The sequence below is a fragment of the Homo sapiens genome, chromosome 12, assembly GCF_000001405.40.
Source record: "Homo sapiens chromosome 12, GRCh38.p14 Primary Assembly".
Classification (NCBI taxonomy): Eukaryota; Metazoa; Chordata; class Mammalia; order Primates; family Hominidae; genus Homo; species Homo sapiens.
The window spans coordinates 61,385,974-61,458,062 of NC_000012.12; the positions used below are offsets into that span (position 1 = coordinate 61,385,974).

The 72,089-nt window shown below is 36.4% G+C and overlaps 3 annotated features.

Moving 5' to 3' along the window:
- Positions 5,311 to 5,812: an enhancer, noted in NCBI's record as "NANOG hESC enhancer chr12:61785065-61785566 (GRCh37/hg19 assembly coordinates)". NCBI's record gives its function as "activates a minimal SCP1, AML or CMV promoter by ChIP-STARR-seq in naive H9 embryonic stem cells {active_cell/tissue: H9 hESC(naive)}" and the evidence as "EXISTENCE:reporter gene assay evidence [ECO:0000049][PMID:30033119]".
- Positions 34,342 to 34,842: an enhancer, noted in NCBI's record as "H3K4me1 hESC enhancer chr12:61814096-61814596 (GRCh37/hg19 assembly coordinates)". NCBI's record gives its function as "activates a minimal SCP1, AML or CMV promoter by ChIP-STARR-seq in primed H9 embryonic stem cells {active_cell/tissue: H9 hESC(primed)}" and the evidence as "EXISTENCE:reporter gene assay evidence [ECO:0000049][PMID:30033119]".
- Positions 34,843 to 35,343: an enhancer, noted in NCBI's record as "H3K4me1 hESC enhancer chr12:61814597-61815097 (GRCh37/hg19 assembly coordinates)". NCBI's record gives its function as "activates a minimal SCP1, AML or CMV promoter by ChIP-STARR-seq in primed H9 embryonic stem cells {active_cell/tissue: H9 hESC(primed)}" and the evidence as "EXISTENCE:reporter gene assay evidence [ECO:0000049][PMID:30033119]".

Here is a 72,089-nt window from a genome sequence, read left to right on the forward strand (position 1 = left end):
TTTAGGCATTACTCAATCTAATATACTTTTAGGCATTACTCAATCTAATGGCAACATTTCAATGGTAAGAAAATAGTTTTGTGGGTGGACCTATCTTACAAATGAAAAATGTTATTCATTCTAGGCAACTTAATAAAGAGAGAAGTCACATAAATTTAAATCCTAGTTTGAATCCTAAATTCATTACTTAATTAACCCTGTGACTATGGATGTCTCAGTCTGTTCTTCCTACTGCAACAAAGTATCACAAACTGGATAATTTATAAATAATACAAGTTTATTTCTCACAGTTCTAAAGGAAAGATAATCCAAGATCAAGGCACCAGTAGATTCACAGTCTGGTAAGGGGATTCAATCTGCCTCCAAGATGGCACCTAATTGCTGTGTCTTCACATGACAAAGGGTTAAATGCTGTGTGTCCTCACATGGCAGAAGGGCAATGAATAGTAAAAAGAACCACCTCTCTGCCTCAAGCCCTGTTATAAGGGCACTCATTGAATCCATGAGGGCAGAGTCCTCATGGCTTAAGCACCTCCCAAGGGCCCCACCTCTTAATAACATCATCTTGAAGGTTAGTTCCAACACATGAATTTTGTAGGGACACACACATGCAAATCATAGCAATGGATAAGTCTCTAAATGTCTTCATATCTCAGGTTTCTAATGTATGATGGCAATAATAATGCTTCACTCATCAGGTTATTGTTAGGATTAAATGAATTAATATGCTTAAAGCACTAAGAACAGTAAGGGCTTTATACATATTAGCTATAATAATATTTTCATTTTAAAAAGAATTGATAGGTGTAAAACTCATCAAATCTTTTAGTAATATCTTCTTTAGGTATATACCAGCAAAAAATATCTTGCAGTTTTTAGCTAATCCACTTGTAAGATTGATACTAGGCACAAAAGATTCTTCTTCAGTAAACAAAAATACTAACTAACCCAATTCTAACTAACAAAATTCATTTTTAAAATATTTATTTAAATGCCTTCTTTGTAATAGCCATTAAGCTGGATAGTAATTGAAATACAAAGTTGAGTAAATATTAGTTTCAGCTTTCAAAGCTTTACAGTGTAATTAGGAATACGGATAATTATACAATAACTCAATACAGTATTACAAGTGCTTCTACAAACAAAGGGCCTAGAATAGCAAAGGGGGAGGTTATTAATTTTTGTTAAGCAGGTTTTACAGTTCTGGGATAAAATGGATTTACTGACACTTCTTAAGATATACTTTAAAGTCTAAGATTGATGAGGATGGCATATGAGGCATAGTGTGTCCGTAGAACTGGGAGTAGTGTAATTGGAAGCAAAAAGCAGGTATAATGGGATGAGGGTAAATAACAAAGGAACATTAGCTTGGCGCTTTATTAACCAGGCTGAAGAGTCTGTATTTTCTTCATTGACAAGGAAAAATCATTAATGAATTTTTTTTCCTAAGCAGTGGAGCTGGCATATTAAAGGTACATTTTAGAAAGATTTATCTGATTTGCAATCTAGGATGGATTAAAATAAGGAAAGAGTGAAATAAAGAGAATCAATTGCAGAGCTGTTTGTTTACAGAGTATCCATGTGTATAAGAAATAATGAAAACTTAAACAATGTAAATGGGAATGTGAATAGTATATATAAAGGAAATTGCAAGCACATAATTACCAGAACTCATTGGTTGCCTGTAAGGGAGAAAGGAGGAGTTGAAGACGTCCCCAAATATTCGATTCTAATGCCCTAAAAAGTAATTCAGTCCTTTCAGAAATAAAATAGTTAAGAAGTGGCAGGACTTGGAATTGTAAGATATTTAAGTTTTAGATACAACGTGTTTGAGGCTTGAACAACACATTCAAATATATGTTACAGTTAGTTAGAAAAGGAAGATATGGGAGTAATGTAAAATTCTTAAAAGCTCTCAAAGACTAATCCAAATGTGTGAGTTTAAGAAAACAACATTAAGAGAAAAAAATAAATGGAAGAAATCCTCACTATGTTAGACAGCTCTTGCATTGCTGTAAAGAAATATCTGAGACAGGGTAATTTATAAAGAAAAGAAGTTTAATTGGCTCACGGTTCCATGAGCTGTAGAGGAAGTACAGTGCCAGGCAGCTGCTTGGCTTCTGATGAGGCCTCAGGAATCTTACAGTCATGGTGGAAGTCAGAGGGAGAACTGTCAATCACAGGGCAATATCAGGAGCAGAAGAGAAAGGTAAGGGGGAGGTGCCACACACTTTTAAATAACCAGATCTCAGAAGCACTCACACACTGTTGCAAGGACAGCACTAAGCCATGAGAGATCTGTCCCCATAACCTGAACATTTCCTGCCAGGCCCACCTCAAGTATTGGGCATTACAGTTCAACATGAGATTTTTGGGGGACAAATATCCAAATAATATTACTTACTTATAAAGAATGCTCAGTTTGGTGGGGAGAAAATGGGAATGAGAGCCAATAGAGAGGAATGATATTTGGTGGTGAAGAAAGAAGGGTAATGTCAGGTGTATTAGTTTGTTCTCACACTGCTATAAAGAAGTGCCTGAGACTGGGTAAATTATAAAGGAAAGAGGTTTAATTGACTCACAGTACCACAGGACTGGGGAGGCCTCAGGAAACTTACAATCATGGTGAAAGGGGAAGAAAACACGTCCTTCTTCACTTGGCAGCAGGAAGGAGAACAATGAGAGCCTAGTGAAGGGGGAAGCACCTTATACAACCATCAGATCTCATGAGAACTTACTGTCATGAGAATAGCATGGAGGAAACTGCCCCCATGATTCAATTACTTTTCACCAGCTTCCTCCCATCACACATGAGGGTTATGGGAACTACAATTCAAGATGAGACTAGGGTGAGGACATAGCCAAACCATATCATTCTGCCATTGGACCCTCCAAAATCTCATGTCTTCACATTTCAAAACACAGTTGTGCCTTTCCAACAGTCCCCTAAAGTCTTAGTTTATTCCAGCATTAACCCAAAAGTCCACAGTCCAAAGTTTCATCTGGGACAAGGCAAGTCCCTTCTACCTATGAGTCTGTAAAATCAAAGGCAAGTTAGTTACTTCCTAGATAGAATGGGGAATGGGGGTACAGACATTGGGTAAATACACCCATTCCAAATGAAAGAAATAGGCCAAAACGAAGGGGCTACAGGCCCCAAGCATACTGAAATCCAACGAGGCTGTAATTAAATCTTAAAGCTCCAAAATAATCTCCTTAGACTTCATGTCTCACATTCAGGTCATGGGCCCTGGGGCCCAGCCCAAGAAGTCATTTTTTTCTCCTAGGCCTCCAGGCCTGTGATGGGAGGGGTTACCATGATGGTCTCTGATATGCCCTGGAGACATTTTCTCCATTGTCTTGGTGATTAACATTTGGCTCCTCATTACTTATGAAAATTTTTACAGCCAGTTTGAATTTCTCCCCAGAAAATAGAGTTTTCTTTTCTATTGCATCATCATGCTCTACATTTTTTAAATATATTCTGCTTCCTCTTGAACACTTTGCTGCTTAGAAATTTCTTCCACCAGAAACTCTAAATCATCTCTCACAAGTTAACATTCCACAGATCTCTAAGGCAAGGGCAAAATGCCTCCAGTCTCCTTGTAGAGCAAAAGTTACTGTTACTCCAGTTCCTAACAAGTTCCTCATCTCCATCTAAGACCACCTCAGCCTGGACTTCATTGTCCATTTCATTATCAGCACTTTTGTCAAAGCCATTCCACAAGACTCTAGGAAGTTCCAAACATTTCCACATCTTCCTGTCTTCCTAGCCCTCCAAGTCTCTAGAAGTTCCAAACTTTCCCACATTTTCTAGTCTTCTTCTGAGCCCTCCAAACTGTTCCAATTTCTAACTGTTACCCAGTTCCAAAGTTGCTTCCATATTTTTTGAGTATTTTTATAGCAGCACCCCACTCTACCAGTACCAATTTACTGTATTAGTCCATTCTCACACTGCTATAAAGAACTGCCAAGTCTGGGTAAAAAATAAAAGAGGTTTAATTGACTTGCAGTTCTGCAGGGCTGGAGAGGACTCAGGAAACTTACAATCATGGTGGAAGGGGAAGTAAACATGTCCTTCTTCACATGGTGGCAGGGAGAAGAATGAGAGCCTAGTGAAGGAGGAAGCCCATTATAAAATCTTCAGATCTCATGAAAGCTTACTATCACAAGAATAGCATGGGGGCAACTGCCCCATGATTCAATTACCTCCCACTGGGTTTCTCCCATCGTGCATGGGGATTATGGGAACTACAATTCAAGATGAGATTTGGGTGGGGATACAGTCAAACCATATTATTAGGTGATTACAGATTCACAAAAACAAAGGATAGATATTTTCATAAAGGAGAGGCTGGCTATCACTGTCAAATGCCACAGGGAATTTCAGAAGAGTGAAATATGAGAAAAGAATACAACCTGGAAGTGTTGGGGAACTCTTAAGGGCAATTTTAGTAGGATTTGAAAGTAAAAGTCAGATAACAAAAGCTTAATATTGCAATAATTGGCAATGAAATAACAACATTAAATATGCATAAATAGGCAGGGCACAGTGGCTCATACTTGTAATTCCAGGATTATGGGAGGCCAAGGCAAGAGGATCACTTGAGCCCATGAGTTTGAGACCATTCTGGTCAACATAACAAGACCCCATCTCTAAAAAAAAACAATACATAAATATACACACAAATATCTGAATAATCCCATGCTTTGCATGACTTTGATTTCTACTATTGTGGCAGGCCAGGTTTCCATTAGCAACCAGAACAGTCAGTTTCCACTAACCCTTTACTATAATTTTGATGAATGCAAAAGTTAAACATTAAAAAACTAGAGACACTGGTGCCTGAGTACCAAGGCTGGAGTGTGAAAACAAACCCATTAAGACCCCGCCTGGGTTTTTTCAGACACTAAAATCTGATCAAATAATATAATAACAGCATTCTGACACATACACCTCATCCCAGGGCCCACTTAAGATTAACAAACTTTCCAAAACTCTAGAGAAAGCTTTCTGGATCCTAGACCCTAAAGATTAGATATATATTGAATGAAACACTCCGCTAGTAGGTGCACTCCCATAGGTAGGCATAGAGCTTAGAATATATGTAAGCACTGAAAAACATAACTTGTAACTTTGAGTTTGTCTGGTGAGTTACTCTGACCTTCTCCTTATAATCAGTTGCAGAAATAAACTGCCCTTCCTTCCCAGTCTGCATCTCCTTATTGGACCACAAGAACGAGCAGCTGGACCTCGTTCTGTGGGATTAAATTGTCTTCAATTTAAGATAAGTTCATTAGCCACATACAAACACACCTATGCCACATACATATGAGATATATAAGATGGAATGCCATGAACAACAAAGATTCATAACAGACAAGGAAAGGGTTAGGTTCCAAATTTTAAATGGAGAGTGGTAAGCCTTGGAAAGGATGAAGCCTATTCTCTGACGAAAATTAAGATTGAGGCCAAGCACGGTGGCTCATGCCTGTAATCTCAGCACTTTGGGAGGCTGAAGTGGGTAGATCACTTAAGGTCAGGAGTTAGAGACCAGCCTGGCCAACATGGTGAAACCCGATCTCTACTAAAAACACAGCAATTAGCTGCATGTGTGAGTGGTGATGGGCACCTGCAATCCTGGCTACGCAGGTGGCTGAGGCAGGAAAATCACTTGAACACAGGAAGTGGAGTTTGCATTGAGCAGAGATCTTGCCACTGCACTCCAGACTCCAGCCTGGGAAAGAGTGAGATTCCATTTCAAAAAAAAAAAAAAAACAACAAAGAATGAAGATTAAGATTGAGAAACTAGAAATCCAGAGAAACTATTTGAAAATGGGGATTAAAAATAAGATCAATTTAATCTTTTCTGAGCGTAAAGGGGGGTAATCAGTGGAATAGAGGTGATCCTATTTCCTACAATAAAAGATTGAAAAGATTGAGATTAAAATAAGCACGCAGTTTAATCATATAGAATAATCTTGGAAGAGTTGTCACAGAGAATACAAACAAGAGTGACATGACATAAATAAGAGTGCTATTTGAATACTAGTAAGGACATAATAAAATAAACATATTGTAATGATTTTATGACTTCTAGCTGGATTTACTTGCCAGGGAATGGAGAAGGATAGAGAAAGGAACAACAGCATGAGTACTGGGACTAGGTCTTCATACAGCAGAAATGCTGGAAATTCTGTCATAAAGTGACTTAAAGATCTATAATTTATTATACATTTATTAAAAATTAATCATGAAAGTGCTTAACCATTGCTAGTTATAGAAACAACAGAAGGAAGGACAAAGTGGTAGGCTAAGAGAGGCAGAATAGCACAGAGACAACAAAATCAGGCAGAAAACTGGGTCAGCAGCAGTAAAGAAGTAGAAGAAGCCAAAGGAAAAATGAGAATTGGCTCTTTAAAAGTAAGTTAGATGAGGCTGAGGAATTCAGGGCCTTGAGTCATGTCAGATCAAATTATGGATCAGAAGCACACAAATATTGTGCAGAGGAATTTCAAACCAATTTCTTCTATAGAATACAGTGAAGTTAATTTTAAATATATGTCTTAATTATAAGAGTTACTTCTTTTAAATAAATGTCTAGGTAATTCTGCACATTTGCATGATTCTGAATTTCATGTTTGCCAATTAAGGTAATTCCATCATTCATCCACTCATCCTCTCAACCATCCATCCATCCATCCAACAAATTAAGTATGTACCATGTTCAAAGCACTACGCCAGAAAATCTATTTAAAATAGGATAGAGATGCTGTTGTCACGGAGTTCATTGTATAGTTGCAGAGACAAACACAAACTAAATGATCACAAATAGAGAGATAGGATATATAAAGTTTCAATAAGAGCCTAAAATAAAAGGAATTGACCTGGTCAGGGAAAACATTATTTTAAGAAATAGCACCTGACCTAAGATCTGTAAATAAGAAAGCAATAAATGCATTTGTGTGTGGTTGTTGGTGGAGGAGGACTGTGATAAGCTGTGATATATTGTAAAAAGAGGAGCCTTTTATACAAGTACATGGGAATGTAAGAGAGAAAGGGATATATTTAAGTACCTGACTCAAGGTACTGAAAAAAGATCAGTATGATTAGATTACAGAAATAGGCAGGGAAACCCAGCAGTTTTCTGTAAACCATATTAAAGATTTTCATTTTTATTCTAAATGCTATTGGGTAACACCCAAGCCACTAGAATGCATTTTGAGATTACTCTGGCTGCAAGGTAGAGAAGAGTTTATATAGTAACCAGCACAAATAAAGAAAGATCACTTAGTAAGGTGTTACAATAGACTTGAAAATATGAAGTTGATTTAATCAAGGGTAAGAAAGGGGAGGAGTTGGTGACTTTATAAGATATTTAGGAGGTTCAATTGACTGACAGGACTTAGTGATGAATGGCATAGGAGCAAAGGTGAGGAAGTTGTCAATGACATCTTTTTTGGCACAGATAGATGGATAAAGAACTCAGGAAGAAATTAGGTTTCACAGCCAGTAAGCTCAAGTAGTTTGTCTTTGAGATCATATTTGGTGTTCCTTTGAGATTTCTTGGCAGAATTATCAAGTTACCAAATGAATATAGAAGTCTAGAGCTCAGGAGAAGGGCCTGGGTCCAAGCTGTGGGGTTTCTAATAGCTGGAAGGAAAGAGTAAAAGTACAAAGATGCGGTCATCAAAGAAGTAGGAAATCCAGGACCCTCGATGTCATAATAACAAAGGAAAGTCAAATTTGATTTTTTTTCAATTGTATTTATGTTTCTGTTTTTTCCAAGGAGGGAGATGGTAATTTAAAAAAAATAAAATGCCTGACCGTGCCCAGAGGTCAGATAACTTGAAAAGTGAAAACATGCCATGTAATGTTAGAGATACAGCAACCATTCCATACCGTTAGACAAAACCATTCAGTAGAGTGATCAAAGTGAAAAACAACCAGCCTGGCTGAGATGGTGAAACCCCATCTCTACTAAAAATACAAAAAAAATTAGTCAGGCATGGTGGCGGGCGCTTGTAATCCTAGCTACTCGGGAGGCTGAGGCGGAGAATTGCTTGAACCCAGGAGGCAGAGGTTTCAGTGAGCCGAGATTGAGCCACTGCACCCCAGTCTGGGTGATCGAGCAAGACTCTGTCTTGAAAAAAAAAAAAAAAAAGTAAAAAACAGATTACAGTGACTTGAAGTGAGAATGGAAAGTGAGAAAGTAAAGAATGAAAGGATTTATAGCTTGGTCCAGAAGCTTATCTTGCTAAGAAGGTAGTGGGAAGTGGTTCTTCCTCTTTCAGCTATTATAAAGTAACTGGAACTAGACTTACCTTTCTGACATAAGCAACTAGAATACTGAACAAAACATATAGAACAACTATTTTCAAGTGTCAATCAGCAGGTAGGGTCTTACTGTGACCTAGGAGAGAGTGATACATGCCCTTCATTAGCCCTGATTTTCTGCCAAGAGATCCCTTCTGGACCATCACAGGAAGATATATCATAAGACATTCTTGGAATTGTGGCAAAAAGGAAAAGACAGAGATGAGCATTTGGAGAGTGATGGTGGTAAAATTTGCAAGATCAATGAACAGAGAAAAGGAAACTACAGGAGGAAAGAACTCAAGAAATCTGCACAGGGCCTTCCTTAAATCTGCTGCTAAATATTAAGTCACAAATGTGTAGGCAGAAACTTTGCAAGGTTAACTGAAAAAATGTTCCGGGGAACATTAAGAAAAGCAATTTCCAGAGCTCATATAAAGCTGGAAGACAGTAAAATCTGGATAGTAAAAAGGAGAGAACTCTTTTAATACCCAGAGGATTCAGTAGAAACAGCAGAAGGGTCATACATTACTAGAAGGACTAAACAGACAGTGAAACGATGATTCTCAGTCCAGCCGGGAATGACTTTACTTTCCCCAAAGACTTCTGGTGATGTCTGGAGACATTTTTGGTTTTCACATTTGGAGGGTGGGAGGAGGGGTACTACTAACACCTACTGAGTATAGAGTCCAGGGATGCTATAACTATTCTGCAAAATACAAGTCAGTCTCCCCAGCAAAAAAATATTCCACTAAAAATATCAATAGTGCTGAGGTTAGAAAGCCTGTACTAGAAGAAATACAATGCTATCTTTAGATATGCATGGGCAAGGGATCCCTGACCCTGAACCATGCCTCAGGAGACCTCCACGTTTTGCCTACTCAAGGGAAGTCTCCTTCCATTGCCTGGAAACATCTGAGCCTGACGGTGACATATGAGTGGAGTGTCCTTGGGCCCTGATCACAGTTTACATGGGCTCCAGTCCCCATTTTTTCCTTCAGGGCTCTCAGAACTTTCCTATGCAGGGTGTCCACTAGATGTCCCAAAGATGTCTGGGATTCATTTTTGTAGAATTGTCTAAAGGCTGCATGTTTCTATAAGAACGCTTGGCAAGCTTATTATTCTTGACGACTAGCATAGTATATCTTTCACAATTTTATGTGAGATTAGGTGTTCAGTATGTTTCATACAAACTGATTTATTGTGTCTCTCATACATGTTGGATACAGGATGAATTCAATAGTCTCTAGGGCGATGAAACTCTACCTCTAAACTAGAGTTTGAGAAACTCATATAGGCTGGTGCTTTAGTTCTTTTGACAATGTGCCACCTCCTGTCATCTTCCATGTCTGAGGGTAGTGAGTGTGGAAACAGTTACCCTTTACCCTTCCTATTCATTTTACCATCACCTCAGACACCCAAGGCCGTCACTTCAACACTTCCATAGGATCATGTGTCAGGCAGCCACTTGAGGAGTGGCCATGCTCATGTCTTCCAGGAGTTTTCACACCATTGCTCTGAAACACCAACGGACTCTTTGATCAATGTCCTCTCTTGCCTTCAGTCTATATGGTGATGTGTTTTGCTGGGTTGCCCTTATATTGCGCCAGACAAAGAACAGTCGATCCTTGAGCACACTGCTCTGCTATTATCACTCTATCCACAGCCCCTCCAACCATCCTTCTCCCACTAGTGGCAATAAATAAAAGTCAAGAGTGCTCTCAACAATGAAAAAGATTACATTTTAGGAATGCAGTAATTTCAACCTAAAGAGTTCAGAAGAAGAAATAGTTAAAAGTGGTGGTGTTCTACCTTTATGCTATAAAATTCTGAATGTTAAAGTTAACCAGAAAATAAATTGTTTTTTGCATTTTTCTGCATACTCCAGATAAGACTTAAAATTTTAGTCAGGGAGAAGAGTAAAAACTTTTAAGAAAGTGCTTGAAAATTAGATTCATAGGTGACACATCAAAAATGACAAAACTTGACTCATGATTTATAATTTGTCATATATTAAATAATTTTGTATTAAATAAATATTATAAGAAAACTGGAGAGGCAAATAGATTTGTATTACTTCAGTATAAACAGATTCCAAAGAGCTGTGATATTATGCATAACACCAGCATTACCTTTTACTCATGATGGGACAGAGGATATTAATCAGGAGTAGCACAATTGAAAATAACAAAAATGAAGAAATGGTTCCTTGACCTGAAATGAAAGTGATGGTCCCTGTACACATGAAGGATCTTTACCTGCCCTAATTATAAAAATGAAATACATGGGGCCTTCTTCTATCACCATTATTCTAAATATTCATTGATAAATACCACATTTAACATGAGTCCATGAATTTTTTAATACATATTTGAATCAATTTGCTTATATAAACAGAGACCACATAAAAATATTTTCTTGGGGTGCCGTGTGCCCTAGAGGCTACTCTGAGAAAATGGTTACTCTAAACCTGTCCTGACAAAGCTTTACAATGAGCCTTAAAATAATTAATTTTATCTTCAAGTAACTTAACGGCTGAGAAAAAAAAGAAAATAAGAAAATAAAGTCCAACAATCTTTAGGAATGACAAAAACTGGTACTTAATATAAAATTTATAGTACTCAGAATCCAATAAAAAAACTTACATATAGTATACAGAAATAGACCCAGAAATGAAATGAAAGAGATGATGGAATTAACAGACAAGAACTTTAAAATCTTTGTTATAAATACATGAATTTGAAAAATATGGATATAATAAAAAGAAAAACAAAAATAAAAATTTAACAAAACAGAAATTTTAGAGATTAGAAATTTCATTATCTGAAATGAATACTTTGCTACAAGGTGTTACCATCAGATTTGCTACTGAAGAAAAAGATCAGTGAACTTGAAGATGTAGCAATAGAAACTACCCAAAATGAATCCTAGAGAGTAAAATGGCTGAAAAAATTAAAAAGTATTAGTGACCTACATGAAAATATAAAATATTCTAATCTACATGGTCTCATAATTGGGAAATAATAAGGGATTCAGAAAAAAAAGTACATGGAGATATGCTGAAAGTTTCTTTATTTGATGAAAACTATAAATCTACGGATCCACAAAACACAACCAACCACAGTAAAGCATGTCATACTCAAATTGCTGAAAACGAGTGGTAAAGAGAAAATTTGCAAAGTAGCCAGAGAAGTTACATTGTGTTCCATGGAACACATATAATAATGATCACAAACATCCTATGAGGAACCAGGCAAGCCAAAACACTTTGGAAAAATATTATCTATGTGCTATAAGAAAAAATTAATTGTCAACCTAGAATTTTTACCTGGCAAAAATATCCTTCACAAATTAAGACTAAATAATAATTTATTTTTTTCTGAAAAAGCAAAAGTTGAGTAAATATGTCACCACCAAAACTGGACTACAAAAATTGTTATTTTATTAAAAGGAAAATGATACATCCACACAGGAACTAAGGTTTGTTATATTTTACTTCTTGTGCTTACTTTGAGCAGGTAAAGATTTGACATGGCATTACTGCCCTATAAATATGATGACTAACACTTTATTTTGAAACTTCTTATTTCTTTTACCTCTCAGTTAATGAGCAGGTTTTAAGCTTAGTAACCATAGTATAAACACAGTCTAGACCAGATGTTTGTGGTTAAAAATGAGTTAACATCCCTCAGATTTTTCAAATTAATTTGTTTCAGACTATTTAACATTTTTTATTGAGGAGTTTGACTTTGAAATTTGGTTCAATTCCTGTAATTCATGCATTATTTCATCAGTTGGAACAGTTTTACTATATTCTTCTTTTTTATATTTAATGCTTTTAGTTTGGTAAAACTGAAATTAAACCAATTAATTGTTGGTAAAACCTAATGTTTGATTCAACTAATTTTAATTGCAATTGAAGAACATCTTCAGAATTATCTATCGTGCCTTACTCAACCCACTACAGAATTAATTAAAACTTTGCAGATTAGTTGAACAAATTGGAAGTATTTTAAAATGTAATTAATCCTTCATTATTTTTAACTTTTTCTATAATGTATAAGCTAATTTATTGACTATGCCAAAATATTTATCTATTCTTTTAACCAGGATTTGTTTTAAACAAACTATATTTTCCTGAATTTTATATATATATATATTACAGCTGCAACAGAACTACACAGCTCATTCTAAGAAGGAGGAAACATACTGTTTTATTAGGAAATCAGGTTGAATAAAAATCTATTTACTATATTTTCATTCATCAAACTCAAGAACATTTTGTATCTAAAATATGTTGTGTCATATGCACATCACTTAGCTATAAAGAGTGAAAAAATAGCTCACTGAATTCATCCAAACAGTTCTCACAGGAAGATTTTACTGTCAGCCCAAATGGAAATAGCTTAACATGATAAATGTTTCTTAGAATGGAGTCTGTCCACCAAAGTTAGATTTATAAATTCATGAAATCCCATGCTTATATACTCAGATTGCTGAAACATTTTAACAATATCAACTATTTCTTTAAATAAAGATTTTCTCCAATTCACAAAACTTTATGAGTCTGACTTTATAAAACAGGAACTTGAAAGAAAGACGATGTTTTATTATTTTCCTTTCCAGTTAAGTGTTCAGGTAAGCATATTGCATTTTTGTTATTTGTGTTAGGCCCCTTTTGCATTGCTATGAAGAAGTACCTGAGACTGAGTAATTTATAAAGAAAAGAGGTTTAATTGACTTATAGTTCTGCAGGCTTTATAGGAAGCATGGTGTTGGCATCTGTTCAGCTTCTAGTGAAGCCTCAGGGAGCTTACAATCATGGCGGAGGGGAAGGGGGAAAAGTCATGTCACATAGTGAAAGCAAGAGCAGGAAGGAGAGCGAGAATGGGATGGGGGGTGTCACAAACTTTTAAATGACCAGATCTCACAAGAACTCACTATCATGAAGACAGCACCACACATGAGGGACCCACCTTCATGACCCAAACACTTCCCACCAGGCTCTCTCTCCAGCACTGGGGATTACAATCTAACATGAGACTTGGGCAGGGACAAATATCTAAACTCTATCAGTATTTTATGACACATAGTGTTATAGATTGTCTTTTCTACCATGCAGCACATAAGTAACCTAATAATCTATTTGTTTTTGCTAATAGTGTATATTTGCAGATATCTAACCAACAGCTCTTCAGTCACTGGATGAAGACAAAAACTTGCAGGAGATGACACCAATAAGAACAGGAAAAGAACACATATACATGCATATATATGTGTCAAACATGTGTGTGAACACATGTTCATGTATACATACACTTACACACTACCCATAACACAACCTGAAACAATAAGGCATCAAAAAGAGTGAAAAAGAACAGGTGAATCATGTTCATACACCATTTTCAAGTAAAAGTCACAAAAGGAATGAAGCATAGGCTCTGTAATTAATGATAAAAAGCTGTTACGAACAATGAGGGGAGACTGCAAAATATTCATATCAATCTTTACAGACATCCTCTCTCACAGTGATAAAAACATATCTAGCATTGCCATAGACATTTACATTGATATATTATTAGCAGCATCCATCAATCTACAAACTGCATTGAGATATCAGTGAAATTTGACAGTCTTCTGATTGCACTTTCTAAGGCCTGAATCTTTCTGCTTTTGATCTTTCCGACTTCAATCTCCAGCCAATTTTATCTCAACATCTTGCTCCATTGCATTTTGTAACTACTTGATATATCTTTATGTTTCCTGCTATTTGTAAGTTAATGTTTCATGTTTTAAGCTTTGTAATAGAGAAAATATAGAAATATAAAAGTCCAAGAATATAAAGCTTCTACTAAAAGTTACTGTTTGCCTCTTTTATTTTACCCCAAAGGCTAGTTTTTTTAAAGAAGGTAACTCTTTTATATTCTTTATTTAAACACATATTTAAGAATATTTAAATAAAGAATTAGTATATTCTTTAAGAATATTTAAATAAAGAATTAGTATATTCTTTATTTAAATACATGTTTAAGAATGTGTTTATTAAACCTTTTCCTCACTTTTCCAGATACTATTATCATTTATTTTTGTAATATTATAACTCAACTGCATAAATGTCTTCTTTTGAGAAGTGTCTGTTCATGTCCTTTGCCAGTTTTTGATGGGGTTGTTTGTTTTTTTCTTGTAAATTTGTTTGAGTTCATTGTAGATTCTGGATATTAGCCCTTTGTCAGATGAGTAGGTTGTGAAAATTTTCTCCCATTTTGTAGGTTGCCTGTTCACTCTGATGGTAGTTTCTTTTGCTGTGCAGAAGCTCTTTAGTTTAATGAGATCCCATTTGTCAATTTTGGCTTTTGTTGCCATTGCTTTTGGTGTTTTAGACATGAAGTCCTTGCCCATGCCTATGTCCTGAATGGTAATGCCTAGGTTTTCTTCTAGGGTTTTTATGGTTTTAGGTCTAACGTTTAAGTCTTTAATCCATCTTGAATTAATTTTCGTATAAGGTGAAAGGAATGGATCCAGTTTCAGCTTTCTACATATGGCTAGCCAGTTTTCCCAGCACCATTTATTACATGGGGAATCCTTTCCCCATTGCTTGTTTTTGTCAGGTTGGTCAAAGATCAGATAGTTGTAGATATGCAGTGTTATTTCTGAGGGCTCTGTTCTGTTCCATTGATCTATATCTCTGTTTTGGTACCAGTAACATGCTGTTTTGCTTACTGTAGCCTTGTAGTATAGTTTGAAGTCAGGTAGTGTGATGCCTCCAGCTTTGTTCTTTTGGCTTAGTATTGACTTGGCGATGTGGGCTCTTTTTTGGTTCCATATGAACTTGAAAGTAGTTTTTTTCAATTCTGTGAAGAAAGTCATTCATAGCTTGATGGGGATGGCATTGAATCTATAAATTACCTTGGGCAGTATGGCCATTTTCACGATATCGATTCTTCCTACCCATGAGCATGGAACTTTCTTCCATTTGTTTGTATCCTCTCTTATTTCATTGAGCAGTGGTTTGTGGTTCTCCTTGAAGAGGTCCTTCACATCCCTTGTAAGTTGGATTCCTAGGTATTTTATTCTCTTTGAAGCAATTGTGAATGGGAATTCACTCATGATTTGGCTCTCTGTTTGTCTGTTATTGGTGTATAAGAATGCTTCTGATTTTTGCACACTGATTTTGTATCCTGAGACTGTGCTGAAGTTGCTTATCAGCTTAAGGAGATTTTGGGCTGAGACAATGGGGTTTTCTAGATATACAATCATGTCGTCTGCAAACAGGGACAATTTGACTTCCTCTTTTCCTAATTGAATACCCTTTATTTCCTTCTCCTGCCTAATTGCCCTGGCCAGAACTTCCAACACTATGTTGAACAGGAGTGGTGAGAGAGGGCATCCCTGTCTTGTGCCAGTTTTCAAAGAGAATGAAAACACATGAAAAAATGCTCACCATCACTGGCCATCAGAGAAATGCAAATCAAAACCACAATGAGATATCATCTCACACCAGTTAGAATGGCAATCATTAAAAAGTCAGGAAACAACAGGTGCTGGAGAGGATGTGGAGAAATAGGAACACTTTTATACTGTTGGTGGGACTGTAAACTAGTTCAACCATTGTGGAAGTCAGTGTGGCGATTCCTCAGGGATCTAGAACTAGAAATACCATTTGACCCAGCCATCCCATTACTGGGTATACACCCAAAGGACTATAAATCATGCTGCTATAAAGACACATGCACACGAATGTTTATTGCGGCTCTATTCACAATAGCAAAGACTTGGAACCAACCCAAATGTCCAACAATGATAGAATGGATTAAGAAAATGTAGCACATATACACCATGGAATACTATGCAGCCATAAAAAATGATGAGTTTATGTCCTTTGTAGGGACATGGATGAAATTGGAAATCATCATACTCAGTAAACTATCACAAGGACAAAAAACCAAACACCGCATATTCTCACTCATAGGTGGGAATTGAACATTGAGAACACATGGTCACAGGAAGGGGAACATCATACTCTGGGGACTGTTGTGGGGTGGAGGGAGGGGGGAGGGATAGCATTAGGAGATATATCTAATGCTAAATGACGAGTTAATGGGTGCAGCACACTAGCATGGCACATGTATACATATGTAACTAACCTGTACATTGTGCACATGTACCCTAAAACTTAAAGTATAATAAAAAAAATTATAACTCACCAATTTTGTTTTATATGCCTTAAAACTAAGTGGGAAAAAATGTTAAATTATCTTGAAACTAAGTTTTTAGTTAAAATCCAATGCATAACATTGTAAATCTACTGCAAGTTTAGCTAATACTACATTAATCAATAAACACAATAGAGTGATATTTAAATGTAAACTAATTTTAATAAATGCCACTAAAGCATTTTCGTAGAAGGCACCTATGCAAAATAGTCTAGTGATAACTCAGTGAATCTGCATTTAGGAATCCCCCTCACAGTGGGATTACAATATATTACTGAATACCTCACCTAAATTCCAATGTGAATTTGCATGGTGCTTTGTCAATTACATATTTCCAAAATATATTACATAATCCCAATTTGAACCTGTCAGGCTGTATAAGATTAATGATTATAAGAATGATAACAACTAATGTTTACTGAAAATATATTCTTGGACTTTATAAGGACTTTATACAAGTTTTTTCATTTAATCCTCACAATAGCCCTATGCAGCACACAGTATTATAATACTAATTTTGCTGAAAAAAAAAAAACCTAAATTTCAGAAAAGCTAAGAAAGTTGCCTTAGTATACAAAGAATATATGAGAAATATTTGGGGGACAGTGAATAGATTGATTCATCTGAAATAAATTTATCTAGAACAGCGAGCAATGGACTATAAGGGTGGACAAACAGTTGGAACAAAATTAAATTTCTGAGAGCCAGAATAAAGTGTTTGGAGAGAGTGTAAAGTGTCATGTTTAACGATTTGATTTTTGAATCAGATCAGGGTTGATTCCCATTTTTACCACTTATTAGTTAACCTCATAAGATCATTAAGAAGATTAAATGAGAAGAATGAGATGGTACATGGTGGAAGCTCATTAGTACATGCTCAGTAACTTTCAGTTGTCAACCATGTCATTGAAAGGTTTTGAGCAGATATTAGGTTGAGATAGCAGTCTTCAAGATATCTCTCTGGTATAAATAATAAATTATAAAATATATGAATTGGATGTAAAAATGTCAATTAAGAACTAAACTGCATTGTTAGAATTCTATTTCCTTTAGGGCCTGGTAATGGCAGTGAGAGAGAATATAATAGGAAAGGAAAGGAAGGGGAGGGGATGGAAGGAAAAAGAAAAGGAGGGGAGGGAAAGGAAAGGAAAGCAGAGACATTTGTAAAAAAATATTTAAAAAATACCTCTTGGACAATGTGTGAATAAAGAGTTCAGGTTTCCAAATTTAAATAATCACAGATTTTTATAGATGGACTTTCATCTAGACTCGCCAAATGTTTTGATTTCATTTGTAACGTTCTTGCCAAGTAGTTACAGAATATATTTTGAACAAACTGCTAACAGGAATAGGCTCTTAAAATAGATCATTCTACTTCCAGGCAACTTTAACTATTTAAAAGCAAGCTCCTCATTATAATGACCTGAAAATTTCATACTTATCTAATACTCTTGATATTAGTCTCTGAATCTAGGCAATCTGACCCCATTTCCATATATAAAGTCATTCATGTAACCTAACCACTACCCGCCTTCTACAAAGGCCCTCAACCCATTAAATTATTTGTAAACTGAGATTTTTAATTTCACTATCCTTGTTCTTCTTCCTTTAGTGAGCTTTGGTTTGTCATTCTCTTTGAAAGAGTGGAGCTCAAGATACAACCTCTTTTCTTGGAGAGTGGTCATAATTAACTGTTGTGTAGGGAAGCTAACCACTTAGGTACATCCGGGGATGCAATGCAGGTGTCCAAGGTTCTAGAGAGACGTACCAACACACGCTGCCTAGAAAAGAGTGACTTCTGTGATGACAGAAGTCTCCACCACGGAGTAAGATTTCAACTTGGATGATTAGGAATTTCTGACTTGAAAGAGAATAATTGAGTCTATATATTTCATTGTACAGAGTTTGAAGAAAAAGTACGACGTGCTAGAGTAAAAACTGTTGAATCTATGAGGGATGAATTAAATTTTAAAGTTCATGAAGAATAACTCTAAATAGAATAATGCTGAAAACATTTCCATTAGATAAAATGGTTTATTACTATTTTTTAAGATCACTAAAATCACTAATTTGTTTTCTCCATACTTGTCTCTGATATGTTTTACTCAACCTGAATTTAAGAACTTAATTCATTGAATCCAACACTTAAGTAATCAGTCAAGCAAACCGCAATTTTTTTCTCTCATGATTACTATATATTTTTCTTACCTCTCCAATTTCCCGTTTTTGTCAGTTTTGTTCATCCTATTACAGTACATAGTGGCTAGAACACAGCATTAGGAATTCTGGCTATTACATTGCACATCACACACAAAAATTAAATCAAAATGTACTACAGACCTAAAGGTAAATTTTAAAAGTGAAAAACTTCTAAAAAATACAAGAGAAAATATTCTTGACCTTAGGTTAGGCAACAATCTCTCATACACAACATCAAAGGCATGATCCTTAAAGAAAAAGAATGGTAAATTGGACTTATTCAAAATTAAGAATATTTCCTTTTCTAAAAGCACACATACAAGCTACGGGTTCAGATAAAAGAATTATAAATCACATATCTGATAAAGAACTTGTACCCAGAACACAGAAAGAGCATTTGAAACACAATAATTTTAAAAAGCGTACAACCAAAAAAAAAAGGAAGAAAGATTTTAAAAGACACTTTAAAGAAACACATGACACATGATCATTTGAAAAGATGCTCAATCAAGTTAAAACCACATGCGATACCACTGCGTACCTATTAGAATAGCTAATATTAAAGACTGACCATATCAAGTGACCTTGAGGATGTGGAATGGCTGGAGCATTCCTACGCTACTGGTGGAAATGTAAAATGATACAAGCACTTTTGAAAATAGTTTATCAGCATCTAAAAAAATAAACATAAAATTTTTAATTATTGACTTATTGCAGTCCTACCTAGGTATCTATCCAGGAAGAATAAAAGCTTATGTTCATACAAACGTATATACACAAACATATATAGCAGCTTTATTTATAATCACCAAAAACTGGAAAAGGAATAAACAAACTGTGTTATATCCACACAACGTAATATCATTAATTAAAAGAAATGAGTTATGACACATGAAAGTACATGTGTTGATGTATGATCATGGATGAATCTCAAAGTAATCATGCTGAGTAAAAAAGCCAGATCAGAAAAAGTACATACTATTAATTCCATTAAAGAATTCTATAAAATACAAATTAATCTATAAATGATAGCAGATAAGTGATTGCCTGGGGATAAAAGCGGGTGGGGAGGAGCGGGTGGGAGGGATTATGAAATGGCAGAAGAAAACATAAGATGGTGAATATGTTTATTATAATGATTTTTATAAGGGATTTGTAGTTACAAACATTTTTTAATTTTCAAATTGTATACATTAACTGTACAGCTTATTGCATGTGAATTATATCTCAAAAATGCTTTGAAAAATAATACCTCAGATGATTCTTTCAGTTTGAACATAGCTTCCAACAGTTTGCTGGATGATGGGTGCTCTTCATCCTTAGGCCTTGTCTCTATATGAGTTGTGATACTAATTGTAAAAAGCAAAACAAAATTTATATTTCTCAGCTATTACTTAAGAACCCAGAAGAGAAGGATAATGGTAAAGGAAGGAAAGTATCTCATTAAGCCTGGAAATAAGGACTTCGATAGAAGATCTGAATAATCAGAAGGAAGAAAAGACTCAAATAGCCCTGGGAAATCTTTCATTGTAAATGGCAGAGTAACCCTGTAGATACCTCAATTAAAGTATTCATCATTTTTTGGTAAATATTTATTTTACTTATCTCTCTACTTAGAATTGGAGCTCTTTTAAGAGAGGAATTTTGGTCTTCTCCATCCATTGCCTAGCATAGTTCCTGGCACGTATCTATGCTCAATTGGAAATAATATAAATGGCCCCAGAGAAATCTTAGCTATACTTACTTATTTTTTTGTTCAGCCAACTTTACAGAAATTACCTCTAACCTTTAAAATGAACATACAAGATAGGCATTATTACCTTCACTACAAAAAATTTAAAAATCTTTGATTCAGAGGGTTAAATGACTTGTCTGAGTTAATTCTGCAAGTAAGTGGTGAACCTAGGATTTCTGGTGGAGTTAGCATCTAAAGCTAGGCCTGCTGAGTACAACAACCATGGTTTTGCCACTACATCTTGTGGATACCTAGCAGATACCTTCAGAAAATTGGTTATTATGATTGGAATTTGAAACCATAATAAAATATGGTGAACATTCTTCCTTTTCCTTTATTGATCTTGAAGGGAAAGAATTGGGATATATCTTTAGAAGAATATTCTCTATTGAAAAGTCTACTTCCATGAAAAAATGCTGGATATAGTTCTATGTAAAGAAAACAACATATCCAGGGGATAGTGAATTCTGGTTCTGAAGCATTTTATAGGAGTAATGGAGAATTTCAATTCTTTAGACACTTATCAGAAGTTTTATTCAGCTAAAAACATTATCTGATAAGTTGTTGACCTTCCTTACTGAAAATGTCATCTTCTAGAAGATAAAAGAAGTGATGATTGAAACCACAAATGACATGTGGGAGCAGATAAAAGGAGAGGGGAATAGAAATGATGTCATTAGGGAAGTATATTATTAACTGCCCGGTCAAATGAAGAGAATGGATGTGTTCCTGACACAGATCGATATCTAAGTTGAACATCTCTTAGAACTTGCATTGTGCACTGCACTCCAGATTGATTCCACTGTACTGGCTCCAGTACACCTTCTCTCTCATTGTCACCATCATTATCCAGAGCACACCTCAATATTATTATCAAGAATACTTAGGAAATTAAGAAGAGAGTAAAAGATTATTTACATTGGTTCTTGACATTTGAAATTGAAGTAATGAGTAGGTTTATTATAAGAAATGTCCACTAGGTAAATAGAGCTATGTGTCTGGAACACTGAAGGAAACTGACATTGGTGAAGATTTTGAAGCCGTATGTATAGATGCAGAATCAAAGCTTTGGAAGTAAAAGAGGTCTCTAAAGAAAAGAGTATGGAGAAAACAGCAGCAGGACAGTGATAGAAGCTATTACCCAAGTATGTGGGGGTAATGTTACCCAAGGAGGGAGGACAAATGAAGGTTTTTGTTGAAGTGGGACCTATCACATTTGTATGCCAATTTGCACTTATTTTTTAAGTTAAAAATTCAAGTATCCTGTAAGGCAATAGCTCACTTTGCAATGAAGTCTCATCTAGTGTTATTTTAAATCTTAAAAAGGTTACTTGGAAGCATGTAAACATTACAACTGGGTGACACTGTTAAAGAGCAAATGCACCTATATCCAATTAAAAAGACGCGTCTGTGGCCAATGATACCATCTTGGTTGAATGCCTTATATGTACTACTCAAAGGAGCTTTGTGGTTCTTTAGAGAAACTCATTTTCTGGCAGAGGTTTGAAAGCATTTCTGGTATTAAAAAGGAAATCAATGAGAGGATAAAAAAGCAAGAAGGATGTGTGGTAAACTCTCATTTAAAAACCTGTACACTCAACAGAATGCATCTTTGCAACCTTTCAATAAGACAAGTCTTCTTTAATTTCAAATGGAACAGCCTGTGTTCCATATTTCTTAGCCTGGCTGACATAGAGGTCACAGATTTACTGTGGGACAAGGTAGAATCACTTACATATTATCCTAAATTTAGATTTGGCCTAGATTTTTTGCTGAAATGATGAGAGGCATGGCAATAAAATGAAACTTTGCTGCTTTTATCATTTTCTGCTTTCCGAGTTAAAAAAAAATCATAAAATAAATTGTGCTTAAAGAAACCACTGAATTCATCAAACTCTGACTCCTTAAAATGATTAAGTCATTTTGTCTCCCAACCAGTCCTGAACTGCCTTCTTAGTGACCTGTGGCATGTCCTGAATAGCCTTTCTGAGCAGGCAGGTAGGATATATATGAATATGACAATAAACAGCTGTAGTAGTGTTCAGTTTCAGTCTTCAATCTTTGACATCCTTTTTAAATGCTCCCCAATGACTTCCCCAAGTGTTCACTCTAGTCACTATTGTCCTAGAAGAGTACTGAGCCAATTTAGTGTATATTTATTGATCACTATAAAAGGCAATGTACTGTGTTGCTGGAGGTGCACCCAACTTCTAAAAAATTTACAGTTGAAGAGGCAAGACATAATTCCATGAAAACTTTAATAACAAATATTAGAAGAGCTCAACCAGTAATAGACTGCTTAGAAAAAGAAGAGATCACTTTAAGATGGAATGACTGATTAATTAATAATGCCTTTAAGATATGACAAAACAATACAGATCTGGTCCACCAAAAGCTATTCGAGGCTAAAGATTCCATTCATTCTAGTAGTATCTCCCTAGTAAGGTTCCTCATCTGCTTCTGCCTAAGTACCAGATTTTCGCCTTCCACAGACAGACACCTCCACAATTTACATCAAAACATATCCCAGTGAATATCACATAATTGACTCCAACTAACCCTTTTTAACCTTACAGCATAGACCACACAACAAATCCAGTGAGTTATACATATTGGATTTGAGCCTGAACATACAAGTGCAACTGGAATGCCTTAAAAAAGGCACCATAGAATCTGTATCTATCAGGATTTAGCCCTCACCAGTCATCTGGTGCACAAAGCACCCAGCATCAATGTGCTCATCATGAATGAGAGGATTAAGCCTAGGAGAAGGGAGTTAGCCAGAAACCAGAAAACACACAAAGATGTGGAGGCAGTAATACCTTGCTCTCCCTGACCTATCATCAACAGTTAGAGATTGAGCATGAAACAAAATCCAACATAAAGCATTAAGATCCACCTCTATTCTGGGGTCTGTAGAGAGGGCTGATCAAGGAAAAAAGAAGAATAACAGGGTTCGGAAGTACATAAGAGAGGCTGGACATGTAATCCCAGCACTTTGGGAGGCCGAGGCGGGTGGATCACCTGAGGTCAGGAGTTCGAGACCAGCCTGGCCAACATGGTAAAACCCCATCTCTACTGAAAATACAAAAACTAGTCAGGCATGGTGGCGTGCGCCTGTAATCCCAGCTACTCAGGAGACAGAGGCAGAAGAATAGCTTGAACCTGGGAGGCGGAGGTTGCAGTGAGCCAAGATTGCACCACTGCACTCCAGCCTGGGCGACAAGAGTGAAACTCTTTTTTTTTTTTTTCTTTAAAGTATTTAAGAGAAACAGAAATGGTGTCAGCTAGAGCCCAGGGCATATTAGAAATTCCATGTAAATGAATAAAAGGACTATTAGAAAAACATTTAGAGATATTTAGAATATGATAACCAAAGAGAATTGCAGATCACTGAGAGGCACTCATTTATTCAACAAATATTAATTGAACAACCCCTGTATTCCAGGAATCATTCTAATTTTAGAGATACCTCAGAAATCAAAATAAATACAGATTTACGCCATCAGTGGAGTTCCTAGTGATGGCATGGAGATAAATGCACACATACACATGTACACACATAGGCACATATATGGACACACATATAACTACATTTATGTCATATGGTAGTAAATACAGTGAAACTAAACAAATCAGAGAAAAGATATTGAAAGTGGTAGGAAGGGGGATTTACCAAGTAGTGACTTTAAATACCGTGGTAGAGAAAGACCACTGGAAGGTGCCATTTTAGAAAGTACAAAATATATGAAGACTATCCTTTTCCTTTCTTTTCTGGCATCCTCATGAGGAGGAGGAAAATTCATTGCATAATTATTATCATACTTTTATTACTTCATTCAATCTATTCTAATCTTGCATTCAGGATCCAATTTTATATTGAATAGAGCTACATGGATTCTGATCTTCTCATGAAGGAAATAAATTCCTGCTACCCAGCAGTATCATGGATGTCCTCAGTCATAGAAGAGATAAAAGATTATCAATAAATCCTGGTGATTTAGTATGAAAGGGACAACTCTTTCATTTATTCCCATTTTATTAAACACTGTTCCATGCCAGACATTAACAAATTCTAGGAACACAAGAGAAACATAGCTGCCTTTATGGAGCTTGCAGTCCAGAAGGGTCAACCTGTGTGATTTGATGGAAACAGTGGAAATGGACATTAAAAAAAAAAAAAAAAAAAAAACAGGACTTAGCGACTGAATGAATTTGGGCAACATGAGGTAGGGATAAGTCAGGAATTAATTTTAGATTGATGTTATCAACAACTGGGGGGTTTGAGAAAGCCACAAGTCACACAGTGACATAGGATTCACCAGAATTAAAGCAGGTTTGAAGAATTCTAGAAAAGGGGTAAAGAGGTTTAAAGATGACTATGAGCTGAATAAAGACAAAACTGGTATTATCTGGGCTTAACAGAGCCTAGTTTCTAAATACAAATTGTATTGTTATTAGCTTTTATTCCCAGGTCTTTTAAGTAGAAATGGATTATTTTGCTGCTCTGCTAAAAATTCCTCCAATGAATCCCCATCTTCCTATAAGATCTCACATGATTTTCATCCTCTACCCTCATTCCTAATCTCTGTAATCATTGCTTCTATCTTCTGTCCCTCCTCAACTTTGATTACTTTTCCTCCACCCAATTGTCTCTTTATTTGTCCTTGATTATGCCAAGTATTCTTATCTCTTCCTGGAAAGAGGGTGCTCCAGATGTTCTCATGGATTCCCTATCACTTTATGTATGTCTCTACTCAGAGTAAATCTCATCTGATCAGAGAGGTCCTCATAAACAACCTTACCTAAAATAACACTTATTTTCTCTATTCTTGTTCTAGTTTCTTTTGATTAATTATATATTTATTACAAATATAAGCTCCTTGAGAATAGAGACCTTGTGTACTTCTTCCCTTATGTAACTTCAAAGTGTAGAACATAGTGTGCACTTAATTTATACTTTTGAATTGACATAGATTTTGTTCTACACTACTGCTCATCAATTTCCTTTTCCCTTACAACTCTGACCTTTTAAAATGCTAGTGGAAAATATTTAAATAAATTTTTACCAATTAAACTTTCCAGATAAACCAATATCATTTATTTTCTCTGTAAAGCCTGTTGTCCAGAAAATACTGAAATCTCACAGCTGGTAGACTATTTGCTACCATTCTTATTTACTTCTTCTTTTTACAAGTAAATCAATAACATTGGTTCCCAACCTGTTTCTACCAGTTGGACTTTTCAATCTCATTACATAAAGTAATTTATTATTATGGAAATCAGTATAAAACAAGTGTGAAAGAAAAAAATGGTGCTTCTGTGAAAACTAATTCAAATACTATAGAAAATTTGATAAATGGGATTTACATTTAAAGACATTGCTATTGGATGTCAACTTTCAAAGACTGAAGAGTTATAAATATGCAGAATTACTCACTCAGTATGCTTCCTATGTATATTTAAGGCCTTGTTCTATTTTAAACATCTTCAAAGTGGAGATCTTAGGTGTTGCCTTATGGGTGGGGCTTATGTCAAAAGGATGATGCTGAATTTCAATCAGTGAAAAAGAAAACTGTCTTGGTTTTACATCAAAAGATTGAAAAATGTACTTGTATTATATTAATTCTCCAGTTTATCTTTTTTTCCCTGTAAATTAACTGCCAGAATTCATCAGCTGAACTGGTTTTTCCTTACCTAACCCTATAAATACTCCATATTCTGCCCTTCCTTCTTTCATTTCAGCACAGATGAAAATGAAGTTTCATCTTGTGTGTGTTGGCACTGGTTGACTGTACTTCTATGTTCAAAAAGAATTCTAAAACTTCCAGTGAGCTAAGAGAGAAAATATGATTAGTCGCCTGTCATGAACATGAAAAGAGAAATGTGATCTCAGTGCTATGCTTTTGCTGTCCTTTACCTGAGCACTTCATGGTTCCCCTTCAAGCCCAGTGTCAAGTTCCCCTGCAGTAGCAGCACACACGTCTTGCCCATCCTGTTCTGCAACTTTTTGTATCCATCCTTATCCCACTCCACTTTCATTTCATTCCTGGTTTTCATGTATGTTTCCAAATCTGACCACCTACTTTGGGGTGAACTTAAGTGTGGCATTTAAAGACACATAAAAATCATCAAGGTAACACAAATTTGAAGCTGTTGAGAAAAAAGGGATAAAATGACAGGGTGGGAACATTAAAAAAGTTAGGAAGTACAAAAATGAACATCATAAAGGCCAATGAACATGCTATAGACAGACCACAAATTTGGCTCTAAAAATTAAAGATGAAAAAAATCTAGAAAATAAAAGCAAGTTAATTTTCAAAAAGAAGCAAAACTATTCCTTAACCAAAACAATTACTGCCAATATCACCCTGCCTCTCTATCTTGTGTTCTCTGGAGGTAAAAGTAACTTTTTTTGTATGCATTTCCTCTGAAATTCCATAAGACCTCTTCTGCACCACTCTATTAAGCTCTTGCTCCATGCTAATTATTTATGTTAATTGTACTGTGCATTTGTAGCTCCCTAAAAGAGATGAATAGCCCATTTTAATGCAACCCCCACCTGTGTTAGTTTACCAGGGATACATAACAAAGCACCATAAATTAAGTCACTTGAAACAATAAAAATTTATTGTCTCATAGTTCTGGAGATCAAAAATTTAAAATCGGCAGGGTGTGGTGCCTCACGCCTGTAATCCCAGCACTTTGGAAGGCTGAGGTGGGCAGGTCACTTGAGGTCGGGAGTTTGAGACCAGCCTGGCCAATATGGTGAAATCCCATCTCTACTAAATATACAAAAATTAACTGGGCCTGGTGGCGAGCACTTGTAATCCCAGCTACTTGGAGGGCTGAGGCAGGAGAATCTCTTGAACCTGGGAGACGAAGACTGCATTGAGCTGAGGTCATACCACTGCTCTTGAGCCTGGGCAACAGGGCAAGACTCCGTCTCAAAAAAAAAAAAAACAGGAAAAAATTAAAATCGAGGTGTCAGGAGGCCCATGCCATTCTACTTCTGAAGGTGCTAAAGAAGGATAATTTCCAGACCTGTCTCTTAGTCTCTGGTAGTTTCTAAATTTCTGGCAGCAACATGCGCGTGGACATTCTCCCTGTGTGTGGGTTTGTGTCCAAATTTTCCCTTTTCATAGAGACACCAATCATATAAAGTGGGCCTCTAATTCAAGACACCAATTATATTGGATTCAGTGGACCCCCCCTACTTCAGTACGATCTGATCTTAATTTCCCTTATTATATCTACAAGGACCCTGTTTCTGAATCAGGTCACATTCTGAAGTGCTGGGGGTTAGGATTTCAACCAATAAATTTGCAGGAATACAATTCAATCCATAACAACAACTAATATGGAAATTTACATATAACACAAACTCAGTAAATTCATTAGAGATTAAAAACTGATGAGAAAACAAGTGAATAAATGAATGAAAATATGAATGCTGCTAGCTTTCCCTTTACCCACTTACTCTTTCTATTGAGGTTTGCCAATGTTATGGCTTATCCTCTGAAGAGCAGTTTCACTTTGCCAACACTAATGAATCTAACAAGATAACTCTGCTAATACACAAATGAACACATATAGGTATTTAAGGACCTTACAACACTGATTTTTCTCAGATTTACTACATCTTTAAGTGGAATAAATACCAACCACTTTTTGTACCAGGCATGAACTTCACTCTATGTAGAACGATAGTTCTTACCTAAATATTGAAAAGATTGTGGTTTTGCATAAAGATTTACCTAAAACAAACACAATATGTTTGAAGATTTTTTTCTAGCATTGAAAAGGACAGCATCAAAGTACTCTTATACCATTATTTTCTTAATAAGAAAATAGTTAAAACTGTGTGAAAATAACAATCTAATGACATGCTGAAATGCTGAAGTGCCCAGGCAGGCATAACCAAATTAAAGTGAAGTTCTACACAATTGTTCATTAAACATACAGCTCATTGCATACCCAGGTTAAATATGTTCCTTGAATTAAAACTTTCCGTTACACAAGCATTTATTAATCCACTGGTAATCATAAAACTGTGTTTTGCTTTGTAAGCCATATGACTAGATCAGTTTACTATGGTTTCAGTTTTTTTTGTCTTAATGTTTTTCTCTACTTCTAAGGGCACTTACATTTTTAATAGTGAAACAGTTCTTACATTCAAGTATGCATTAGCACTGCTTACATCTTCTATTAAAAATAATGGGTGATTCATCATCAGGACAGGTTTCTTACAATTGACTCATTTAGCTCAGCATGCAGTCTTAATCATAAAAAAAATTCAATGAACTTAATACTAGTGATAGCTTAAAAGACACACACACATACACACAACTTGCATATACTTCTTGCCAACTTTTAAAATATTAAAGCAAGACAAGATGATTTTCTTTCTTTGTCTGCTATGAAGAAAATAATTAGTTTTAAGAAAATAAGATGATGCAAATAACCTTATCCTTACATACTGGACTGAATTTTGGGAGCCAATAATAAAAAGAGATCATGGTGATACATGAATTTTTATTATTATTATTATTATACTTTAAGTTTTAAGGTACATGTGCATAATGTGCAGGTTAGTTACATATGTATACATGTGCCATGCTGGTGTGCTGCACCCATTAACTCGTCATCTAGCATTAGATATATCTCCTAATGCTATCCCTCCCCCCTCCCCCCACCCCACAACAGTCCCCAGAGTGTGATGTTCCCCTTCCTGTGTCCATGTGATCTCATTGTTCAGTTCCCACCTATGAGTGAGAACATGCAGTGTTTGGTTTTTTGTCCTTGCGATAGTTTACTGAGAATGATGATTTCCAATTTCATCCATGTCCCTACAAAGGACATGAACTCATCCTTTTTTATGGCTGCATAGTATTGCATGGTGTATATGTGCCACATTTTCTTAATCCAGTCTATCATTGTTGGACATTTGGGTTGGTTCCAAGTCTTTGCTATTGTGAATAGTGCCTCAATAAACATACGTGTGAATGTGTCTTTATAGCAGCATGATTTATAGTCCTTTGGGTATATACCCAGTAATGGGATGGCTGGGTCAAATGGTATTTCCAGTTATAGATCCCTGAGGGATCGCCACACTGACTTCCACAATGGTTGAACTAGTTTACAGTCCCACCAACAGTGTAAAAGTGTTCCTGTTTCTCCACATCCTCTCCAGCACCTGTTGTTTCCTGACTTTTTAATGATTGCCATTCTAACTGGTGTGAGATGATATCTCATTGTGGTTTTGATTTGCATTTCTCTAATGGCCAGTGATGGTGAGCATATTTTCATGTGTCTTTTGGCTGCATAAATGTCTTCTTTTGAGAAGTGTCTGTTCATGTCCTTCGCCCAATTTTTGATGGGTTTGTTTTTTTCTTGTAAATTTGTTTGAGTTCATTGTAGATTCTGGATATTAGCCCTTTGTCAGATGAGTAGGTTCCAAAAATTTTCTCCCATTTTGTAGGTTGCCTGTTCACTCTGATGGTAGTTTCTTTTGCTGTGCAGAAGCTCTTTAGTTTAATGAGATCCCATTTGTCAATTTTGGCTTTTGTTGCCATTGCTTTTGGTGTGTTAGACATGAAGTCCTTGCCCATGCCTGTGTCCTGAATGGTAATGCCTAGGTTTTCTTCTAGGGTTTTTATGGTTTTAGGTCTAACATTTAAGTCTTTAATCCATCTTGAATTAATTTTTGTATAAGGTGTAAGGAACGGATCCAGTTTCAGCTTTCTACATATGGCTAGCCAGTTTTCCCAGCACCTTTTATTAAATAGGGAATCCTTTCCCCATTGCTTGCTTTTCTCAGGTTCATCAAAGATCAGATAGTTGTAAATATGCGGCGTTATTTCTGAGGGCTCTGTTCTGTTCCATTGATCTATATCTCTGTTTTGGTACCAGTACCATGCTGTTTTGCTTACTGTAGCCTTGTAGTATAGTTTGAAGTCAGGTAGTGTGATGCCTCCAGCTTTGTTCTTTTGGCTTAGGATTGACATGGCGATGCGGGCTCTTTTTTGGTTCCATATGAACTTGAAAGTAATTTTTTCCAATTCTGTGAAGAAAGTCATTGGTAGCTTGATGGGGATGGCATTGAATCTAAAAATTATCTTGGGCAGTATGGCCATTTTCATGATATTGATTCTTCCTACCTATGAGCATGGAATGTTCTTCCATTTGTTTGTATCCTCTTTTATTTCATTGAGCAGTGGTTTGTGGTTCTCCTTGAAGAGGTCCTTCACATCCCTTGTAAGTTGGATTCCTAGGTATTTTATTCTCTGTGAAGCAATTGTGAATGGGAGTTCACTCATGATTTGGCTGTTTGTCTGTTATTGGTGTATAAGAATGCTTGTGATTTTTATACAATGATTTTGTATCCTGAGACTTTGCTGAAGTTGCTTATCAGCTTAAGGAGATTTTGGGCTGAGACAATGGGGTTTTCTAGATATACAATCATGTCGTCTGCAAACAGGGACAATTTGACTTCCTCTTTTCCTAATTGAATACCCTTTATTTCCTTCTCCTGCCTAATTGCCCTGGCCAGAACTTCCATCACTATGTTGAATAGGAGTGGTGAGAGAGGGCATCCCTGTCTTGTACCAGTTTTCAAACGGAATGCTTCAAGTTTTTGCCCTTTCAGTATGATACTGGCTGTGGGTTTGTCATAGATAGCTCTTATTATTTTGAGATATGTCCCATCAATACCTAATTTATTGAGAGTTTTTAGCATGAAGAGTTGTTGAATTTTGTCAAAGGCCTTTTCTGCATCTATTGAGATAATCATGTGGTTTTTGTCTTTGGTTCTGTTTATATGCTGGACTACATTTATTGATTTGCATATATTGAACCAGCCTTGCATCCCAGGGATGAAGCCCACTTGATCATGGTGGATAAGCTTTTTGATGTGCTGCTGGATTCGGTTTGCCAGTATTTTATTGAGGATTTTTGCATCAATGTTCATCAAGGATATTGGTCTAAAATTCTCTTTTTTGGTTGTGTCTCTGCCCGGCTTTAGTATCAGGATGATGCTGGCCTCATAAAATGAGTTAAGGAGGATGCCCTCTTTTTCTATTGATTGGAATAGTTTCACAAGGAATGGTACCAGTTCCTCCTTGTACCTCTGTTAGAATTCGGCTGTGAATCCATCTGGTCCTGGACTCTTTTTGGTTGGTAAGCTATTGATTATTGCCACAATTTCAGAGCCTGTTATTGGTCTATTCAGAGATTCAACTTCTTCCTGGTTTAGTCTTGGGAGAGTGTATGTGTCGAGGAATTTATCCATTTCTTCTAGATTTTCTAGTTTATTTGCATAGAGTTGTTTGTAGTATTCTCTGATGGTAGTTTGTATTTCTGTGGAATCGGTGGTGATATCCCCCTTATCATTTTTTATTGTGTCTATTTGATTCTTCTCTCTTTTCTTCTTTATTAGTCTTGCTCGCTGTCAATCAATTTTGTTGATCCTTTCAAAAAACCAGCTCCTGGATTCATTAATTTTTTGAAGGGTTTTTTGTGTCTTTATTTCCTTCAGTTCTGCTCTGATTTTAGTTATTGCTTGCCTTCTGCTAGCTTTTGAATGTGTTTGCTCTTGCTTTTCTAGTTCTTTTAATTGTGATGTTAGGGTGTCAATTTTGGATATTTCCTGCTTTCTCTTGCGGGCATTTAGTGCTATAAATTTCCCTCTACACACTGCTTTGAATGTGTCCCACAGATTCTGGTATGTTGTGTCTTTGTTCTCGTTGGTTTCAAAGAACATCTTTATTTCTGCCTTCATTTCGTTATGTACCCAGTAGTCATTCATGAGCAGGTTGTTCAGTTTCCATGTAGTTGAGTGGTTTTGAGTGAATTTCTTTATCCTGAGTTCTAGTTTGATTGCACTGTGGTCTGAGAGACAGTTTGTTATAATTTCTGATCTTTTACATTTGCTGAGGAGAGATTTACTTCCAACTATGTGGTCAATTTTGGAATAGTTGTGGTGTGGTGCTGAAAAAAATGTATATTCTGTTGATTTGGGGTGGAGAGTTCTGTATACGTCTATTAGGTCCGCTTGGTGCAGAGCTGAGTTCAATTCCTGGGTATCCTTGTTAACTTTCTGTCTTGTGGATCTGTCTAGTGTTGACAGTGGGGTGTTAAAGTCTCCCATTATTATTGTGTGGCAGTCTAAGTCTCTTTGTAGGTCACTCAGGACTTGCTTTATGAATCTGTGTGCTCCTGTATTGGGTGCATATATATTTAGGATAGTTAGCTCTTCTTGTTGAATTGATCCCTTTACCATTGTGTAATGGCCTTCTTTGTCTCTTTTGATCTTTGTTGGTTTAAAGTCTGTTTTATCAGAGACTCGGATTGCAACCCCTGCCATTTTTTGTTTTCCATTTGCTTGGTAGATCTTCCTCCATCTCTTTGTTTTGAGCCTATGTGTGTCTCTGCATGTGAGATGGGTTTCCTGAATACAGCACACTGATGGGTCTTGACTCTTTATCCAATTTGCCAGTCTGTGTCTTTTAATTGGAGCATTTAGTCCATTTACATTTAAAGTTAATATGGTTACATGTGAATTTGATCCTGTCATTATGATGTTAGCTGGTAATTTTGCTCGTTAGTTGATGCAGTTTATTCCTAGCCTTGATGGTCTTTACAATTTGGCATGATTTTGCAGTTGCTGGTACCGGTTGTTCCTTTCCATGTTTAGTGCTTCCTTCAGTAGCTCTTTTAGGGCAGGCCTGGTGGTGACAAAATCTCTCAGCATTTGCTTGTCTGTACAGTATTTTATTTCTCCTTCACTTATGAAGCTTAGTTTGGCTGGATATGAAATTCTGGGTTGAAAATTCTTTTCTTTAAGAATGTTGAATATTGGCCCCCACTCTCTTCTGGCTTGTAGAGTTTCTGCCGAGAGATCCGCTGTTAGTCTGATGGGCTTCCCTTTGTGGGTAACCCGACCTTTCTCTCTGGCTGCCCTTAACATTTTTTCCTTCATTTCAACTTTGGTGAATCTGATAATTATGTATCTTGAAGTTGCTCTTCTCGAGGAGTATCTTTGTCGTGTTCTCTGTATTTCCTGAATCTGAATGTTGGCCTGCCTTGCTAGATTGGGGGAATTTCTCCTGGATAATATCCTGCAGAGTGTTTTCCAACTTGGTTCCATTCTCCCCGTCACTTTCAGGTACACCAATCAGACGTAGATTTGGTCTTTTCACATAGTTCCATAGTTCTTGGAGGCTTTGTTCATTTCTTTTTATTCTTTTTTCTCTAAACTTCCCTTCTCACTTCATTTCATTCATTTCATCTTCCATCACTGATACCCTTTCTTCCAGTTGATCACATCGGCTCCTGAGGCTTCTGAATTCTTCACGTAGTTCTCGAGCCTTGGCTTTCAGCTCCATCAGCTCCTTTAAGCACTTCTCTGTATTGCTTATTCTAGTTATACATTCTTCTAAATTTTTTTCAAAGTTTTTAACTTCTTTGCCTTTGGTTTGAATTTCCTCCTGTAGCTCGGAGTAGTTTGATCGTCTGAAGCCTTCTTCTCTCAACTCGTCAAAGTCATTCTCCATCCAGCTTTGTTCCATTGCTGGTGAGGAACTGCATTCCTTTGGAGGAGGAGAGGCGCTCTGATTTTTAGAGTTTCCAGTTTTTCTGCTCTGTTTTTTCCCCATCTTTGTGGTTTTATCTACTTTTGGTCTTTGATGATGGTGACGTACAGATGGGTTTTTGGTGTGGATGTCCTTTCTGTTTGTTAGTTTTCCTTCTAACAGACAGGACCCTCAGCTGCAGGTCTGTTGGAGTTTTCTAGAGGTCCACTCCAGACCGTTTGCCTGGGTATCAGCAGCGGTGGCTTCAGAACAGCAGATTTTCATGAACCACGAATGCTGCTGTGTGATCGTTCCTCTGGAAGTTTTGTCTCAGAGGAGTACCCAGCCGTGTGAGGTATTAGTCTGCCCCTACTTGGGGGTGCCTCCCAGTTAGGCTGCTTGGGGGTCAAGGGTCAGGGACCCACTTGAGGAGGCAATCTGCCCGTTCTCAGATATCCGGCTGCATGCTGGGAGAACCACTGCTCTCTTCGAAGCTGTCAGACAGGGACATTTAAGTCTGCAGAGGTTACTGCTGTCTTTTTGTTTGTCTGTGCCCTGCCCCCAGAGGTGGAGCCTACAGAGGCAGGCAGGCCTCCTTGAGGTGTGGTGGGCTCCACCTAGTTGGAGCTTCTGGGCTGCTTTGTTTACCTAAGCAAGCCTGCGCAATGGCGGGTGCCCCTCCCCCAGCCTCGCTGCCGCCTTGCAGTTTGATCTCAGACTGCTGTGCTAGCAATCAGTGAGACTCCGTGGGCATAGGACCCTCTGAGCCAGGTGCGGGATATAACCTCCTGGTGGGCCGTTTTTTAAGCCCGTTGGAAAAGCGCAGTATTAGGGTGGGAGTGACCCGATTTTCCAGGTGCCGTCTGTTGCCCCTTTCTTTGACTAGGAAAGGGAACTCCCTGACCCCTTGAGCTTCCCGAGTGAGGCAATGCCTCGCCCTGCTTCAGCTCACGCACGGTGCGCTGCACCCACTGTGCTGCGCCCACTGTCTGGCACTCCCTAGTGAGATGAACCCAGTACCTCAGATGGAAATACAGAAATCACCCGTCTTCTGCGTCGCTCACACTGGGAGCTGTAGATCGCAGCTGTTCCTACTCAGCCATCTTGAAAAAAACCGATACATGAATTTTTAGTATTGACTCTGCCATCATGTGTTTTAATTGACACAATAGGTACTCAGTCTATTTCAGCTTTTTTAAGTGTTACCTGCCCTACAGAGAAACAATATCATCAGATTTCTCCCAAATTTCTCTTTTTCTTTATTTCTATTAACAGCATCATCATTCTTTTAATCAACCAGTACTAAATCCTGAACTTTATTTACCCATTCAATGAATAAATTACTCAATATTGCCAATGGAATCTTGATATAACTCTGCTAGGATCTGGAGATACAAAAGTGAGAGGAGACAATCTGCAAACAAAAACAATAATAAGGCACCATTTCACACCCAAAAGGGGGAAAATCTGAAAGGTAAAAAAATATCAAGTTTTATGGAATTGTGCATCAATGCAAACAGCACTGGGGAAGTCTAACTAGATAAAACAACCTTGAAAAACAATTTGGTACTGCCTATGCAGAAAGTTGAAAATTCACATACATATGCCCAGCAATTCTGCCTTAGGCAAAAACCCTGAAAAAACTCATGCATGTACACAGCTATAGTGACAATAATCCATAATGCCCAATACATGCCTTGGCCTTCCAAAGTGAAGGATATTCAATGGAATGGTGGTGAGACATGAGTATTTAAGTGTTATCTATTGTTTTTGTTATTGTTATTTTATTTCTTACGTAATTATTATTTTTAATAATTTAGTTTTAAAAAGAAAAGGATAAACAAGTCTGATACAGATAAGAATCAATGAAAATCATAATTTTTTTAAAAAAAGCTATGAGTTTACAAAAGAATTAGGACTCCAAACTTGTATAAAGAGAATTTGTAAATGGGAATATAATACTTAGGAACCCACCCACAGCACGGTTCAGATAAAACCCATACGAAAACCACAATACCCTCTTACACTGAGTTTATAAATCACTCAGTAGCTTTAGAATTTAAATGCAGTGTTCAGAGCTACAATTTCTGTTTTAAGATTAATGCTTCCCTTGCTTTGATTCCATCTTTAGTAGGATATAAGATTACAGACCTCTGGAACAACTGACTGCAGTATGACACACGCTCAGGCATTAATGTGTGACTTTGTTAATGAATTTATGAATTTCTTTGTGCTTCAGTTCGTTCATGTGTAAAACTAGGATAATAATAGTATCTTAGAATTTGTGAATACTAAATAATATATGTAAAGTACATAAAATAGTATCTGGAACATAGAGTTTTTCTCTTTTTTTCAATCTTTATTTCATTTTGGATAGTTTCCATTGCTGTATCTCCAACTTTACTAATCTTTTATTCTTCAAAGTCTAATTGCTGCTAATCACTTCTCATGCATTTTTAAATTTCAGACATTATAGTTTTCACATCTAGAAGTTTGATATTGGTTTCTGTTATATCTTCCTTAATATAGTAAATCTTTCCTCCAACTTCTTGACTATATGGAATATTAAATTGTGCTAATTTCTGTATTTATCAATACTGTAATCAGTGTCACTTCTGAGTCTGTTTCAACGATTGACTTTTTCTCCTCATTATGGGTTTATTTTCCTGCTTCTTTTCATGCCTGGTAATATTTGATTGAATTTGCACGTCTTAAATCTGGAATTTTTGTATTACTATAAATATTCTTAAGGTGTTTCCTAGGACAGAGTTATGTTACACAGAAACAGTTTCATCCTTTCTAGGCTTGTCCTTCTTTTAACCTTTGTTAAACTAGAAAAGCCTTTGATCTAGGGTTACTTTTACTCCACTATACAGGCAATACCATTGTGAGTACTCTGCATGATTCACCTTGAATTTCAACATTTTATACTCTGGCTGGTGTTAACACAAACCATTCCTGGCCTTGTGTGAGCTACAGCTATTCTTCCCTCTCTCCTTTCAGGTGGTTCTGTCTCTGGTCTTGTGTAATATCCTCACATACAAGGCTAATCAGAGCTGGAATGAGGAGTCTAGGAAGACCTTAGAAGATTTGTGAGGTGACTATGGTTTGTCTCTTTCCCTCCCTCTCTACCTGAAACACTGTACTCTTATGTGTGAATTCTGACTGCCTTGGCCTTCCTGAGCTCTCAGCTCAGTCTCCACCCAGGGAGACTGCCAATATACAAAGGCTGTTTCATCCATTTTTCCCAATTTTATTTCAGGTGGAAGGGTAAATCTGGTCACTGTCCTCCATCTTGGCCAGCAACAAAAGTCATGTAATCTATTATTAATAAAGACACTTTTCTCTGAATCTTAGCTAGCCCTCGGTGTGCTACATGGCACAAATTAAGTGTGGATATGTGCATGTGGGTGTGTGCAATACAATTACATTCAGCTGGGACAGTAGGCATCATTGCTTACACATGCCTTTCAGCCATCTTGTTCAGTGGAATTTTGTTGACCTTTTCCCATGTAGTCCAAAAAAGGTTCTCATTTAACCACTCCATGCTCCCAGTCTTTCCTTTTCTCATCTGATTCTTTCCCTTCTACCTCTGTGAAAGAATAAAAATAATTATCTCCTAATTATTTTGCATGATGATTTAGATTTTTTTTTTTTTGTAGATTTTGTTTCTCAGGCTTCACTCAGGCTCTCTAGACCTCACTTTTCTCAACAAAGGCAGTTTCCTACCGAAGTAAAATGATGGTGCCAGATGTTAAAATAATCAATGTAATGGTTAAGTACCCAAGTTATAGAATCGGGTTGTTTGTTTTCAACTCTAACCTCTTCTACCACTTACACCCTAAACGACTTTTATCATACTACTTTCTGGTGAATCAGTTTTACCATCTATGATAGTTAATTTTATGTGTCACTTTGATTATGGTAACCAGATGTTTGGTCAAATACCAGTCTGCATGTTTCTGTGGAGGTATTTTTTAAGTTGTGATTAACATTTAAACCAGTCGACTTCCGGTAAAACAGATTACCTTCCATAATGTGGGTGGGCCTCATCCAATCATTTATCAGCCAATAATTTATCAGCCTAAGAGAACAAGAATGAGGTCTCCTGAGAAAGAAGACTACCATTGCATCAGAGACTGCAACTCTTTCCTGGGTTTCCAGCCTACTAGCCTGCCCTGAACATTTCAGACTCACCAGCCTACCAAGTGACATGAGCCAATTCCTTAAAATCCCTCTCTCTCTCTCTCACACACACACACACACACACACACACACACACATATACACACACACATACACAATACATACACACACATGCTCTATTGGTTCTTTTTCTCTGGAGAACCCTAATACACCATCTGAAAACAAAAATAATCATGCACCATACTCCAAAGAGTTGTTTAGAGAACAGAATACAATAATATATTTTAAATGTTTTGCACAATAATGTATTTTAAATGCCTGACACATAAAAACTGTTCAGTAAGTATGACCCATATATATTTTTAGTAATTCTAACAACAAATCTTCAAGGTAGCTATTTATTAAATTTATTTTGCAGATCAGGAAAAATGAATCCCAGAAACATTAAGTGACTTGCTTACAACTTAACAACCAGTAAGTAGCAGAGCCTAAATGTGACTTCACCTGTTCTTGAACACTCAAAAATGCTTTGACTATTACTAATTATCATTATGAATACACTCTACTGTTCTAACAATTACAATCAGAAATAATTTGATTCTTAAAGCAATAAGAAGATAGTATAAATGAGGCCAACATAGCACTGTGGCACTAATGAATAACTTTTTCTGCCACCAATCTAGATTTAAGGCCCGAAAGCATTCTGGAAGTCTAGAAATGTTCACAATGATAAACTACTTCCAACTCATTACAGTGGCTAAAATCAGAAAAGCTGACAATACCAATTATGGATGAAGATGGGAAGCAACTGGAATACTCATGCCCTGCTGGTGGAAATGTAATTTAATACAACTATTTTGCAAAGAAGCTTGTCAATTATTTATCAAGGTACATTTACATTTACCAAATTTCACTGCATACGGTCACACTAGGGATAAGGGCTTCAAAATATGAATTTGGTGGAGGGGGATACAATTCATTCCATAACAGTATGATTCCCTTTCAATGAAGCTCTAAAGTAGACAAAACGAATCTATAGTATAGAACTTAGATCATTGGTAGTCTATAGAGTGGCGAGTGTGAGGGCAAAGGAACCCAAGGGAACTTTCTGTATCTTGATTTTGGAAATAATTAAATGGGTATATACATTTTCCAAACTTCAAACTATGCACATGTGTTCATTTTATTAATGCTAACTATATCTCCACAAAGATGATTTTTAAAAAGGAAAATGCAATTTGCAAGATTTTCTACAAAGACCACCTACATATTTATCAAACATACCACTTAAACATTTTTTTCACTGAGCACTGCTGAAAGGTAGCTTGTGTCCTCAGATCCTTTAAATTTGTTATTTCTCTTTGCCTAAAATCATGTTTCCCAAAATCTCAACATGATTCAGTCACTTTTCTGATATTCCTGTGGAATATCATCTTAAAAAGACACCTTCCAAGACACTATATCTAACATAGTTTAACAATCTCTGCTCTCCAGCACTCTCTAATGCTTTACCTTGCTTGATTTTTCATTATAGCACGTTTTATTAACACTTGACTGACATAAGATATATATACCTGTTGTTGTTTTTAATTGTCTTCTTTCCCCTGCTACTCAACAAGGCAGGGACTGTGTTTCAATCTCCTCTTGATTTTCGGAGCCCAAAACAGTCTCAAGAAATATTTATTGAAAGAGCATATCTCAATAAATATTAGCTGACCAATTGTTAGCAAGCAAGAATACAGTGGCAAAATTAGCTAAACGGCAGTCAGCAAGGAAAGTCTAGTATGGTTGCTGCCACTGCAAGTCTAGCTCAGGTTAAAATTGGAGGCAATGGAGTTAAAATTATAGAAGAATTGAGAGTTGCCCTCACCTCTGGCTGCAAATCAGAACTACCTGGAAAGCTTTTAAGTAAAACACTGCTAATATCCAGGCCTACCACCAGAAAATCTAAAATAATTGGTCTGGAGTTGGGCCAAGATATTAATTTTCAAAGCTCCCAAGATGATCTTAAAGCCTGGCAATGAATGGGAACCACTGATGGAGAAGAACAATTCACCCCTATTCTTTGCCTTTTGCTGAGGCATCTCTTCAATATCCTCACAAGCCAAAAACTATGGCCACTTTCCTGGCTTCAAAAATCAGTTCTCCTAAGCAAAGAGCAGGGTAGACTTATGATTCTACATTAGCAGCTCATGTCTGTGAGTGTGTATGTGAATGTGTGTATCTGAGTGTGTGTCTGCGAGTATGTGTTCGGGGTGAGGAAAACATAATGTGTACATGACCGAAGCATTTAAAACATGCTTTGGGGCTTGTTCAGAAAGACTCACGGTTGGATAATTTAATAATTTATCCAAGTACCCTGAGACTTGTTGGATTACTATGGTTTAGGATCCTTATCCCTTTTTTTTTTTTTTTTTCCCGAGATGGAGTTTTACTCCTGTTGCCCAGGCTGGAGTGCAATGGCGCGATCTTGGTTCACTGCAACCTCTGCCTCCCGGGTTCAAGTTATTCTCCTGCCTCAGCTTCCCAAGTAGCTGGGATTACAGGCACCTGCCATCATGCCCAGCTAAATTTTGTATTTTCAGTAGAGACAGGTTTTTGCCATGTTGGCCAGGCTGATTTCAAACTCCTGACCTCAGGTCAGCCACCTGCCTCAGCCTCCCAAAGTGCTGGGATTACAGGCGTGAGCCACCGTGCCCAGCCAAGATCCTTAATTTTAAGTATTGCAGGAAATAAACTCTTGACCAATGGCATCTTATTTTACAAGTGTAACTCTAATATCAAGTGCCAGATATGGGGGTAACATCAGGTCTAGACTGTAGGTTGTAGAGTGTGCAAGAATGTTTCTGAGATGACCTAGTGAGCAAAAAGCAATCAAATAGTTGAAAACAAATTTCAAGTTGAGGATGGGCTGAGAAGACAAAACCAGGATTAACATGCTAAAATAAGATAGTAAAAAAGTAACCCATAATATCAGCACGTGGGTTTGAAAAGGAAGATGAGACAACGAAGGTACAGAGATTTTCCGAGTGCTATGATGTGGACAAGCTTCCTCTCTGCAGCTTTATTTGTGTGTGGAGGTAGCCTACTATTATCACCACATTTTACTCAGCCAACTTAGATAGATTTGAAACTGAAACACAGCAGTGAAAGGATAAAAACTAAACAAAACAAAATGGAAAAATAAATCTAATTATTTTGTCTATGTACTGCCATATATGTTTGGAACTAATTTTTCATTTCACCAGGCAGACTATTTTAGCCCCTTTATTCTTTATTATTTATGATTTAGAATCAGTGTAGATCTTTGAACACTGCAAACAAAGTCTTACTCTAATGAATTAAATAAATGAGTTGCTTATATTATGTCAGAATAATTTTAAAATTAAGTAGACAATTGACTGAAAATTAGGAATCATTTGTAATATATTTACATAGAAAAACTTGCATTTTCTATGTATATATATGAATAGTTTATCAAAATGCCAAGATATACTTTTGGAAATGGGACTATGTCCTCTTAGAAGGAAAAACGAAAACATTAATTTGAGAGTATTGTATTGTGTTTTAAGGCAAGTAAAACACAAATATACAAAGTAATCATAGAATATAAACAAGATTTACATTAAATATTAGAAGAGTAAAAACAGGAATATATAATAATGAACAGTATGAAAATAAGAAAACTAGATGTGAAAATAAGATTTCAACCAAAATAAAATAAACAAATTTATTATTTTAAACGTATCTGGCTCCCCCTAGTTTTCAAAAGCATTTTAAAATGTAGTAATGTTTTTAAATAGTGCCTTTACTTTAAGAAATGACAGATTTCTTGTAGTAAATGATTAAATGAAGCTTTTGTTGAACTACTATAATTACCACCACATTCTATTCAATCCCCATATTAGTCAGGGTCCACACAGGAGACAGAAGCCATATAGTAATATAAACACAGAGGTATTAATATGAATAAACTACTGATAGGACATTAGCTACTCCAGGAGATGAAAGAAAATTCTAAAGAATATGCTAGAGCTGAAGAAAAGTACTAAGGGAAAAAACTTCACAAACTTGGAAAGGGGCCCCTTCCCAAGGCTGCGGTGTAGACCTTGTTGGAGAAGGTGAGGTTGAAGCACACCAATGGTAAGGGGTACTCACTGCACTGTGCTGAGCCAGAGCTAGTCCACTGTCAGTGAGCTGAGGCTGGTGGGCAGGTAACTATATGATCGTGTCAGTGAAATTCACGGAGAAGCTGCCCATGGCAGAGTGCTATTGTTGAACTCACTTGAAAGTTGGGTGGACTCCAACAGAACTCACTGGAAGCTGCTGGGGGTAGGGTGGGAGGGGAATGGAGTGAGAAGATGCTGCTGAGCCCATCAGAATGCTGTGTGGGGCACCCATGAAATGCTTGCCTGGAAGTCACCTTGGTTTGGGGGGTGGGATGCTAAGAAACTCACAGAAAAGATGCCTGAGTGGGATGCTAGTGAGGAAACCAGATACAGCCCCAAGGTACTTGCAGGGCAACTGACTCAGAGATGCTGTTTCCACTGGGCCCTTTGCATACCCATCTGCACCACAGGAGCCAGTAGGACGAGGAGCACAGCACAAAGGGAAGAGAATTCCCTTCCTCCTGCAGCATCCCTCCTTCATCTTCTACTGCAAAACCTAACACTGAAACAACTGGCAAGGAAGAAATATCACAAGCAGGGCAACAAAAGGTAAATTTAGAGCTGAAAGGCAAAAAAAATTGATAACTGGCACACCTCCAATTTTAAATAATGTTCACATCAAACTGTTAATAGTTTGGAGATCTCTTTTTGAAGAACTGATTATTCTGTTATTGTGAATTGGTCAAGATCATGACTAATTTTGATGCTTGTTACAAAATGAACTATATCTAATAACTTATTTCTCTTTCAAGATCAGTTTCTAGTAAATTAAAATGCAAGAACATCAGTAGCCTTCCAAAAACAACAGTGCCTATGATCTGTTCATGGTTAATATTTCTTGGATACTTTAAAGCTAAAACCTAGTATATATTGAGTACTTCCATTAGAAATATCAATACGTTATTAAGGAGTAAATTTAATAACACTAATAAGTTATTTCTCAACCACCAAAGCTACTTCTATAAAACTGGTTTGTAGCAGACTAATTCACTTTCATTGTAATAAAACTTACGCGCAGTTAAACATAAAACTCTTTTTTAAAAACCATCTTTTTACCCATCCAAAATATTTGGAGAAGTATCCTTCAAGTAGTAGAAGAGTTTAATGCCTTTAAAAATAAATAACTGAATCAAATAATGTTTAAAGAAAAACATCTGCTTTTTTCCTAATATTTTTGTTATAAATTTTTGATGCAAATGCTGCTTATTTGAAGTATTGAATGCCTGAAGAGAGAAATGCTTTCTAGAAGCCTCTGACACTACTTAAGTCTAAATAGCTAGCTATACAGAAATATACACCTTTACCACAACTCTGCCAGAACCAGAGGATTGAAAGCAAACAACCTGCAGGTCACAATAAAGAGCCAACCTTCCTAGTAATCTTTCCATTAAACTCAATTTAACACCTTCTTATTACTCATCAAGCACGTCTGAACAAATGAAACTCCTGACACCATTTGTTTTACAATTGGCGCATTAGATAAAAGAGAATTATTTCCTTGCTCAGTATTTGAGGGGATAATGGAATCCATAATGGCCCAAAGTACTGTACTCTATCTTATTTATAGAGAAGGTCTAACATAAACATGTACATAAAGTATTATAAAACATATAGATTATTTGTTTGTACTCACTGTTCTTTCACATTGTTTGGCTCTATGTGGGATGTGAACAAACCAGAAAAATAATGAGTGCTTGAATATACTGCAAATAGAACCTTGGATATTTACAGAGCACTCCCTCACAAAATGCAAAGTACATTCAAATAAGCTTTCTCATACGTACGATAATCTGGGTAATCATGGAATTCATGTTCCCACTAATGGTACAAACTCTAAGAGACCAAACAAGCAGGGGAAAGGAGAAAGGACAGACCCCCCTATGCTTAGAGCCCCCATGAAGCAACATGCTTCTATACGACACCAGCCATCAGAAAGAAACTGCCCCAGTTGCCTGTCATCTGGCTCAATGCAGTGCCTATACTTTACACAATGTGAAGCTAGACCCATTGAATATGAGGTCAGGCCATTTATATATGTTTTTTTCGGTGGATGTGCCAAACTTCTGTAAGCTGCACATACAATGAGGGAATGGCATAACAACTCCTGAATCTGTCCAGCTATCTTAAGGGACCACTGATGCATGTGTGCTTGTCTCAGAGAAACATTTGCTAGCATATTCACTGAGAACTATTTTCTATCAAACAACACTATATAAAAATCTCTGATAGTACTTCCCCTAGGAAGTTTGTTTGGTAAAGGATATAAATGTAGAACCAGTACAGGTGAACATGGGGTTGGAATTCTGACACTTCTGAGCTATTTCTTCTCTGTTTACAAAGCCCAAGGTACTCTTTTTGCCATTACAGATACTGTCTTCTAGATGCCAAAAAATGCAAATTCTAGTGAATGCTCAAATCCCAACCAATCACAATTAATTAACTGAATTTCGGTGAAGCAGGGTGACCTAAATGATATGGGAATTATGACATCCCAAGGCAGAGCTAAATGATGGAAAGACTCTCTCCAAACTCAGTGAAAACTGTCATTTCACTTACCTGATCATATTTACAATGTGGAAATTCTGGAAGTCATTGTCAAGACCAATCACCTCAAACTTTCTGAAAACTCTGACATTCTCACACTGATTATATGACCATCTGAATAAAGTGGAAATGCAAGCCACTCTTGGCTATTCAGGGCTTAGTTTATGAATTAATTAGGTCCTGCCTAGAAGCCTCATTCATCTCTCTTCAGTTGTGACATCATATTTAAAAAATTCTTCCTGGATAGAAACTTTGATTGCGATTTGAACTTTTTCAAAAATTTGCTTATCCATTTTATCATTATATCCCCATACCAGCCTCAGTTACACAAACAACACATAATGCATTAAAAAGGTGGCTACAATTAAAGACAGATAAATCTAACAAAATGATCCTAATGTTGATGAAGTCCATTTCTACTTTTTTCTCCCCAGCATGAACCCTTCTCGTCCACACACTGCTCTCCTCTCCCATGTGCCTTTCCTAGATTTCATTAATAGTAACAAGTGATTATGTCACATACCGTATCATCTAGAAAAAGCTGGCCTCATAAGAGCACTGGAATGCCTTTCCAAATCCACAGCCAGTTCAGAGGTGCTTTCTGAAATCATGAATACTGTTCTTCAGTATATGGAATATGTATTAAATCAGAGACCCCTTGATATAGTTTGGATTTGTGTCCTGCACAAATCTCATGTTGAACTGTAATCACCAATGTTGTAAGTGGTGCCTGGTAGGAGGTGATTGGATCATGGGGGTGGATTTCCCCCTTTGGTGATGTTATCATGGTAGTGTTCTCATAAGATAGAGATATGGTTGTTTAAAAGTGTGTAGCACCTTCCCCCACTTCTTGCTCCAGCCATGTAAGATGGGCCCGCATCCCCCTTCGCCTTCTCCCATGATGGTAAGTTTCCTGAGACCTCCCTAGAAACTAAGCAGATGCCAGCATTATGCCCCCTGTACAGCCTGAAAAACTGTGAGCCAATTAAACCTCTCTTTTTTTTGAATAAACTAACCAGTCTCAGGAATTTCTTTATAGCAATAGGAGAGCAGACTACACCTATATTCAGCATTATTTCCTCAATAAGAAGAAACCACGGGTCCAGGAACAAAGGTATAGAATGAGGATTTGTTCTTATCCTGAATGATCCATTAAAGGACTCCAGGCTTACCATTCCTACAGCTGTGGGCTGTGTAAGATTGGAAAGCCTCATTTCCAAAGTGGGTGCAATCTTACCAAAGGACATAGCAAGGGTCTCATTAAGTCATAGTGGCTACAAAGATACTTTGTACTCCTTGCATACAGAAATCAATGTGAAAGAAGAGGAGCTAGCTTCTTTTGGGGGGCAGTTTACCCTAATTACTAACAGTATATAGTACTGTTTTTATACAGTGGAGGCAGGAAGAAATATGAGTAGAACACAAGTGATCCACTTGGGTGCTTCTCAATATTTTCTTATTCCATTGTACATGTTAATGCAGCAACTCTGACCTGAAAATAGTATGAAGCCCCGTTAGGAAGTCTCTGAAACTCCCTTCACCCATTAAGTTAGTAATTCAGAAGCAATAATATGTCCCAAAGGAACTATGGGGATTAATGATGCCACCAAAGCTGTAAAAGATTCAGGGGTGGTGATGCCCATCATAGCATCAATCATAGACTTTCAGGGCCCCCCAAAAAACTAAATACATAATGGCAGATGATACTGAGCTCCGTAAGTTTTTCTTGGTAGTAGCCCCAGTCACAGCTACCATGCCAAATGAGAAATCTTCACTGGAACAGAACAGTAAGGCATTTTGTAATAGGTATGCAACAATCGATCTGGGAAATATATTCTTCTAAATCTTTATGAATAGGAGGATCAAACACAGTTCTTTGTAATTACCTAGGAAAGCATATTTACTGTCTTGCCCCATGACCATATTCATTCTCTTGCTCTGTCACAATATATTCCTTAATTGTCTTGATATTACACTGAATATCATGCTGTTTGCAAATGGATGACATTATAACAGATATATGGTGAGCAGATATGGAATCACTCTAGGCATCTTAATACATGGATGTCAATAAGTAAGAGATAAATCTCAAATATATGCAAGGGTATGTGTGTGTGTATGCACACACATATATTATTTATATCTATATAATACCTATACACCATATATCTATATATAGGTATTACCATACTGGTGATATATTCAGAGCTTCAATAATATGAAGCATATAAAGATATTTTCTCCAAGGAAAAAGAGAAAATGTTGCACTTTATACAAATGCTGCCTTTAAGATAAAAGCACTTGGTAGTCTTTTTGAATTTTGGAGGCAGTATAACCACACTTTGGAATAGTGCTCTATCCCATTTTTCAGGTGACCTAGAGGCCTGCCAATTTTGAGTGGGGCCTAGAGAATAAGAAGGCTTTTCAGCAGGTTCGGTCTGCTGCCTGCTGCCCTGCTATTTGGGCAATATGGCCCACAGATTTGACAGTCTAATGGCAGCCATAGTAGATGAGGATGCTGTAGAGTTTCTGACAAGTATGAATAGAAAAATTTCATGACATACTGCTAGGATTTTGGAGAAAGGTCATACCTTTTCTTCCAGAGAACCACTCACTGTTTAAAAAACAGTTTCTGTTGTGGTATTGATCTCTAAAAAAAAAACTGTCTAGTAACTAGACAACAAGCGAATGTGATCAGCAAAAAACAACAGAAGCTGGGTGTTATCATACCATATTACACCAAGTCACCACAGAAGGTAGGCCAAGCAACAATTCATTGTACAGTAGATACAATACACTTAGAATTGAGCCCAAGAACTATAGAAATTGCAAATAAATCACATGAACAAGTAATCCACATTTCTACTCTACCCATCCCTGATGCCTTGACACTTTTTTACAACTCATTTGGTCTTATGCGGGATTTCCTACATCCACCTAATAAAGGATAAAAAAAATTAGTTAATTAATTTTTCAAAAACCAACCTTAGCCTCATTCGCAGATGGATCAGCACAATATGTAGTACTTGCTATAAATGTAGTTCTGCTATACTAGAACCCCATCAGAAGTGGACCTAAAAGACAATGGTGAAGAGAAGTCCCTGCAGTGGGCAGAGCTGTGAGAAGCACAGTTGATTACTGAATTCGTTTCAAAGAAGTGGCCTGGATAGTAGCAAAAGCACTGACTGGTAGCTAAAAGACCTAAAAGAGCAAAATTGGAAGATCTAAGATAAAGAAATCTGGGGAAGAGGCATGTAGTAAGACATAAGAGCAAGACCCAAAGTGGAAGGATCTTTGTATGTCAAGTCAATACCCCCAGAGCAAGCAACACAGAGGAGGCACTGCAAAACCATGTAGGCAGAATGACTCAGCCATCCTCTTTCTTCACTCTAATGCTGGTGCAATGGGCCCATGAATGGCATTGGTGGCAGAGAAGGAGGCTTGCATGAGATCAGCAGCATTGGCTCCTTCTCATCAAGCTGATCTAGCTGATGTCACTAATTAAAGCCCAAATTTCCTGCTGTAAAGGCTAACAATGAGCCATCAACATGCTATTATTTCTCAAGGAGACTACTCAACCTCTTGAGAGTAAGTCTACTACATGGACTCCTTCAACCCTGGAGGAGACAGTGATATATATTTATCAAAACAGACACCTACTATGGATATGTATTTACTTTCCCTACCCATGGTTCTTCTGCCAGCAGCAACAGAACTCAGAGAATGCCTGATATTCTGGCACAGTATTCCACAAAACATTTCCTTGGGATTATCCCACTAAGCAAATACTTAAACCAGACAATGTGCCAGTCATTGGAGAGGAAAATCTAAAATGACTAATGGAGAAGAAAGATGAATTATATTATTTACCACTTATTAATCAACTGCAGCAATGGGATCTATTCTTCCAGTAAACTTCTTATAAGTCCTCACAGAGTTTATGCTTGGCCACCAAGATAAAGGGGACTCCATGATATTCAGGATTTAATAAAGAACACAAGCACACTTCAGGTCCTATCAGGTTCACTTCTTACTGAAAAACTGTGATTTGACCAGTTTTACGTAGGTTTCAATGCTTGCCCTTAGGCTTGTACTCCAGACATATTCCAGGTCTTCTCTGATGTCTTAACATGGAATACTCAGTGTCATCTAGCCAGCACTTATACAGTTCATAGTGTAGAAAGGGTCAGTACCTGCAGAGCCTGTCTTGACTACAGAATTTGGAACAGATGAATGATTCCTCCTCTTTTTATTCTCACGGCAGACAGTTCTAAGATGACAGTTTTAAGACATACTTTCTATGGCTCTTCAGAAGGTGCAATGAGATTAAGCACCAGTTACCCATCATGGTACACAACGCAATAAAGCGTCCTTGTGTTCTCTCTCCTTTTCTATTCAGTCCCACTGTCCCTCACACACACTCCCTGGTATCTCTTTGCAAATAAACTACAGGCAAGTAAGTTATTATCTCAGGCTTTCGTATTAGGGAATTCAATCTAACACATAGCTGTGTTATCTCTGTGTAGAGTAAACCTTCTTTCACTTGTTTGCTTTTGAAAAGGTCTCTTAGACTTATACTTTGCTGCTAATTAATTAATTTTAATGTTATTTTAGCACTTATGCCTTTGCTGATTATAAAGAATCATATAAAACCCTTTTACATATAATTATAAAATTGAGAGACACATGAAAGAGAAAATAGAGTGTATGTATAATATCATTACCAAGATAACTCCAGTTAACATTTCTTTTAGGCTTTTTCTATGTATTTTAACTATAATACATACATACATACACATACACAAACATAAACACATTTTATCAAAAAGAAAATGAACTGTGCCATAGCTACTCTTTTGAAACATAATTTCTTTAAAAAAGCAACAAGGTCATGAAATACATATTGAGAAACTATAAATCTACTTTTTTACTTTAATAATGCAGCATATTTGATTAGGCTGTACTATAATTTATTTAATTAGTTGTCTACTGATAATTAATTTATTTCCAATTTTACCTGTAAATACTGCTCTAATGGATTTCCTAGATAAATGCACTTGTGTGATTTGTCTAATCATCTTCTTAGAATACAGTAATGAAATGAAATTTCAGGGTAAAGGAAATATAATTTTTAAAATCTTAAACACATGTAGAAACATTTACATCAGGAAATATACCATTTTGCATTGCCATTAACATTTCTTCATACCTTCATCAATATTACATAACAAAAATGAAAGGATTTCTTTCAGCAATATCCCTCTTAAGGAAAATCTCTCTCTCTCTCTCTCTCTCTCTCTCTCCCTCTCTTCTCCCCATCTATCTCTCTCTTGCTCTCTTTCTCTCCCTGTCTCTCTATTTATTTAGTACTAAGCCACTCAGGATTATTTTTAATAATATAAGTGGGCCACTAAACTGCTTTCTGAAGTATTCTTTTAAATGGAGGGTCCCTTTCAATGTTTTTAATGACCTTGATTAATTTGACTGTTGATATTTGAAAATAACAGAAAGAAACTGTGTTTATTACATAAGAAGAAATAAGAAATTATAAACTCCTCAAAATGAGAATAAGAGCTGAACAGAAGAGAAAAGTAGGAATAAGGGGCAGAAATGAAAGGAGAAAAAGAAAGAATACATACCTCAGCAGAAACAAAAAGGGAAAAAAGGAGAAAGAGAGAAGGGGAGAGGGGAAGGAAAGGAGAGTGAGAGAGACAGAGCATGCTCAGATTAAGGCAAGAATGGCAAATATAAGGAAAGAGAAAGGTATTAAAAAGCAAAACTAGGGTTGGACATTTGAAAAAGCAAATAAACAGGAGCTTTAAAATGGTCTGTGTTAAGATGTGAAGTACAGACGTCTGAAAAATCTTCAGTACTGTCTACCTTTTCAATTAGTAGAGGAGGAAAGATAATTTTCTCTCTACCTTCTGAGTTCTTAGCTGTAACAAGGACAGATGAGCAAGAGAAAAACAAACAGAAGCTTATTAACATGTTCATTTCATATAACATGAGAGATTCCCAGGGAATGAATAATTTTCAAAGAGGTGGCTTTGAATTCAGGCTTATGTGGCATATTCAACAAAAAGAACAGTACATTTTTAGAGAATTGACAGGGCAAAGAAAAAGAACTTTGAGTCTGTGGGGCACCCAATTGTGGGAAGACAAATAAATGGTAGATAATAGCAACTTAGTGCAGTTTTTATGTAGATTTTTCTGGTGTAGTCTTCAGGCTGACAATGGCCTATCGTTATCTCCTATGATCAGCTTTTGCTTTTCCTGATAGAAAGGGGAGAAGGGACACATTGCCTTTTTAAGTTTATGTCCTGCTTTTAGGCAAATAGAAGGAGGGCAGAGAGCACTTCTTACGTCTGCTTCTTTTCAATTGCCTTTAGCTTAATTCTTAAGCTAAAGTGGCATTCTGGTCTCCTACATACTACTACCATCGTTCTAACAAAGAGGAGGGAATTTGGGGTAAAACCAAATCTGGAGTCTTTCATCCGTTTGGCAGTAATTCCCAGTGTTTTGTCAAAGTTTATGTCATATAGAAATGGTAAATACGAGTATCTCTGGATCAGTGAGAAAACACTCAACATAGGCTCAGAAGACTAAATTCAAATTCTGTTATCACTTTCTGAGTGTAGTAAGTCACTTAAAAGTTCTCTAAGCCAAAATTTCTTTACAGAGAATTTTTAAAAAATAATACTATTAAACATTTTGAGTTAATGGGATGGCTAAGTAAATAATGTTTGAAGAAAAAAAAGATTTGTAAATGTTCTTCACATAGTAAGCAATCAATAAGTGCCTGCTGAATCTAAAAAGACCATTATTCATAGAAACATAGGAACAACCACCACCATGAAAAAAATATATAAACAATGGAAATTAGGTAAGAAGGCAAAGGGATTATGCAGCTGTATAAAATAGAAATTGTCCAAATTATTTGCCTCAATTTGACTCAATGTCTTATTTACAGAAAGCATATCTTAAATTTCTACATAAAATACTATATAACTTAAAGCATATTTGAAAGCTCTTATTAAATAAATATAAAATTGCCTTTATTTAGTGATTAGCTTTTCCCCTCAGATGTTCTAAAAGTTCTTTCAAGAAATAATTGACTAAAAATGAGTAATGTGATAAATTATAATAATTGTTTAAATATATTTAAATTTAAAAAAATTTTAAACATGATAAGAAATTACTACTTTTTCCATTTCTACAGTTATTTCCATAATCAATCAGAGAGGCTTAGAGGGAGACAGTTGTTTAATTTTAATTATAATGGTATATTTGATTGGCATAGAAATATATTGAACTACTCACAAAATTGCTACTGCTAACTATCTAAATCTATTTCTTCAGAAGATATTGACTGAGAAATCTCTAATAATCTAATGTAAAAATATGTATTTAGAGTGTTTTTAAAATATGAATTATTGATCCAACTTACAGCTCCAAAGGAGCTATTAGTGTCCATCATTAAAACCATTTAATGACTTTTTAAAGTAATAATTATTCACCTAATTGACCATAACAGTTGCTTTGGTAGAGTTATGAAATGTCATCTAATATTTGAAGAATTTTTTAAAACTAAGATTATTAATTCATTGTACTGTCTTGGAAACGTAAGTCATCACTAGTACCAATTGTTCAAATAACACTCCCCTGGAGGGCAAAGATAACAGCTCCCCCTTGCTCTGTGGAGTAATGCTCAACATTGTAACATCAAGAGGTCACGTTAGGAATGAATTTACCTGTCAACATGGGTTGGAAGCTTACATGTGAGATGTACAGTACCGAAAACTAATTAAACCCATTTTCCTAACTTCCTTTTTCCCTCTTTTTTTTTTCTATCCCCACTCTCTCCCTCTTTTTATCCTCCACTTCCTTGCTTTATTCGCTACATTTCAATCTATTAACAATTATATACTGTGTTCCAGGTACAAAGCTTGACTCTGGGAGCCCAGAGGTGAACACAACCCATTCCTTTCTTCATGTCCTAGTAGAGTAGAAAGAAAAGTTAAGTTATGGTACTGTATATTAAATGTTATGATAGGTACAGTGGGATCACAGAAAGATGTCTTCTAATTCAGATAAGAGAGTCAGAGAAGGATCTCTAGAAGCAGTGACCATATGGAAACTGAACTTTTAAGGAAAGGAGCCTCCCCAAGTAGATCTGGAGAGCAAGGGTGCATCTGTCAATGACCATGGCAGGGAATCTGTATTTGACTTTGCATAAACTCTAACCATCATGTGAGTGAAACTGTCCATTTTTTGAATTTGGTAGAAGCAAACACAACTCCTACTGTATGAGTTTTGTTTCATTTAATAAGACACTTGGTGAAAAAGAGTAACACAAATTAAAAAAAAAAAGAAGAAGAAAAAGGCTCTCTCCAGTTTGGGGAGCTTAGCAGGCAGTTGGGTCTTTGCTTTCTCCTTGACAGTGCTACAGACTATTTAAGGTCTCATCTCTGATCCTTCTGGACCTTAGACAAGAAAGATAAATCAAAAGCGGGTGAATTTGCTATGAAGTAATACTTGAGTTGTCTACTATTTTTGATCCTGGTATCTTCTATTTGAATTAGCAACACGGTTTCTACAGAAGTGGAGAATAGTCACTCAAAATATTCTTGCTTCACTCACTCAATAATAAGTCATTTTTTTTCTCCTCCTATTGCTGATAAGAATGGAGTGGTAAATTCAGTTACTACTGATAAGTAAGAATGGGGTGTTAAATGTAGTTACTGACAGAGTTTATGATAGCAGAAAAGTCTGGAATTGCAGTTCTATTGCAAAATTAGTTGACAGTCTAAGGCAGAGGAAGAAAAACTATGTGTTAAGACTATCAGAAAGCAAGGGGGTTATAGAGACAATACAACTCCATTATCATTTGTGAGCCACATCTCAACATCAAGTTGGACTGAAAATCAGGCTATCAAAAATAGGAATGCTTCTTCTTTCTAGGACAAACAGCAGAGTGGTATAGCAGCCTAGAAACTTATAATAGCATATTTCTATCTTTGAATTGTGCACACTTATTTATATGTTTAGAATTTGGAACAGTCCTAATAGAAATATTGTGGTGACCATAAGGTACAATATATGCAGCATAGAAACAGAATCTGATGCATCTGATAACTATATTTTATTTCAGTATGGCTGGCATATGAAATGTGTTTTTGTGTGTGCACACATGCTCTTATGTGGAGTCTGCTGTGTGCATTGAGTGAAACTAGGGAGGGGGTAAAACATGAAGCCAGGAAAGCGGTAGGGAAGTGATCTACTAAACTGGGCAATTAGAGTTTATATGGGCAATTAGAGTAAGGCAGGATAGGTAGTCAAGGAAGTAACCATGTTCTCAGGATGCAACAACTGTGATGACCACACAATCAACATAGTAAGCCTCAGCCTTCACATTGTAATTGAGCTCATTCAAGCGAAGTTATCATCAGTAGGGAACTTCCCCTGTAGAGGGCATGAGCATGTTGATATTCCTCATCCTCAAAGTTACGCTTTGCTCATTATAACAGTAAAAGACACACCTTTGGGTGGAGATTTAAGAGTTAATGAGACATGTGATGTATGAACAAGCATGTACAGCTACTGCGCATGTGCACTCAGAGGATCACCCAGAACATGCTTGCTAGTAACATCTCTAGCTCCTTACGAATAATCAGGTAAGACTCCCATAATGTGAGTCTTCCTAGTGCCAGTCTTTTGCTGTTTCATCCTTATGGGTAGCTCACCCTGAACTCTCTCTTTCTGTCTCTCTCAGGGTATACTGTCTATTCTGCACTTAATTTTCAAGTATTCTTTCTCTTTTACAATAAATTACTCTGTGCTGCATCTCCTTTGCTGTGTGTCTCTTGTTTAAATTCTTTTAAACTAGGAAGACAAGAACCAAGGTCTCACAACAGTTGTCAAGAAGATAATTTGAACTTTATCCTAGACATGATGGACAACAATCAAGAGCCAGTATAAAAGAGCAGAGTTTATTTCTGGAAAATTTACTCTGACACCTGAATGAAGGATAAATGGATTGGGAAGAGACTTGAATAACATTAAGCCAATCAGTAAGGAAAGCTTGGTGTTACAATAATCCAATCAAGAAATAACCTGTGCTTTAATTAAGCATTGCCAATAAGCCTGAAGAGGAGGTAATAGAATAGAGAAATATTTGAGAGGTAGGATTGTGTTTCAGGATCAACTTACTGAGGGTGTGAATCAAAGGAAGAGGCCTAGGGAATCATATTTCTGAGTTATTCGAGTGACTGGGAAAAGTAGACATTGTTGGAGACAGGAAAAACAGAAGAATGGATATTTTTAACTGGAGGAAGGATGACAGGATTGAGCATGTGTTTATTTTTGGACATGTTGATCTTGAGATGGCTGTCACCATCTAGATTATGATGTCCAATAGGCAATGAGAAATATAGATGTGGACCGGAGGGGAAAGGTCTGAGTGAGGGATATTGGAGACATAAATATGAGTCATAAAATTGGAAGTCATAAATAGGAGTCATAAAATTTGAACTGTGGGGGTAGCAAAGAGAATGCCAAAGAGAGTAAAGCTGGAATGAGAGCAGTTCCAAACTGAGCACTGAACCCTGGTCACCCTTATGTGAATGGAGTAAGTAGTGGAAGAGTAGTCTGGAGAACTGTCAAAAAGGGAGGAAGTAGCTTAGAAGACATTGAGATCACAGGATATAAGGGATGATAAGACTTTGAAAAGGGGAGACTCCAGCATCAAATGATGCAGAAAATGTATCTCAAAGAATATTCATTTATACTTAAGAAGTGTGAGTAATTTCAGCAGAATGTTGGGCACAAAATAAGCTGGACTACATAAGAGTTGATGTGGAAATGCCAATGACAAGGGAAGATATATAGTTCAGCTACGAACTATACCTAGAGTTCAGACATGATACCAAAGGAAGTAGAGAATAGAATCTGTAACCACAGGGAGATGCAGAATTCACAGCTGCAGGATGAATCAAAAGCTGTCTACTTTTGTTTTCTTTTGTCTTATTTTTAGAGGGGAAGCACTAAGATCTGTATTTTGCTTAAAAGTATTCAGTGTACAGGATAGGTGTTAATGATTCAAGATAATATAAGACATAATTAGAGGAGTGGGCTTCTAAAATATGAATGAGATTATTAGCCTGGAATAGAAGAAGTAACAACTTTTCTGTTAAGAAGGTTGGAAAGAAAGACAGGAAAGATTGTAGAGGGACACTTTGGAGTTCACGCCAAATGGCTTCTATTAGGAGGCAGAATAATAGCATTGTTATGAGCTGTGGCTCTAAGGAAAGATAATGTGGGTTCAAATCCTAGTCACATTGTTTGGGAAAGTTACTTATGCTCTTCCAGTCTCTTCCCTTAATTGTAAAAGTGTGTGATATAATGTTAAATGAAATGATATACTCGAATGATTAAAACATTGCATAGTAAGTGCTCAATTCATATTAGAAGCCATTATTTCCCCTAGAAAATAAATTGAAGCAGTCACCAAATGACATTTAAAAAGTGAGTTGCATGGTGGAGCATTAGCTAGTGAGATGAGGATTTGGAAAATTTGGCTGACTACAAAACTTGTCATATGGCATTGAGAATTTTGCTAGGCCACACACCATGCCTTAGCCTGTAATCCCAGCACTTTGGGAAGCTGAGATTGGAGGCTCTTTTGAGTTCAAGAATTTTGCTGAATGAACTTGGGGAGCTGGTAGTCATTATCCTAATATATCAGGTTAGAAGACCCAATTATTCCTGCAGCTTCCATCTCATTCTTCCCGCATACCACCTTTGATTTCATAGAACTTTTATGGATTCCCATTAAAAATCTATCCTTATTGAACAGGTCCTATGTGGCAGGCACTGTTCTGGACTCCAGAGATACAGCATTAAACAAAACAGACAAAACTCTATGCCTTCAAAGAATTTCAGTCAAGTATGAAACACACAATGAGCAAAGTGAATTAGCAAAATAGACAGCAAGGTTAAATGGTGGTAAATGCTATGGAGAAAATGAGGCAAGGAAATAGTAGCAAGCAGGGCTGCAATGTTATATAGAACAACGAGGAAGGTCCTACTGAGAAGGTGACAGTTGTGTAAGATTCCAAGAGGTAAGAGAGAGATCAGTCATATGCACAACAGGTAAGGGTATTCCATTCCAGGCAGAGATAGTAGCAAATACCCAAAGCAGAAACATGCTTCAGGCATGGACCAGAAACTCTGAGGCCAGGATGGCTGGAACAGAGTGAATAAGTAAGGAGTAGAAAGGTGATAGGGCATTATAATGATGTTGTACTTTTATTATGAACAAGAAAGGAAGCCACTGACACTGTAAAAGACTTACTCCGGCTGTTATGTTCAGCAAGGTCGGGAAAGAAAAGCAGAGAAACCAGTTAGGAGTCTATTAGCAATAAGACAGGCAAGAAATGCTGCTGGGTTGGACTGCAGTGGTCACAGAAGAGGTAGTGAGAAGTAGATGGATTTTGGAAGCATTTTGAAGATGGAGCCAAGTTTAACGTACCAGTTATAAAAGTGACATTTTGATGTCCATCTCTCTGCCTGCTGCACATGGCTTTCATTTGCTTTTTTTTTTTTTTTTTTTTTGAGATGGAGTCTTACTCTGTCACCTAGTCTGGAGTGTAGTGGGGCAATCTCGGCTCCTCTTCTGCCTCCCGGGTTCAAATGAGTAGCTGAGACTACAGGCGTGTGCCACCACAACTGGCTAATTTTTGTATTTTTAGACGAGGTTTAACTATGTTGACCAGGCTGGTCTCTGACTCATGACCTCAGGTGATCCTCCCACCTCGGCATCCCAAAGTGCTGGGATTACAGGCGTGAGCCACCATGCCTGGCCTCTCATTTGCTTCTAAATGTGGAGGCACAAAACAAATATGAACTATATTTTGCCTCCTGAATTCCCTCAAATTGAGGTAAGAGATCAGCAGGACTTGTTTCCCAAGCACCAGTCACGACCCTGCTAATAAAACAGGATTTGGGGCCGGGCGCAGTGGCTCATGCCTGTAATCCCAGTACTTTGGGAGGCCAAGGCAGATGGATAACAAGGTCAGGAGTTCAAGACCAGCCTGGCCAAGATTGTGAAACCCCATCCCTGTTAAAAATACAAAAAATTAGCCAGGCATGGTGGTGGGCGCCTGTAATTCCAGCTACTCAGGAGGCTGAGGCAAAGAACTGCTTGAACCCAGGAGGCGGAGATTGCAGTGAGCTGAGATCACACCACTGCACTCCAGGCTGGGTGACAGAGTGAGACTCTGTCTCAAAAAAAAAACAAAAACAAAAAACAGGATTTGATCAAAACAGAAACTTGGCCAAAACCAGCTAAAACCATGATGGTGACAAGAGCAACCGCTAGTTGCCATCACGGCTCATTATATGCTAATTATAGTGTATTAGCATGCTGAAAGACACTCCTATCAGCACCATGACAGTTTACAAATGCTATGGCAATGCCTAGAAGTTACCTTACATGGTTTAAAAGAGGAGGTGCCTTCAGTCAGTTTGGGAACTCCTCATCTCATTTCTAAAAACCTGTAAATAACCCACCCCTTATTTAGCATATAATTAAGGAGTAGCTATAAATATAGCTAGCCAGCAATACATGAGTGCCACACTGCCTATGGGTTAGCCCTGCTCAGTCTATGGAGTGGCCATTTTTCCGTACTCTGTTGCTCTAATAAACTTGCTCTAATTCACTTCATTTTACTCTGTTGGCTCACTCTTGAATTCTTTCCTGCATGAAACGAAGAACCCTCCCAGGCTGAGCCCAATTTTGGGGTTCACCAGCATTAAAATTACCTTCTGTTTATTTCTTAGGACTCTGACATGACAATAAATTTCAAAACAAGATTCAAGGAATCAGATATTCAGATATTATTGCTTAGGCTCTATTCATTGTGACTGAATATGTATTAAATAATTGAGGTAAGTGTTCTGGGTTTAGTCTAAAAAATAATGCTGAATACCTTGGCCTTATTACACTGAGAACCCCTCTTGATCTCAGTTTTTCTAGCAATAGGATATTAAGTTCTGCCCTTCCAAATTAATTCCCAGGAATATTTCGGTCAAAACTGATAGTATATGCTGTGGAAATATGATTTATTTTGTGTATCACTTCTCATACATCAGCATCTTCTAAAGAACTTTGCCTTTGTAACTTTTTCAGTTACCAAGAATGATAATCAGTTTGCTTAATTTTTATTTCTGTTTAATACTCTATGTGACAGAGCAATCAGTAGAAGCTACAAAAAGTTGATTCTTCTCAAGGCACTATTATAGCAATTGACCTTACTTATTTGTTACAAATATTTTTAAAATAAAAGCACCACTAATATAATTTTTTTAGTTTTTTTAATCTTAAGAATGTATTTGTTTTTCTTACTTGTCCTGTTTAGTCATGCTACAGAATTTTAGTTAAAATATAAATACCCAAACTTCATACACTAAAGGCATATTAGTATTAACAATTGGCGTTATTGTTGGAATGCTCATACACTCATCATGAAGTGAAAGGAAACAAGTGATAATTGAATTCAATCACAATTCTGTGGTTCTATATGGTGCACTCAAGCAAACCATTAGATATTTCTTTGTTAGAAATTAGCCACTTTAGATTTCGGGAGAGAAATACAACTCTATATGAATAATCACACGGAGAAACTCTTTTTAGTATCAAAGTTCAAGCCATAACATTTTTTAAAATAGTTAACTATTTTCATAGTAATGAGCTCCATATAGTTATGGAAAGCAACTTGATTATAATGTATTATTAGTTATCTAGGGTTTTAAGCTATTTCAGGGAGGTACTGCCAGAATGTCAAAGTAAATAAGTAGTACTATTGAACGATTTGAGCTTCAAGAAAAATAAACGGAAATTTTTTCTATTAGGAGTTTTAAATAAATGCAAGTACAAAATGTTTTACAACTAGTTTTATTTTTCTCTTTTGACATTTTAAAAATAAGTCATACAGTTTTTTTCCTTTTGCATTAGTTCCTAGTGATATATAAAATTTGTATCTCTCTGAAACTCATACTTGACAAAAGGCGTTTAAATTATATGATACTTAGAGACAATGAGAAGTCACAGAAACTGCATTGACTATCAAAATTTTAGTTAGAAAACAATAGTTTGGCTGTTTTCTTTTCTTGTTCAGCTTCTTAAAGATATTCAGCAAATGTACATGTTTAATTAAGGGAGAAACTATGTACAATATTTATTTTTTTTAAAAAAAATCTGGCCTCTATTTAAGCACTGTATCAAGAAAATCATAGGTTTTATTCAGTTTTCTAATCTGATCACAAGCTGAGTGACTCGTGTAAAATGTTTATAATAAGACTTGGTACATTTGAAGAGAGTGTGGTTAAGTGTGGATAGGATCAGATTAGAAAGCAGGTGATCACATTCAGTCAAAAAATACTCAGAAAACCCACTAGAGCTGGGCACTATGTCAACATTGGGGAATTCCTCAGGTGCCCAAGAGGCTTCCTGCTGTATTTTAGAAATGCACTATTTTACATTTTACCATTTCTCACACTGTGATGCCTCTTATAACAAATAAACATCTTAGCTTCAATGAAACATGGTAGTTCTAAATCCCTTTACTAAAATGCATTATTTAGGAGAATTAGGAGACTAAACTGCCTGGAATGAAGAGCATAGTGTTAAAGATATGAGATCTTGATTCTTTGACAAATGTTGTTATATCACTGTGTGAGAGATCTTATATTGATATTTAAGCATTATGCTTATTAATAATGTGCATGTATGCAAATACTTTAATTTTTCAAGTAGTGACCTTCTTGAAGCCAAGGGCAGTATTTTTTTTCTTCTATTTCTTCAAAGATGTGGAGAATAGGCACTTAAGATATATTTATGGATGAATGGAGACATGATCATTGAGACTTGAGCTACAAAAGGAAGACTTCATCTTTTTTTTTTCATTCAATTTGTATTTCTCTTCCATAAACAACAGATACTTTGTAAGGAGTCATTTGTTTGAATTTTAAAATTATAGGTGTTATAAAAAATTTGTGTATACATATGCACACTTACAAACACAAAATTTTCTTTTTATGATAAAGGCCATCATCAACAATATTGTGCAAATATTTACTTTCCCCTAAAGACAATGAAATCATTACCCTTATCTGTATATATATTTTGAAAAAATACTATATTAAAAAATAAATAATTTTAGATGTTTTGGCATTTGACATGCTCACAATTATGACTGAGTCTATAAGATTATTGCAAAATCCATTTGGGGTTCTCTGGAAATAAAATACAAAGCACATAATAGGCTCCAAATAAATATTTGAAGATGGGCTAAGGTTATGTTTCTGGCTAGCTAGCATTTTCCTCATGACCCACGATTTGTGTGCAGGTTCATGTAGCCTCCATTACAGAGCCAAGATTTCTCTGCTTTTCCCAGAGAGAGAGATGGAATCCCACAGATACGGCTGTGTGAGTTTCCAGGAAGTCCCTTCTCATGCACTTTTAGAAGTTTAACTAGGTTAAGGTAGCATCCTGCTTGTGCTGTTGTAACCACAGGATTTAGGTTTTGCCACTCACTCAGGGAGTGCCCCTAGCTTCCAGGACCACACACCAGGTCTTCTGGAGCCCTGCAGAGGTGGTATCCTTTCTCCCATCCTTCCACTTTCCTCCCGACTCAGTCCTCCCAGGGTTTGTTAACCCTTCTATTTTGTATTTTGTAGTTTCAGCTGTCTCCTGGTTTCATGAAAATAGATTTCTTCTGTGTTGGGTATTTCTTGTTGCTTTTGAGTAATGCTCAGGAAGGCAAATAATGAATGTCAACTTTACCCCATCATCTTTAAATCATATTTTCTCTGAAAATATGTTTTCATTAAAACAGAACCCATTGGATGAATTTTTACTGTGAGTAGAATAACTTTATAAGAAATTATTGTCATAATTTATTGATTAAAAGCTAACTGTAGGTGGGAATTGAACAATGAGATCACATGGACACAGGAAGGGGAACATCACACTCTGGGGACTGTTGTGGGTTGGGGGACGGGGGAGGGATAGCATTGGGAGATATACCTAAATGCTAGATGACGAGTTAGTGGGTGCAGCACACCAGCATGGCGCATGTATACATATGTAACTAACCTGCACATTGTGCACATGTACCCTAAAACTTAAAGTATAATAATAAAAAAAAATACTTCTCAGTACCAAGAACCCAAAACAAACAAACAAAACAAAAAAAAAAAAAAAAAAGCTAACTGTTCTCCAACTATTTATTTCCCCCACCGCTGAAATATTGCTGCCTCCTTACCTCTGGCTCTGGGCAGGCCACATTTATAAACTAGATTCTGCCCCACCAGGAATAATGTAAAATACTCATTACTACCTCCTAAGTTGAAGCAAATAGGTTGATTACCATTAAACAAGGTCATTTCACTGTTGATCCCCAACTTCCCACTCTCCAACCCCTGTAAACATAGAAGAGAATTTATCTACTTTTGGATAAATATTATTCTAAATCTTTGCCTTTTATGCTGCTTGGTGGACATATTTATAACCTTTGCCATCATAAATAGTGTTTCTCTGGATCACAAGATTGTTGCTATTATATTATTTGTTTGAGTTTGTGTTTAGCATTCTGCTAATTAGACTGGATTTCTACTCTGACTTTATGTACATATTATTATCATCTTTTAAGGTTTTCCAGTGTTTGGAGGATTTAAAAATCTGATGATTTCTTAACATTTTTGTGGATGTTCTGATGCTGGTTGACCCTTCTCTTATGACTCTGAACCTCCCTGAATGTACTCAGCATTGCCTACTCAGTCTAAACTTCTAGTTCTCAGTCCATTGCCATTTCCTGAAACCCCAGCCTCTGCCTCAGCAAAGCCAAAGTGAATATCTTATCCATATAAACAGAACCTACTGCCACTAATTCCCTGCTATGTTAACCATCTATCAGTAAGCACTGAACATCTTCAGCCATGCTAATTTTTTTAACGATGCAGAAAATAATATTCTCCACAGTCTTAAGAAGTTGAGTAGAAGCTATTTGTTAAGTACTTTATGGCTAAAATGAAATATGTCAGTTTAAAGCAGATAATGTTTCAAGAACCAAGAGAAGCACAACATGAAAAGCATAGAAAGAGTGCCAAACTGGAGCTGAATGAACAGCTGTGGCCTAGATCAGAAAAGCTATAACAGTGCTGCTCTCAATTTTAAGTGAATCCTGTGAAAGTCCTGAATGGCAGATCTTCAGAGAAACTATTTTTAAATAAATATCCATGTATAAAATTAAAGAATTTATATATACATATATGCACACAGAGAGCAGTCGGTGTCAGGAACTAAAAGCTTGGTGTCTTAAATGTCTCACAAGCTTTTTGTAATTTTTTTTGCACCTCTTTGTTTACCTCCTTATAAATTAATTATAGATACTTGTGCATTCGAATTTGGAATTTGGGGAATTTAACAATTAATATAATGGTAGAATGTTTGAAATAACTGAAAATATATCTAATAAGCTTAAAGAATAATATGTTATTTAATTTTTAGGAATTGTTATGAAATTTCACCACAAATTATTTTGCTCAAATACCTAATATTATTAATAAAAGCATGTTACAAAATACTAATATATTAAAATCAAATTAAGACAAAAAACTTGATGCTGGTTGTAGCGGCTCATGCCTGTAACCCTGTTTACTTGGGAGCTGAGGGAGGAGGATCAGTTGAGCCCAGGAGTTCAAAGCCACAGTGAGCTATGATCGTGCCACTGCACTCCAGCAGCCTGTGTGGCAGAATTTTAATTAATTGACTAGTTGGTTTGTAGGGTTCATATTAATTGATGAGAGAGGAACTCAAATGTTCAGGCAATTATTTGTTTCGGTGAGGGCTTCTACATTATAAGGAAATTCAGGAGATGATTAGTATAAATTTGAAATGAAGAAAAGCTTCCTACTAAGTTAATATTCAAAATGTGTAGAAAAAATAGACATATTGACTACACACAAAAAGAGTATGGTAAAATATATTACAAAGTTCAAAGACATGATTGGTTAGGAAAAATATTAGCAAAATATGGGACAGATACAGAGTCAATAATTTTAACATCAACCAATGTCTATAAATTGAGGGAAATAAAAGAAAAAACATAAAGTCATTAAATGATATGAATGAGAATTTCACAGAAGAATAACAAACTTAAGGAAGTACACTAGTTAAATTTGAACCCTATTAATTCAGGAAACTTACTAAACGCACTTCAGAAATAGTCAGATGGCTCTTAATCCAAATTGCATTCTATAATTTAAAAATAAGTGATGCTTTATTCTAACTTGTTAGAGTTCAAATAGCCAATTAATCTGTGACTCGATTTCCCAACTCATTAGTAGCCTGGGAAATGCAAATAAAAGAAATAATAAGGTATAATTTTTAGTTAATCAGATTGGCAAAAATTTTAAGATGCAACATCCAGTGTTAGCAAGAATATGGATAAATGTACATCCTAATTCATTATCAAATTATAAATTGATTTCCCATAGAAATAAAAGATTAGTATGTAAGAATACACACACACACACACACACACACACACGCACGCAGACATGGATATATATTGCAGCATTGCTCATAGAAAAAATTAATAAAGAAAACAATCTAAAGAGACAACAGTAGGTGAATGATTGAATAAATGGTGGTGCTTTCACTCCATGGAATATTAAAGTTATTTTAAAGTATGTATTTAACAAATAGGTATTCAGATGAAAGGATACTCAGGATATATTGCTGGGATAAGGAGTTTACAAAATATTGTGCTCTGAATGATCTAATTTTAGTAAAACAATACAGCAATAACATCACTATTTAGACGGCTTTATATGTTTGTGTATATTTACATAAGCATGAGTAAAATCGTGTATATATCAGGTTATTAAAAATGATAATTGCAGACAAAGATGAGAGTTTGAATACAAATTTCATTTGCAATTTGGGAAAAGAATTTAATAAAGTAAAAACTTCAATATAGACATTTAATAAAAATAAACACAGCTCTTTTCTATCTGGTATTTATTTTTGTGTAAGAAGTGAGGTTGTAATCAAATCTTAATTTATTTTTCCAAAGATGAGTTAGTTGTCTGAAAACCATTTATTGAATGCCCCATCTTTTCACCCACAGTTTGAAATGTTATCTTTATCATACGTGAAATCCTCATATATACTGGCATCTATTTCTGGGTTTCTGTTCTTTTATATTCATTGACCACATTCCGTATTGCTACCACACTGCATTAACTTCTGTAGCTTTATAAAATAATCTATCATATAACTGAAAAACTCTATCCTTATTAAACTTCATCATAATTTTCTTAGATATTATCACATGTGAATTTTCATACAAACTCAAGTATTATTTTACAAAATTCCAAAAAATTTCTGGTAGATATATGATTCAAATTACATTTAAATTATAATTTTGTTTAGATAAAATTAATATTTTATACATTTATTTCTCCGCCAGATATGCATTTTATTTATTCAAGTATTATTTCAGAACTTTAGAAAAGTGTTTATTTTCTTATCAGTCCTGCACACTTTTTGAGGATGGGTTATGAAGTTACATAACAAGCTATCTGATTCAGCCTTAGTTGAACAAAACTACACTACTTAAGTCTGAGCCCCAATAATTCAGAAAATTACTAAACACATTTCAGTGGCTATAAATAGCTAGATGGTTCTTGATCTAAAAGGCATACATATCCCTAAAATGTATAAATAAATGATACTTTAGTTTAACTTCTTTGTTCTTATTCTTTATCTAATGTACCTCATAATAATATTTCAACATATGAGACAAAAGAACATGCAACTGTAGTCAATCACAATATTTCTTAACTCTCTCAGGAAATTTCTAGATAAAATATAGTATATTTCCCAATGTATATCTTGAGTTATAGTGTTACATACAAAAAATATTTTAATGTATTTGTTTATATTTGAGATAACTTCAGAGATAAATATCTATAACATAAAAATATTTAACATTAAAAAAACAAGTATGGTATGCCTAATATATACTAGATCACAAACCAATAAATTGCGTTGAATTTTTTTTTTTTGCAGTATAGCAAAATTTACTCAACATTCATTTAAACATTCATTAATAGTTTCGAATGCTTTGAATGTTCTAGACAATGTATTACATTTTGAGGATATAACAATAAATACTAGTAAAGTATACCTACAAGTAAGTAAGCAAGTAAAACACAGGGTGTGATCATTGCTGCTTTAGTCACAAGCCCAGGGTGCACAATGGGTTTTTTGTTTGTTCCAGTTCCTGGTAAGATGAGGAATGTGGTGTTTCAGGGCAGGTTTCTGTGAGGAAGTGATGTCTAATATGAGAAACAAAGGAGGGATAAACATTAGCATGTGGAAGAGAGGCCAATAATAAAGATTCCAGGCAGATGCTTCAGTGTGAGAGAGTGTGGGAGGTTCAGACATTTAAGCCCGGAAGTGGTTTTTAAAAAAATATTCCTATGGGACACATAATAATGGCAAATGTTAAAAAAGAGCTCAGTATTTGTTAACACAACACCTATTGACAGAATGAATACAGCTCTATCTACAGATTCTTAGCATACCAAAAGTCATAACTGCTATCATATGAATCTCAAAACATCTTTATCATTTCCTCCATTTGATCCTTTTTTTTTTTTTTTTTTTTTTTTTGAGACGGAATCTCGCTCTGTCGCCCAGGCTGGAGTGCAGTGGCACCATCTCCGCTCACTGCAAGCTCCGCCTCCCAGGTTCACGCCATTCTCCTGCCTCAGCCTCCCGAGTAGCTGGGACTACAGGCGCCCGCCACCACGCCCGGCTAAATTTTTGTATTTTTAGTAGAGACGGGGTTTCACCATGTCAGCTAGGATGGTCTCGATCTCCTGACCTTGTGATCCGCCCATCTCGGCCTCCCAAAGTGCTGGGATTACAGGCGTGAGCCACCGCGCCCGGCCCATTTGATCCTTTTTAAACTGTTAAAGTATTTAAAGATGTCAAAACAGTATTATATTTTTACCCAATTTTTCAAGAATTAACCTAAAAACGACTCAATGGATATGGCCCAAGTTAATAACAAAATTAGATTTCAATAGGGAATATTTTCTTCCAGACAAAACAAGCTGAAAAAGAATGAATACACTTACAATTTGCAAATGTACTAAAATATTTAATATGCAGAGCTTGCAGAAAAGTAAAAAGCCCAGACTTCAAAAGGGTCAGAAAAGGCAAGCAAAATTGCCTTTTTGGCAGAAGAAATACTAAGTAATTCATGTGGTATCAATACTATTCAATACATTTTCTCTCTCTGTAGCAAACCTTATATTCTCAACATAAACTGTCTATTCTCATTACACTTTATCCTTTTTGTTTTCCCTGCAAATAGCCAAGCTCATCCTGCCTCCTTTCCTCTATTTATATAGATTCTGTAATTGTAGTGTTGTCCCACTTATTTCAAGAGTCTCCTCAGTTTCTTCTTCATGAGGCTTTCTGTGAGCATTCTAACCGATATCAATCTTCCCATTCTCTGAAGTACCAGTACTATATTGTCAATACTACGCATTTTGCCATCATTCATCAAACAGTGATTGAATAGTGCCTATCTAGTGCCAGGCACTATGCTAGGTGTCGGGGAAATAATAATAAAGAAGGCATACCACCTTCTCGCAAGTAGCTCACAGTCTTCTCATGGAGATAGATATGCAAACAATTATGACTGGAAGTACACAGAGAGTCCCCAATGGTGTACAGCCTAGTAGAGCTGTGACCCCATCCTTCAGACCCCAGAATGGTAGATCCACTGACAGCTTGTAGTGTGCGCCTGGAAAAGCCGCAGACACTCAACTCCAGCCTGTGAAAGCAGCCAGGAGCAGGGCTGTATCTTGCAAAGCCAAAGGGGCAGAGCTGCCCAAGACCATGGGAACCCATCTCTTGCATCAACGTGACCTAAGTGTGAGACATGGAGTCAAAGGAGATTATCTTGGAACTTTAAGATTTGACTGCCCTGCTGGATTTCAAACTTGCATGGGGCCGATAGACCCTTTGTTTTGGCAAATTTCTCCCATTTGGTATGGCTGTATTTACCAAATGCCTGTACCCCCATTGTATCTAGGAAGTAACTAACTTGCTTTTGATTTTACAGGCTCATAGGTGGAAGGGACTTCCCTTGTCTCAAATGAGACTGGACTGTGGACTTTTGAGTTAATGTTGAAATGAGTTAAGACTTTGGGGGACAGTAGGAAGGCATGATTGGTTTTGAAATGTGAGGACATGAGATTTTTGAGGGGCCAGAGGCAGAATGACATGGTTAGCTACGTCCCCACCAAAATCTCATCTTGAATTGTAGCTCCCATAATTCCCATGAGTTGTGCAAGGGACCCGGTGGGAGATAATTGAATCATGGCAGTGATTTCTCCCATACTGTTCTTGTGGTAATAAATAAGTCTCAGGAGAGCTGATGTTTTTATAAGGGGTTTCCCATTTCTCTTGGTTCTCATTTTCTCTCATTTGCCACCATGTAAGAAGTGCCTTTCACCTTCTGCCTTGATTATGAGTCCTCCCCAGCCACTTGGAACTGGGAGTCCATTAAACCTCTTTTTCTTTATAAATTACCCAGTCTCAGGTATGTCTGTATCAGCAGTGTGAAAATGGACTAATACATCTCTCTGTTCTCTCTCTTATGTCTCCCTCTTCCACTAATGAGAACCCAGGTGATTACACTGATCCCACTTGGATAATCCAAGATAGTCTTCCTATTTCAAGGTCAACCTTAATAACATATCTTCCCTTAATTCTCCTTAGCCATGTAACCTTACACAGCAGTCCCCAACCTTTCTGGCAACAAGGACTGGTTTCATGGAAGATAATTTTGCCACAGACTGATGTGGGGGCAGGGGAGTATGGTTTCAGGATGAAATGGTTCCACCTCAGATCATCATATATTAGATTCTCATAAGAAGTGAGCAACCTAGATCTCTCATATGTGCAGTTCACAACAGGGTTTGCGCTCCTATGAGAATCTAAAGCTACTGCTGATCTGACAGGAGGTGGTGCTCACACAGTAATGTTTGCTCAACCATCACTCTCCTGCTGTGCAGCCTGGTTCCTAACAGGCCACAGCTTGGTACTGGTCCATAGCCTGGGGGTTGGGGAACCCTGACCTAACACATTGACAGGTTCTAGAGATTAGATCATGGATATCTTTGGGGGACTGTTATTCCACCACAGTACTAATAATGGAAGACTGTTATCTACCATTATTCTACCATGGTGCTAATAAAATGTCTGACCTCTCTGATCAGACAAGAAAAAGTCAGCTTTTGGGGATCTGCAGAGACTGAAAACAACAATTAACGCCCTCTCTGCCTTCAGAAAATGTTGCACCCTGAATAATATGGTGAAGACTGTAAACCTTTCCTTTCCCTTGGGCTTGGAATTGTACCCTTCCCGGGAGGTACATCTGTTGAATCTGTGTTGTGTGTGATAAGGCCTGCTGGGTTAAAAGCAAAAGAACTTACTTCCTACTTTCAGTGCTATCTTTGGAACTTAATTTAGCAATTTTATTGATGGAGTATTGGTTAAGATTTTACTGGCTGGTCATCAGATTAAAGCTGATCCTGACTAGATATGGTTATTCAGAAAATTCAAGTATCATTTCTGTTAGTAGATAGATAGATAGAAGCATTGTTTTAGCAAATTTTATGCAGACAGCAAGTCTAAGCCTTATTAATTACAGGCTGAGAAATTCATCTAGCCATTTATTCAACATGGATTTCTGAATTCTACTGTCTGCAAAGCAGTGAGCTAAAAAGTGAGGATGCAGTAGAAATAAAGACTGATGTTGACTTATCTACATAAACTTAACATATTACTAGGAAACAGAGATGTAAAACTACTAATTAAACAATGAATTATTTAACTACAATTGTGGCCAATGCTATAAAGAAGAACAAAGCTCTATCCATCCAGTAATTCTCCAACTAACATTGATTGGGTTAGAAGGAAGAGAACTCACAAAAAGGAAAAGCAAAAATGTTACCTGTTTGGTTCACCACTGTGTATGTATCACTTTGCACAGCGCATGGCATTTACTAGAAACTTATTAAATACTTAATAAATAAAATCAAATGCCATAATAAAAAACAGGGTGTTTTTTTACTAAGAACTACATTATTAAAAATGTGTAATCTTTAGACAGCCAAGCAGCCCTATATAAACCACATTTCTCATAGGTTCATACAAAAGGGAATTTTTAATCTGTATTGAGCAACGTATTCCATCCCGTTTTATACCAGGTCTTTGATTAGGATATCTCACAATTTTCTGAGCCCACACTGGAATGGCAGAGAAAAAAACTGGGTCTGATATCTCAGATAGCATAGTTAATAGAGCTGGTATGCCGACATCTAGGATTTGCCTGTCCCCATTGAGATCAGACTTAAATATAGCAGCATGTCTGGTAAGAGACTAACATGAGACCCAAACAGGAACAAAAAGAGAACAAAGTTTGCAAGTGTCAGTAAAAAGGCAAGCACAGAAATTAGGAGTATTTTTGTTACATTTGTCTAATTGCATTTGTCCAGACTACATTCTTTTGTCAGGATGCCTTATAAAAGTCATTGAACCCACATCCTATGTTGAACTCTTAAAGACTTTCAGGAACTGGAAATATGATAACTGACAACACTTGTCTTCAGAAAAGGAGGGGTGAAATGAATGACAGTCATGTTTTTCTGATCTAAATCAACAAGAAGTAAATTAAAAGTAAGTACACAGAAGGGGGGACAAAATAGCTTTATTCCTCTTGTTTTCAGAAGATGTATAACTTCATATGTAGTATGAAAATTAACCCTATAGTCTTCTCACCCTATGTATCACATTTTCTTCCAAAAGGAAACCAAGTGTAGCCTTTTTTATTCTTACTCCTCTTTTTCTTTAAATCTATCCCAGAAACATTAAGAAAGGCAAAGTAGTCTCACAATTCTTTCAGTCAAAGAGAAAATAACCTTGAACTCAAACAAAGAACGTCTATCATGTAAAGCAGAGATGAAGGAGATCTGATTAAAATCAGAATTCCCATCACTACATCTTCACTTGCCACACCAAAATCAGAAGCTATTGATTCTTTTCATTAAAAAAGATCTGATACAGAAATACTACATTGAGAGCAATCCCTTATGAAAACGTCTGTCAAGATTTCTATTTTTTGGCTCACACCTCAGAGACAGACATGCTTAAATTTGCAATTAAATATTACAGGACCATGATGCATACCTGGCCATTGAAAAATCCCAAGGGGAAAGAGAATAAAAACAAGAGAAGAGAAATGCAAGAAAGTGTGTATATGCTTATGTGAAAAAGGGAAAAGGTGACAACAGCCCAAAACACAGAACAATGAGGCAAAGGAACCAAATAGGAAAACAAAAAGCAAGGTAAAAACTAATGAAAAATCAACTATTTAAAATCAGGGTGAATTATGCAATGATCAATCAAATCTCCAAAGGTATATAACCAAAATACTATTGAAGTTTAGAATGAGTGCAGACATGTTCCAAATACCCCCATGAATAGATTATCTGTGCATTAGCCCTAATATGTGAATAGACCTTGTTTATTTTGACTCTATGCCTCTCTAATAGTGTCATTCTACAAAGTTAATATTAAAGATAGGCCTTAGCTAAAAGAAAAAATGGAAGACAATGTAGTTATAATATTTTTTTTACTAAAAACTGGTAATACCTATTAATACAAAGGAAATATCAGCTTTACGGCAATATCCATATAGACATCAATTAATGACTTTTTATAGTCATTTTCTCATGTATTATTCATACATATGTAAACAAAGTAAGAAAAGGGAATAGGAATTGGAAGAACAGAGAATATAGAAGAGAGGTGAAGAAAACAAGAAAGAAAGAATAAAAGAGCCTTCACAAATAAGCTGGGTCATTTAATTTTCATAAGTTATTTCAATTTTAAATTTAAAATATGTCAAGTATTTTGAAATACTTATGCTTTTTCTGTTTATTAAATGGCAAACTGGTTTAACATTCTTAGGTCTGGGACCATGATGCTGACATCTAAAGGAAAACTGATTCTCTCACATTTATAAAAGTGTCCTAAAAATGTAT